Source organism: Dicentrarchus labrax, unplaced genomic scaffold (assembly GCF_905237075.1).
Source record: "Dicentrarchus labrax unplaced genomic scaffold, dlabrax2021, whole genome shotgun sequence".
In the NCBI taxonomy this organism is placed as follows: Eukaryota; Metazoa; Chordata; class Actinopteri; family Moronidae; genus Dicentrarchus; species Dicentrarchus labrax.
In genome coordinates, this window is record NW_026136714.1 from 16060450 (window position 1) to 16132538 (window position 72089).

At 39.6% G+C, this 72089-nt stretch overlaps 1 protein-coding gene across 1 annotated transcript; it reads left to right on the top strand.

Moving 5' to 3' along the window:
• Positions 1-1690: 1690 nt before the first annotated feature.
• On the top strand, positions 1691-36546 carry aacs (acetoacetyl-CoA synthetase). The gene is made up of 18 exons (XM_051423454.1): positions 1691-2037; positions 3221-3324; positions 5158-5278; positions 6337-6450; positions 10948-11045; positions 11970-12084; positions 12878-12959; positions 13138-13291; positions 15148-15228; positions 16331-16455; positions 24165-24229; positions 26419-26541; positions 30149-30262; positions 31256-31381; positions 31770-31839; positions 32750-32808; positions 33236-33438; positions 33557-36546. The coding sequence occupies exons 1-18, from the start codon at positions 1899-1901 to the stop codon at positions 33692-33694; spliced, it is 2031 nt and encodes a 676-aa protein (XP_051279414.1). The 5' UTR covers positions 1691-1898; the 3' UTR covers positions 33695-36546.
• Positions 36547-72089: the final 35543 nt, after the last annotated feature.

Here is a 72089-nt window from a genome sequence, read left to right on the forward strand (position 1 = left end):
ACAGTGTGATTACTCAGTGTTCCTTATGTGATTTCCCAGTGTGTATCAGGCCCACATATTTGCTTGGATTTCAGGGTAGAAGGGTTTGGTTTGAGAAATAAGGCCTCCATTTTTGCAATCTGAACTCTGGGTCCTAGGCAGCTTTTATGCTGATACCACATTACAAAATAAAAAAAAATCCTTATACAGGTTACAACATTTTGGTTAGCTCAGTCAATCTCTTTCTTTATTGTACCTTCTGTGCCAGTACAGTAATGCAGCCAAATGACAATAAACTAGGTCACGAAGCAGGAAAGCCCATTCAGTGCAGTTTACATGACAAAGGGAAATTAGGTTGATGGTTAATGAAGATGGATTATATTTCCATTTGGAGTTGGTTAATAAATGTGGACAAAGGGTAAATTTTTTACAAATTGTAACAGCATCAGGTTATAATAAAAAAGTGTCCAAAAATAAATGTGATGGATCATTATTGTGAAATGATCATAAGGATAAACCAATTATGGGCACACAGTGATTGGTAGAGAAGAAACGGCTAAACTGTAACATATTTCTTCCATCATTAAATCAAATTTAAGATGACACCACTGCCAGGTCGTGAGGAGGGTCGTTCTTCCCTCTCACTGATTGGGCACACCCCTAAAATGCTCCTACATTGTCGCTGTTTGATTGGTCCCTTTGCCTGCTTTGAAGAGCCAAACGCGCCTCACCATTGCTCAACCGACACGCCCGTCCAACGGTGGAGGTACGCCTCCTCCATAGACCGATCTGTCGGCTGATGTGGAACCAGTGTGCTGAGGACCAATGAAAATCCTTCATTTTGACAGGCAAGTTTCCCGCGTGCACGAGAGACTAGACTAGACTCTATTCTATAGCGCGTTCACGTGCGGGTATGTTCAAGACTTCTACAGTTGCATCCTGTAAAGTCTTTGTGTGTTGTTTAAAAAATCCATGAAATGTTTTTATTAAAAGAAATACATGCATCTCAGTTGGCAAGAGGTATACTACTTCAGGATTGGCAGGAAAATGTTGCTGTGCTTTTGCATCCATTCGAGAAATGTTATTTATGTTACATTTTACATTCATTCTAGTAATTCTTTTGGCATAATAGTTTTAGTTGGTATTTCTTTTCATATGATGGGTATCTCATATTTAGTTTGAAACAGTGGAAATGTGAAATTATGAAACTACAGTGGTGTAAGAGGTATTTCGACCCTCTCCTGAGCAATGCCACAATGTAGCAAAGCTCCAATCCGCAACTTAAATGATTCTGAAGCAGAAATACAGAAGTATTATTAACAAAATATACTGAAAGTATTATAATAATATATTGGTAGGGGGCACACACTTTTACATACCAATGGTCTCATTTAATCAAACTCATTTGATTGACCTAATATTCACTTAATCTCACATTTAAAAGTAAAATTAGGGGTTGAAATATTGATAAGTGTATTGTATTTATACACTGAAGAGTTTCCCATAGATCCTTTAACATCATTATAATGATTAATATGCTCTCTGCCCCCTTTTAAAGAAGACTTTTGTTTTCAGTGATCCGTTTTACACCATTGCCAGTATACATACGGTTTTACACATGGCGTAATACTGTATAGAACAGCATTGAACCGCTAAGAGTTCTTGAACCCAGCACGATCCGCAACGTCATGACGCCGGGGCGTGGTCTGTCAGGTTTCCTCGGCGGCCCCACGCTTGTCTTTGACAGTGAGCCTCGCTAGCTGTCGTGCGCTGTAAGTCTCGAGCCATTCAAACTAAGTAGGTAGCCGGTGATCTAATTCAGCACGAGCCCTCACCTTTAGGGACAGTTAGCTTCAGCAAGGCGCTCGGGACTCGCGCTCACCGGTGTTTGGCAGCCGACAGAAAGAGACGCGACAAAGATGTCTAAGGACACGGAAGGGAAGAGCGAGAAAATTATGGACATGGAGAGCAAGGTGTTGTGGTACCCGGACTCCAAGAGGAACACACAGATGGACAAGTTCAGGATACAGGTCAACGGGGACTACGGACTTAATCTGGGTGAGTAGAGAGGAGGGAGGAAGACTGACAATGAGACACAGGCAGAGAGAAAGGGTCGGCATTTTATTGAGCCTACGACGCTGGATGTGTGAGCTAAATAAAAAAAACACAGAAACAATGTACCGTCCTGCTGTCTGTCCGTATACGTTGTGTAACTACCTGACAGACAGCTTATTGCCTCTAAATTGCCACTGTCTTGTCTAAAGCTGCTTTGCAGTGCGGTGTTTCAAGCTAACGTTAGCTTTGGTGTGCAGCCATTTGGCATTTTTAAAGGTGGTACAGAAGAGACAGTGAATCAGCATAAAACACATCCCTGCAGGTTTGAGTTAGCCTACAGAGAATGTTAATAAAGATGCTCGCCGCTCCCTGTCTGATAAGAAGTACCTGTTTGTAACACCGCAGCTCTGCAATGCTCTCCTGTTTAGATTAGTCCCAGCTCCTAACCAAAAGGCTGTGTGCCTGCAGAGCTGCCAGGCGATGAAAGAGAGCGGCCTGTTTCAATTGTCTCTGTGCTACTGTGTCAATTGGTCCAACAGGGTTGTGGAGGAATGCTGAAGAACTTGGTCTGCCGGGTGTTGAACAGAGAGAGAGAGAGAGAGAGAGAGAGAGAGAGAGAGAGAGAGGTTACGTAATTGGGGAGGAGAGACAGTAGCCTGAGTGTAGATGTGTGTGAAATGTAAAATAAAACATGGTGGTGTTGAACAAATGTGTTTTTAAATTGAATTGCACATAAAAGGTATGCATGTTGAAACAACCTAATAAGGGAAGGGTCTTTGGCTGATCGTCTAAGCTCACAGACACATGCAAGCTGATTTCTGATTGGGAGTTGGCTTTACTTAGATATAAAAAGCCAGAAGCCAAAAAAACTGGGAACCACTGCTGTAAATTGTGTGTCAAGACTGATGCAGAAACCAAACTTTACCCACTGAATTTAACTGAGATTCACTTTGTAGGAATTTTCTTTGGCTTATGGTTTGTTTTATGGTTATCAGTGGAACACAACAGGCCTGGAGGGGCTGATTTTAACCCATGGCTTTACAAGTAATCAGCCTTATTTTGCCTCAGTGGTACTAATGTCTGATCTTTTCTTGTATTTATTCAACTGTAGACGCTTTACAATCTATGTTTGAGCTGATAGTAACACCAGTAAGTTAATATTTCTGTTATGAATCTCTTCCTCTAGCCAACTACAATGATTTGTACCAGTGGTCGGTGGACAGCTACTCAGAGTTCTGGGGGGAGGTGTGGCGCTTCAGTGGAGTAGTCAGCTCTAAACCGTATGAAGAGGTGAGTCCACATTGTCATCTGACGGTGAAAAATGAAAACAAAATCCAGTTCTTAAAACTGGATTTTGAAAGTAGAAAAGCTCTCCTCAACGATTTAATGAATGACCAGTTTTTCGCCTGAAGGAGTTTTCTTCTTTTTAATGGTGGCAATTGTCAGCTTTGTCAATCTGCTGTCTTCTATGCATTAGAATACATTATATGGTAGTAAATTAACCTTTAATATCATTCCTCAAACATACACAACCCACTTGTGTAACAGTGTAAAATTGTTCCCTGTGTGGCCATAAAATGTAATTATTAACTGTGTTTGTTTTATCACATTTCCACCAAGGGTTTGTTCATATGCAAATTATATGTTGATTTGATGATGGCACGTGGAATAGAATATTTCACTATTTTTGGCACACTTGATTTGCATGATTTGCAACACGGATATCAAAACTTGCAACATATCCATCCTTGAGCTACGTGAAACGAGGGGTTCTCAAGAGCTGGCAGTCTCTCTGCAGCGTCTCGAAGGGTCGTACTGTTATGTGTCGTTGTACTGCTCCTATGACCTGACAGCCAACACATTTTTTTGGTTTCTAATTTTACATCAGACCTCCTCTATTTTCTCATCCTCTCACAAGCAGAGATTTAAGATAAAAACAAAAACTGGTGAACGAGGCCCATTGTTTCCTGAATGTTTGAAGTGTGAATATGACTGAAAAACTTTACTGTTGTGCTATGAGTTGGCGAACAGTCTTCTTTAGTCATTATTTTCGATGGAAAGGCAGTAATCTGATATGATTCATCCTACATGAGCAGATACATACTTAATTCCTCAATTGTTTAACCTTTCCATTTTGGAATAAATGAAAATATCCAATTGATGATACTCGTCACAGTGGCTGCTAGAAAGCACAAATCTGTAGCTAAAATGTACACTTTGCACACTTTTTTGCTGATACAGTTTTCCACTCAGTCTGAAATTCAAAGACTGTAAAGCATAAAACGGCATTTATAATCAAATTTAAGCTAATTTGTTGACATTAAATTTGGCCCCATTTTTATCAAGGTTACATTGAACAGACAGTTTGCAAAAGGAGGTTTCAGTGAATTATCTTTATTTGTGTGTTAATGATTTAATTATTGCCTTGCCTCTTAATGTTGCTTGGTACCAGGATATAGCCACTTAGGTGAGCGTGTGCGGTAATAAATAGTGTCTGAGCTTAAGGCGCTGTGCCACGTTGTAAACACACCCCTTTTGTACACACGGATAACACATTCCACGTCACACTGGCCACATGTTCTTTTTTTAATCATACATTTTCTTACCCACCTAATCCTCAGGTAGCGTTGCAGTCCCAGCAGAGATTAGATGGAAGACAGGGAGACAATAAACCAGTCAATCAAACATTTTGTAATAGTGATGCACAGTGGGCGGTTTTTTTCAAGCACAGTAACACAATCAGCTGTTACAGTGCTAGAGGCATATGCCAGATTAGTGTCTAAACAGTGGCTTTCAGTTTTAAGTTATTCTATCTCACAGTCCCATTTGTGTCCTGTGAGGGCTGTTGTCAGTGCAGAGATTTTATTTTTTGTATTCCATTTAACTTTTTTTATTGTAGTTTTGTATTCTGACCACTTTGTCTATAGCAATATAGTTTAAGTCTACTTAATGAGAAAGAAACATATTGAGGATAAGACCTAATTCTGTGTCAGCAAGAGAACCAAAGCTTTGAAATGTATGGTCTCTGTCAGTCACAATCTCTCGTGTGTGTGTGTGTGTGTGTGTGTGTGTGTGTGTGTGTGTGTGTGTGTGTGTGTGTGTGTGTGTGTGTGTGCGCACCAGGTTGTGGATGTATCCAAACAGATCTCAGATGTTCCAGAGTGGTTTAAAGGAGCTCGGCTCAACTACGCTGAGAACCTGCTTAAACATGCAGACCAGGACAAAGTCGCTCTCTACGCTGCAAGTAAGTATATCAAGTATATGGTGCTGATTAAAAGATATGTAATATTCAGCAGTTTACAGTATGTGACACAGTGCTGCACCTTGAATGTTGGCTTTATTTATCCCCAGTAGGAATCAAATCCCTAATACTGCAATCCAATGCAGAAAGCATGCAGCGTGCATGTTAATACACACATACACAGCACTCATTTTCGGTTTTATTCTCCCCAATAAAACAAACATTTACACACTCAAATCATGCAGGGTCACTTCAGTATCAATGCTATTTAATTTTGTTTGCTGTTGTGCATTCTGATGTTGTTGCAGTTCTCCCTATGGTGAATTTTAACAAGCTGCAGTTCCTCCCTCCCAGTTCACCTGTGTGTGTTACAGATTGGGTTTTTTTTTCTCCTGAGTCGCACAGATTGTGTTTACTCTCTGTTTTGTTTCAGCTTCACAATTTGTATTTGCAAATTAACTAAGCAGATAGAAAGTCTGGAAGACCTGAAAGAACGGAGCTGCACGCATCACTTTGTTATTAGATTAACTGCTGCTCCCTGCTCTATCTCTCAGGACTGTCACACACTAATGGATAGGCCCTTTCTTATTGTCCTATCTGTGTGTGTATGAGGGCGAATTGGCTTTTGCACACTCATGTACACACACACACACACACACACACACACACACACACACACACACACACACACACACACACACACACAGCCTTGCCCAGGAACTGTAACGTAATTATGAGAAAGCCCATTGGTCATGATGCTGTGGAGCCTCTGTGAATGTCAGTAAACTATTACTTAGAGACAAGAAGACTGTTCCTGTCTGTGGTTCTGTTCTGCCACACTATCCATCTCTATTTATGTCTTCACCTCTGTCTCCGTTTTCCTTTTTCATGGATTTGAATGTCACAGGTTTTACTGGAATTAATGTCAACCCATAAGTTAAACCAACATTAACAAAGTGGTACACACTCACACTATATCCAGGTGTCCTTCATTTCAAGAATCATTTTTTGTACATATTTATCTCTTATTTTTTGTTTTTCCTTGTCTCTCTGTCCACCAGCGGAGGCAAATGATGAGATTGTGAAGGTGACGTTTGGGGAGCTGAGGAGCGACGTGGCGTTGTTTGCTGCAGCCATGAGGAAGATGGGCGTCCAGACTGGAGACAGGGTCGTAGGTAAGTCTCACGTTTATCTCTCTGTCTCACGGAGAGAATGAGAATATGTAAGAGTGGCACTAGCGTTTTATACAAATTCATTGGTAGATAGGTTCATTGCTCTCCTCCTGACTTCTTCATCCTCTCCTTCCCTCTCACTGCTTCCTTCTTTCTTATTTAAAATCTGTTGCAGCATGAGTTGGACATGGGCTCTTTTGCCATAGCTCTGTGTGTTTTGTGCTCACTGGTAAGGAGAGCTGGCTGTCTTGGCACAAGTTACAGCTCTTTCTGAAAGTCACCATTTACTTTTTCAAGGTTCATATTTGTACAGGGAGGAATGCCTGAGGAGGCATGTTTTTCTGCAATACCCCACTGTGCAGCACATTCATTTAGATCTACACATGAATACCTGCAAACTAAACAGTATAAACTGCCACTGAGGAGCACCATTGGAGCAACTGGAGCTTCAGTGCATGCCATTTGAAAACAATTTTAAGGGTCAAATGCCCTTATCTTGGTCACTGTTGTAGTTTTTTTTGTCACATAATGCATATTGAGCTGTCAGACCTGCTCAGCTATCTGGAGTTTAGTTACTTTAGCATTTAAGCCTTCTCAACTAAAGCCTTTGTTGACCAGACTCCTTGAAGAAAGAAAACAAATACGTTTGGTGGCATTATCAGGCTTTTGGATCTCAAAATGGATGCCTGTGTTACTCTACTGTTGTAGAGTAAGCAATTTTTTTATATGGGCATGTGTAATAGCTGAATATAATATAACATAATGTAATAACAATATCTCTCACACAGTTTCTTAAAACAGACAAATGTCTGACTTCACTGAATCTTATCTATCACTGTCTGTTTCATTCTCTGTGCCATATTTCCAGCAGTGACACAGCAATGTGTATTGAGCTGTTTGTGCTGTGCCAGTGGCTCCAGGGCTTCAGTTACACATGGGTTGTCAAATAGTACCTTTCTTTCTCTCAGACATCTTCTGTTTGTGGTGGATTGAACATGTTTACACATGTTTTTGTGGCAAACCTTTTTGTAAAAAGTAAAGATGACAGAGAACAAGTTCAATAGTTCAGAGGTAACAAAAAATGTTTGGTGTGTGTGTGTCTGTGTGTGTGTGTGTGTGTGTGTATTTTAATGATTTAATTAATGTGCAAGAGAAAACTGATGGGACATCTGGGTTGTCCTTAACTACAAGAGCTTTGACTCTTTGACTCAAAGGGCCCTATCTTGCCGATCTGAAACGCAAGTATCAAATGCAAAACGCAAGTAGCTTTGTGGGCGGATCTCGGGCGCTGTTGCTATTATGCCAGCGGGATAAATGACTCTTGCACCTGGCGCAAATCTTTGGGCGTAACGTGCAATAAACCAATCAGAGCGTCATCTCACATTCCCTTAAAAGCAGGCGCGCTTGTTCCATGGCGGATTGCTATTATAACGGCGGATTTGCCAGGCCCACGCCAGGAGCTGTCCGGGATGCGGCAAAGTATTAATGCCCGTCTTGACCGGGTGGCCATGTTGCTGCTGCCTCTCAGGCGCATCCCCTCAAGTCTGCCCCTTAAAATAGCATCTGAATAAGCGCCACTGACTTTAGACTAGGTTTTTCCTGGTCTGTTGCGGAATTGTTTTCTGAAACAGCAAAATAGCACCAGGGAACGTTTGCGCCGGAACACGCCTCCTCTTTTCGCTGAACCGCCCCCTGAGCGCAAATTCATTCCCTAATTTAAGGACGTGCGTCGGAAAATTCCAATGTGCGTCGAGTGCTTAAAATCAAGCAGCCTAAATTCCCACATATGTTCAAAGATTTCCCTGCTTTTATTTTGAAGCAGCAAAGTGGCTAATGTCTATGGCTGCTGTTCATGAGCTCAAACTGAGCTGCTCTGTCCAGGAATGACCAGGGAGTGTATGTAAGTGTGTGTGCTCAGAGAAGAGATGGATTGCGGTAGGGAATTCCATTAGCTAAATGACTTAAGCTTTGTGGGAATCTCATTAGAAAGATGGGAGGGATAGAAGGGTGGGCAGAAAGGGAGAGGCAGCTAGAAAAACACAGAGAGAGAGAGAGAGAGAGAGAGAGAGAAACAACTTCATGCCTCCTTTATCTCTTCTTTCCATTACTTTCCTCAGATATCTAACACAAATCTGTGTGTGTGTGTGTGTGTGTGTTTGAATATGTTTGCTCACTTATGTGTGTGGATGTCCTTGTCCCCAAGTTGTAACTAAAATGTCTTGTCAGTGTCTGTAATCCAGGAGATATATAACCACTTAGCTGATGAAACCAACCAAGCTTTATAGCATGCACACACACACACACACGCACACACGCACGCACACACACGCACACACGCACACACGTATGTATTCTCCTTTTCATGAACCTTTTAGTTCCGTTGCTCTTCTCCTTGGTCCTGTCACCCACAAATTCACCCTCCACCCTGTTAGGGAGCTTGTATCAAGCCCTCACGCCCACTGTTCATCCACTGGGAAATGCTTATTCTTTTAATTATGTGTCATTAAAAACATACATTGTGCAATCACAGTCTTTTAGTGTTGAGTAATCTGAATGTTGAGTCAATAGTATAAAACAAAAATGTAGCAGCTTTAAAATGTTAAATAATATCTGCCAATCAAATACATATATAGAATATAGAAATCACATCTCTGAACAACAACTATCCAACATGTTATACTTGAACAGCTCTGAACTTGGCTGTTTTCAGTGGTAGCCATGTTAGCTCCACAACATTGCACCAGTGAGGTCAACGTGGTTTAACTCTGGTTAAGACACATGTTAAATCTCATCTCCACTTAAGTCTTGCAGTGTCGACAAACCAACCTGACTCCACAGAGTTTCCCCCTGCAGTGCTAGAATTTGTTTTACGTGTTTTAATTTGCTTGGACTTCCACCCTTTTTTAAAAAGCCTTTGTACACAGATTCAGAGCCTTCTTCCAGGGGACGTTAACAGAAGTTGTCCAGGGAAGATTCACGTGACACTAATTTTAATTTTAATATGAAGTGGTGCAAGTACCCATTTACTTGCTGGAGGCCAAGTTGGCTTTCATTCAGTGGTTAACAACATGCACGTAGACCTAAAACGTTTTATAGATGAATAAACAGATAGGAACAGCAGTGTGCTGCTTTAATGTGGAAGCAGTGTTGCTACAACATAAACAGATTCATAAGAGTAGCCACAGAGGCAGTCAAGCAAGGTGTTGTCGTAAGATTATGATCCATGACGCCATTTGTCCTGGTTCGGTGTAAGAGGGTTAATATTTCATGAGAGTGTCTGTAGAGCCAGTGTAGCAGCATGGTGATCTGTCAGCCTGAGGTGTCATCAATCCGGGATCAGCTTCCTGGTTACAGCAGAAGTCCGCATAGTAACCGCTAAATCTGTGATTAGTCACAGTTTATACGAAGTGACAGTATGGTTGCCTTTGAGCAGTCAGATTGCTTGGCTGGAACTACTGGCTGTTTTATTATCGTTTTATCACGTTAGATTAGATACATGTTATCAGCCCTGGGTTTAAAGGTAGTTTAAAGCTCCTGTGTGGAGCTTGGACTTACTTCATGTCATGTGTCATTGCATTGACGCCTGGCATCTCATGAAGTGTATAATAAATACATCTAACACTAGAGATGTAATAGTTTTGCAGTGAGGTTAAAATGATCTGAAATTAACATGGGAGTGAAAGGCAGTTAATGGCACAAGTTTAAATATTGTGCATCCCAGTTTGGTATTCTACATATCTCTCTCTGTCGTTCTCCCTATTGCTGGTTGTCTGAGTCTGTCCAGTGAGAAGAGGGGTAGTGTCCTTGGACACCATTTACTATATTGATCAAGGAATATATTACAGCAAGACAGCACTTATAATCTCAGCTCCGCTTGTTAAGAATGAAATATTCTCACTGCTCTGGTTAATATTCATCACATCTCTCCCTCCCTCTCTCTCCCCCCTCTCTTTTTACATTCTCATTTCTCTCGTCTCCTTTCATCCCATTTGTTTTTGCTCAGTATCGTTCTGCCTCGTCCCTTCTCTATCTTATCTATGTGTCTTTTTCCACTGTTCTTTCAGTGAGAGGACTTAATGTGTGGTATTCTGCAGTTGTAAGACAGAGACTACATAACAAATCCAATTAGTCTCATTTTACTGCTAGCGGTAAACTGAAGAGAAACTGAAAATCTAACAAACTATAGAAAAGTCTAGGTTCCTGTCACATATGTGTGGTCGGGGTAATAGTGCTGCGTAAGTAATTTATGAATATAAATGTTGTGCTGTTGGGCATTTTGAGAATAAAATCTAGTAGAAGTATTTGTCTGTAAACGTGCTATTGTAGGTACGCTGGTGCACTGCCATGTTGTCAGTTTGTTAATATATATATTTTATTCTTCTGTAGATCTGTATGTTTATCAAAAGCCATCATAATACTTAGGGAACACTGAAGGAATCTTACGGACTGCTGCTTAAACTCAATGATTTCCTCCTCTTTCCCTCCTTCCTTCCCATGTAGGCTACCTACCCAATGGTATCCATGCAGTGGAGGCCATGTTAGCAGCAGCCAGCATTGGAGCCATTTGGAGCTCCACGTCTGTTGACTTTGGAGTCAATGTAAGGACTGCACTGTACTGATTCTGGCTTGTATTTCTTTCTGCATATGTTTGAGTGATACTTTCTTGTTCCATATTGGCTGCTGTATCATAACACTTTATTGTTTCGTTGTATTTAGATTTTATAATAGGAACAGTTTCCCATGCAGTACTTTGAGAGCCAAATAGTACAAATAAACCAAACCAAACCTACTTAATCTGTTGGTTTAGACATAGCATGTGAGAGTGGCAATTTTTATTTTCATCCTGTCAGAGCTCATATCTTCCTCCATATACAGTACAGTTATACTGGGCCAATGTTCTTTTATCAATTCTTATAGTGGATTCATGATTGTGGATAAAAAAGACTAACATATGCAAACAAACATATATATACAGAGCAGTTAGGTCTGTCAGGCAAAATGAGAGCTTGTGTGTGTGAGTGTAATTAACTTCATCATACAGCTACTCTGTCCCTTTTTAATAGTCTCTCTCTCATCTCGGTCTCTGCTTCCCATTTCTGGTGTGCTACTGCCCCGTCTGGCAGATGAGAGAACTACATTTACAATCAAAACATGTTGTCAACCTTAGGAGGAAGTTATTTGACTATATTTTTTTACAGTTGATGCTTTAATTAGGTAGTAATGTACAGATGTAAGAGATAAAGGTATATTGTGCAGACACCTCATGAAATTCCTCAGACATTTTGTCTTGAGCTCATCTCCTCCCTCTGAATTTACTGTTACTCTGCCATTGCATTCTTTGCTAATAGGCTAATAATTATTTTCTATCAAACATGAACATTCTAGATTTACTTTTATGAGAGTTGTGGATAACTTAAATTCAAGTGTTTTTGCAGACTTGACGGTTTTCTGTGGTTCTAATAATTTGTTCGAACTTTTCACTTTCCTCCAGTTAAACCATCCCTCTTTCTATTTTTTCTCAGGGTGTCCTTGACAGGTTTTCTCAAATTCAGCCCAAACTGATCTTCTCTGTTGCTGCTGTGGTGTACAATGGCAAAACACATGACCACATGGAAAAACTCATCAGTGTTGTCAAAGGTTGGAACCCACATAATATATCTAACTATACATTTTAAAAAAATTTAATGGCCCAGTGCAGATATGGGCAGAGATGAATTATAATATTCATAGGCATGTTTTCATTAGTGTATAATCACCTGAAAATAAGAATTGTTGTGTTTCTGTTACCTTAGACTGAACGTTTTTATCTACAGTGGGAGTGGGTCCTCTTCTACTGAGGTTGCCATGTTCAACTGGCATGTTTAGCCCAGAACAGACAAACCAAAGGCCGTCTCTAGATAGAGTACTTTCCCCTACACGCTTAGAATGAGAGGGTGAGGTGTGGGGGCTGTAATCTGCAACTACACCTCTCGCTGCCACTAAATCCTACACACTGGTCCTTTATGTGTCCGCTCTTACTCCAAGATTACTATCAATTCATTATAGAGAACAACAAATACATTTGGCCTCTTCAGCTACTGGGTGGTAAGACTTGCTAAAGTTTTTTTTTTTATGTTGTCAAAGAGGTTTTGGTCTCTTTCCTGCAGTTAAAATTAGAAGGAATTTCTGCTAACAAGTAGAAAGAGATATTCAGGGTAAGAATTGAATAGCTCCACTGGGTTTTACAAGTGTTCAAAATTAAGCTGTTGGAAGAATTAATGCATAACAGATGCTGGATAGATGTAAAGTATGAAGAAGGATTTCTTCATCTGCTACCACAGGAGTGTTCAGAGAGTTTCTAAGCATCTTTGAGGCCCTGGCTTCTCATTAGCTTATAGATTGAGGAAAGAAAACGAAACACCCATCTCTTTCTCTCTCTCTCTCTCTCTAGGTCTGCCTGACCTGAAGAAAGTAGTGGTGATTCCCTATGCTCGCTCCAAACATGAGACCGACCTCTCCAAGATCCCTAACAGGTGCGTGCCTGCCAATACAACCACACTGATGTATTAAGACTTAGAACTTAGAACTGTGTGTGGCAGAGAGAAGGTCAGAGATATACTCTATTCCCCATATATTGTCTAAATCTTTTCTTTAATTTCCTCTTTGACTTGTTTTTCTCTGTTTTTTTTTTTTTTTTTTTAATCTCCGCAGTGTATTTTTAGATGATTTCTTAGCATCTGGGCGTGGTGAGGGTGACCAATTTCCTCAGCTGGAGTTTGAGCAGCTTCCATTCAGTCATCCTCTGTTTATTATGTACTCTTCTGGCACCACAGGAGCTCCTAAATGTATGGTCCACTCTGCTGGGGTAAGAAACACATTGGCATATTCATATATACCATCACTCTCAGTATTTCTTACACACACTGCTGATCATATTATAAATGATGGGAGGAGTGCTGCATCCCACTGACTGACCCATGGGTGGTCCTGCATTATTGTTTGTACTTTGTAAGAAAGACAAGAAAAGAAGAAGGAGAAGAAAACAGTTGAAACTGTTCAGTAATACCTAAATTCTGAAGTTGAGAAAAGAATCTCACCACAAGGTCCATTTATTAGCTGTTCTGGAGCATTGGGTTAGGGTTAGGGCCATATCACATGATCTTGATCAGCAGATAAGAGTTTTCCTGTTTGTCGAATGTGACGTCAGATTTTAATTTTTTACAAACTTTTAAGGAGTTCTTATTCATTCTGGCTTAAGACCTAAGTTTTAAAGTTAATTCTTAATCCTGGTAATGGCAGTTTAAAAACATTAACCACAAGGACCATTTAGTAGCTCACCTGAGCTTTTGATGATGAAAATATGCTCCTAAATTCTAAAGGCTAATGGAGGCTCCATCTTTAATATTGCAGCTGTCAAAGAGATCTAGATACAGTCCACACACGACACATTAAGAATATTATCACTGTTTTATCATGTAATCCTTTAAAACATGAAAATGTGTTAATGATGTAATTTGGGTTTATATTACATTTTCCACCACAAGATGGCAGCAAACCTCCGTAAGGAGATTTTAGAAAGGTTATTCGCTCTCAAGAGAGTATATGAATGACATTTTTTCCTGCTGCATAGCACATCCGAGTGCGGGAGAGTGTCAGATGAATGTATGATTTTAAAAGGACCACTGCACTTTGAAGGCTGAGGCACTCAACATTCAAAATGGGCTTACAAGCTCAAACAAATGCATTTACACATTTTCACATAACTGTCATTCTCCCTTTCTCTCCCTCTCTGACACACGCATATTGTTTCTTTTCTCTGGTTTATTCTTTGCTTTTACTGTTCCACCTTCTTTAACATTAGCTTCTCTATCCTTAGCTTGCATGCAATTTTTTCCCCCACTTAGTACTCATTTTCAGACTCATTAGGCTTTTTTCTCACCCTACTTTACTTCTTCTCTCCTTTAGCTCCCTTCTCTTTCTTTCTCTTATTGTCTTCCTCTCTGTCTGTCTGTTTCTTTTGTGCCCCCACCTTCTCCCCATGCTGCCGATAATTGGACAGTAATGCGTTGGTGAAAACATTTCGTATTGCGACGCTGGCAGTCCTCTCTGGCTCTACCAATTAGCCCCAGCACTGTTGTGCTTTCTGCTTTGTTACGGCTCTGTTAACATGCTGTCAGTAGCAAGATGGCATGCACCGAAGGACGGGTATGGCAGCTGAGTCCTGCCAAAGATTACATGCACGCACGCACGCACGCACGCACGCACGCGCACGCACACACACACACGCACACGCACACGCACACGCACACACACACACACACACGGAGCACCTGTTTGTGCGAACAGGAACGTACACATGGGCTCAAAACTAAAACACACAGCCACACACACACACTCACACAGTTCATCCGCACCACCAGTGATAATAACCTATCCAACTGTGATGGGTTGGTGGGAGAATTCACACTTAACACAAATTGCCCTTTTTGTCAAAAGAAGTGCTGTGAATAGTAGTCTGTGTCAGAGGCTTTTTTTCACAACTGAGAATTGAGTTTATAATTTTATATATATATATATATATTTGAAGATAGAGTATTTAAATTACAGCATTTTCAAGAAAGGTAAAAATCAACAAATGTCAATGTCCTGAATGAATGTATTAACAAAAACCTTAGAATTCAATATCTCTCTGTCTCTTGCTATGTCTATCTGTGTCTGTAGGGCACGCTCATTCAACACTTGAAAGAACACATTCTCCATGGAAATATGACCAGCAGTGATGTCATCATTTACTACACCACGGTAGGTCCACAACCTTTTCACAATAAGAATGCTCGTGCTACCAAAATAATAAGACCAGGGGAACTTTCCACCATTCTCTTGTTGTCTCGTCTCAGTTACCAGCAGGGGTAGAATGTTAAGTATTGTGGAGTATGTTTAATCATGAGCCTGGTCACAAAGACTCACACACACATTCGCACACACAAACCGATCTTGTCTAATGAGCAGCACTGAGAGCTGAAGGTCAGAGCTGTGCTTAATGTTTAGTTATTCCTAGAAGATTCTAGCTCCTTTTTTAATGATAAACATTATTTTGTGGTGATTAAAGCTGCAAATTTTGCATGGTGTGGTGTGTATTATGTGTTTACACATTATTAGTCCAAATTTGGGTGGTTTTGGCTTTCTGACACATGAATGTCGTTGGGAACAAATAGATGGGGACCTATTTTATTGATTTAAAAAATCTATTCTCTCAGGCAGTGGTGCGCTTACATTGGTTTAGTCAACCTGTAACTGTATGAGTTGTGGGAAATTCTGCTGCAACTACAGATTATTTTCCTCATTTATTAATAAGTTGGTTTTTTTTTACAAACAAATGTCTTTTTTTTTTATCTGACCAATAGTCCAAACTGAAAACCAACATTTCAGAAGCTGGACCCAGTGCATATTATTATAGTGCCTGATAAATGACCTCAATGACTAACTGAGCTTCAGAATTGTTGATTACTTTTATGTCAGTTGACTAATCATTTCACCGCTAATTGAAATTGCCCCATACACTACATGTTTCTCATGTCAGCTCTACAGGCAATTGCCCGTAGCTCAGCAAGCAGTAAAAAGAGAAACACAATAATGTGAACCACAGATGCATAACTCACAGTCTGCAGGAGTTCTCTATTTTGGTACCCATTTATCCAGGTTGATGAGAAAGGAGTGTTTATACCAGATAAACTGACCGCTGTGTTTGTATCTGTCTGTGTGTTTGTATCTGTCTCTCTCTCTCTGTGTGTGTGTGTGTGTGTGTGTGTGTGTGTGTGTGTGTTTTTTTTTTTTTTTTTTTTTTTTTTTTTTTTTGCGTGTGTGTATGCGTGTGTGTATGCGTGCATGTGCGCACTGTCCATAGACCGGCTGGATGATGTGGAACTGGCTGGTGTCTGCTCTGGCAGTGGGAGCCTCTGTGGTTTTATATGATGGTTCACCACTAATGCCCACGCCCAATGTACTGTGGAACCTGACAGACCAGCTGGGGTGAGTTAGCCACACACACAGGAACAAGAGAGGCTGACAAAAGGGAGAAACAATGACTGAATTGTTTTGCTGATGATTTTTATTTTAAACCCAAAATTAAAATTTCCCTTTGAAAACATACTGTTATGAAAGGTTTCTCTCACCATTTGTATTAATATATAAGTGACAATAGTCGGCTATGCAATATCTGGGAAACATGAAAGCACACAATCCACAGTACGTCACTGCTATTACACCCGCTGTCAATCTTAAGGGGTCTGTATCCTCCACAAGGTTGCAAGATGATTCATGGGCAAAAGAATCTCTTGCATTGTTGCAATTGGCTATGCTAACAGAAATAGCTTCAGCTATCATCATGTTTTTGTGTTGAGGCTTCTTCAGAGACGCATGTTTTTGCCCTGATGTTTTTTGAAGATTAAATTCATCCCAGAAGGCAGAAATACCAATTTACTCTACAGATTTTTTGTTAATACCTACTGTAGTCGTAATTGAGTGCAGTGCAGCCCAGCTATTGTTGCATTTTCAACACAAATGGTGCATAATATTTTGGGGAATGAAGAGCATAGACAGAGAGTGTAGAACAAAAACCAGACAAAGAAAGGAAAAAGAAAGAGTTGGATATACAGAGTAAGAAAGTAAGCTAAGGGTATGGCTTTCCTTAGAGATTTTGTTTATAACCACAGAACTGATAATGTGTTTACCTAATTGACAACTTACACACACACACACACACACACACACACACACACACACACAAGCAGAGGCATGAATAAATATTTCTGCTGGTTATAATTAGTATCGAAGACAGAGACCCTCTGCAACTGATTATACAATAAACATTTATTATTTACTTACTCGTTTATGAATCCTTATTTAAATAAGTGGAGAGAAGGGAAGAGGGGGCAAAAGGGATGGCTTTGGCAGAAAGGAGACAAAAACACAAAGGAACGGGGGGGGGAGTATAGAGTGGTAATGGAGATTGTTTTAATTTTGCCTCATTTTTTAACAGCATAGATAAGCAAACAATTTTTTGTTTATGCCTAAAAAAAAAAAAAAAAAAAAAAAAAGGGACAATGGAAGCTATATGAGAGTTTTACTGTACGTTGGAAATTTATTGAGATCTGGAGAAAACATCATTGTAGTTGACGGCTCTCATAACTTTATAACAAATCGGTCTCAAAGACACCCCAAACTCCTATATTGATTACCACAAATGAGCTGCTTTGCTGTTGTCTTGTGCACTGATGAGTTGTACTGAGCTGAACAGGCTACTTTTAAGTCAGCAGGGTCAGCCAACCCTTAAGCCTGTTGTTATTGAGATTGATGGTGATGTTGTATATTTGGATGAACCCAAAATCACGGGTCAAAGTACAGGACAGCCAGTACAGCTGAAACCTTAAGTTTACTGTCTAGTCCAGAGACTGTTCTGACATATGAAGATGAAGGATCTGATTCCATCAACGTAGGTTCACATCCAAAGTCATAGAGAGGATATTTGCAGCAAATCTTCTTGGTAAATGTACTGATACCCTCTCCCATCACCACCACTTCACTGTCACCATCATAAACAGCAGAAGCTAAACCGGGTATTGATCTTGTATTGTCTTGTGAAGGCAGCAAGGAGAAAGAGGAAATGGTCAAGGATAATAGTGTGTGGGTGTATGTGTGCAGGCAGGCAAGCATTTAATTGGTTCACATTTAACAAGGAAGATGGTGAGTGTGTGTATATATTCCCTGTTTTCCATTGTTTACTTCTGTGTACTTCTGAAAAGGGTATGCAAGTGTGTGAGCTATGCTCTGAGACAGTCAAATTGTTTTCTTTTATTATTTATTTAAAATGGAGCCCCTGTGTCATATTCTATTTAGCCTCAATAATTTCATTAATTTAAGGGTATGTTTCCAAAACATTTCACACAAAATATACACCTAACTTCATTATCATATACACATTTCATTGCAAATATGTACAATTGAGAAGACACTGACTGTGCTCAGACAGAAAACAAGTCTTCAACCATACAAAGTCGATGGAAAGATGTAATTGGGTGCTATTAAACAGTGCAATATTGATGTAGGGTTGCGTCCACATGAGTTGAACATGTTTCAATCAATAACAGTTATCTAAGCAATATTATACAACAGATGTATCCATTTATTGTATATTGTTCATAAATATGTTAAAAACGTCACTGTAACAAAACAAATTTGTGTAATCTGCAAACAAATTTGACATTTTACAAATATTGTTTAATTAAAGAGGTGGAGAAACCTCCATAAGGAATTCTCTCACCCCTAAACCTGATGTGGCCTTGAGCAACCTTACTACTGTAGCCAACAGTTGGAAATTGTGTCATATGAGACAGCTCCTGGGGGTGAGTTACTGAGTACTCTCAGTCAACCTGTGGTTAAATTATGAAAAGAATTACACTGTGGTCAGCAAAAGTAAGACCCTCTAAGGCAATGATACCACAGACACGTTGTCAGTGCAGCAGAGATGGCATATTGCCTTCAGCGAGGAAGGGAGTAATGGGGAGAAAGATTTGACACATATAGGGAGTAGTTTGAAGCTATAGAGCAAATGTGCCAAGAAAAAGTACTTCTGCTGCAGAGACTATCTTTTCGTAGATCCCAAAGCTAATGAACTCCTTTTTACTAGTCATTAGAATTATCAGATATATTTGGATCTTGAAAGGATGAGTGTTTCCCTGGTAAAATATCTGGTGGAGTTTCTCAAGCTGTATGTTTGGTTAACATCTACAGTGTTGTTTGATTTGTAGCGGCTTCTTGATGAGATGAATGTTCTTGTCTTTAACCACGTTGCTTGTTTGCCCAAAAAGAGTTTAAATGATGAATGGAGAAATAAAATGAACAAGGTTAGAATACTGTTTTTATTACCCACATAAAAGAGTTCAGTGGAGGGCAGCCAGTATGACAGAAAGACGGATAGAACCTTTTAAACTGTGAGAAGGTTTTTGAACCAATTAAATGCTGATGTTGCCACCTCAGACACATTTTCCAGACCCCAGCGCCATGTGGAAAACCCTCTGGGAGAGGCTGACATGAAATATTTTACACCCTCATCTTCTGAATGGAGGTTGGACATTTTAATTGGGGCTAAATCTGTCAGAGCCTTGGAGAGTCTTAAACTTACACTGAGGCTTTCCTCGTTGCCTTGAATTTTGTTAGTTAGTTATGGAATTGTAGTAACTGCTTTGATGTTGAATTGCGCTGCTACATTTGTTTTGAATTGTTGACATTTATAGTTTTAAATGTCTTTATAGATATTTTTTGAAAGATAGCATTTTCAATTATGGTGAAGCAGTGACACAACAAAATCTCTATTTGCTGAAATGGATTGTTGATGAGGGATGACTGTATTTGTGAGAGTCTCAGAAGACTTATTTTTAGTTTGTTTTCAGTAGGCCAGTAGTTTTCTGTGCTTTACCACATAATGAGAATCTGCTTGAGAGAGGCTATCTAACTAATGTGAGCCATTGTGGAAGTTCTTCATGTACAACTTAATTGTAGCAGTTACTGGGTGAAACAACCTGCTGCAGATGTTTGTATTTCAAATTCAACAATGGTAATCTTGTATCTTGTACAGAAGGGAGGATCGTCTCACTTTGACAGGGGTGTATTTAATCATTTAAATTCCTTATGACATTTTATATTAAAAGTAAAATATAAACGTATGTAGCGCGGTGTATGCCGAGTGTCCCCCAAAAATAGTCACCACTATTAAGTGTCATATTCGACAGTCTTTGGCTCTGTTAAGAGAGGAATTCATGGCAGTGACTCAACAAAGGACCTGAACATGTGCTGTTCATAGAGACACCAGTACTAAACTAAAACCAGTTTAAAGGTTATTGTTTTATTTCCACAAACAAGAAGAATCAAATACATTTATATAAGAAGTACCTTTTATTATTGTTCTGTTTGATTAACGGAATGAGCCTAAACCCTTCTCAGAAGAAAATCTGTTAAAAAATATATATATATATATATATATCTAAAGAAAGTGTCATACTTCATGGTTTTATAAGTAACACAGATGTCACTGTCACTAAATATAGTATAGACAGAAGCTGTGATACATGCATCCTAACCTCTAAGTGCTCTGACAACTTTCCCTGCCTGCGTCATTTAAGAAAGAGACATTTATTGAGACGCCCCACCAGGGCTGTAGTGGAAATGACAACAGCCGCATTCCTGGATAAAGCAGCCAAAAGGTTTCCTTACTAACATTAACTCGTGAAAGGTTCCATGTACTCCACAGGACTTCTCTCAAACTTTTGTCTGTTACTTGTTGAGCTGATATGTCAGAAAAGATTCCTCCTATATTTTGTACCAACTATGGTAATGTTCTCTTTTGCCAGTGCGAAGCAAAATTCTCAGTTATCCTCTTTGGAGGAAATAGCTACAGATACAGTTTAGCAGATTGCATCTTGCCAGCTGAGTTACAGTTTTAGACACGTGGGCATAACAATTTAAAATATCCTCTTCTCTTCAAGCTGTGCCTAAATGTTATAAACTGTAAACTCTATAAAGCCTCAAGTCAAATCCTTCACAAAGGGTTTTTTATTCACAAACTGAACAACACACATACTTGTTTTTGGAGTGCTAAATGCAGCTTATCGATTGACTGTTTTAAAAAATATAAAAAAAAAATGTCACAATTATTTTGAGACATGTTGGCTTCTACTCTTCCTTTTTGAATGTCTGCCACCGGGTTAGATTGTAGCACAAAAGGAGACTGCTTTATGGCACAAAATAGAAAGAGCTTCACAATGCTAGATGACAGAAAGAGTGAAGTGCTGATGGGAAAAATCTTTTTTAACATGGGTGTCTTTTCAGTAACCCATGAGGGATAACAATTGCATTCCGGGGAGCTGAGTCTTAGAATCCCGTGTGTGAGAGGAAGCAACATGGTTCATAGGAAATTAATTAAATTTTAGATACAATGGCACTAAAAATACAGTTCGCATGATATGGAGGCTGTCTGTCATACTGAACAATTCCTCTTGTATACAAGGCAATAACACCAGGGTACCCTAATACATGTGGTATTTATAGACTTTCAAAAATGATGTAGTGCTTCACACTTAATATTTGAAAATCGTGAAAACAATTACACCATCAAACTGTGCTTTCAAACTGTTCCTTGTAGCTGCTGACACCAGAGAAGAGAGAAATGGTCCATTTTATATTACAATTCTTCCTGGGGTGGGGGACAAGTGTGAGAGTACTTTAGAAAACATGCACTGACAAGTGATACTTCAACTGCTGCATGCATAGAGACACATTAATGTAATAACTGCTCTGAGGAGCTCTTCTGTCTGATTGGCTTCAAGTGTCTCTTATTGGCTCTGTAGCTTCCAGTAACATGTCTCCCTTGAAACAGACACATAGGGACATTTACACATGCAGGCACACAAACGGAGACTCACAGCTTCTCCTGCATCCTCCATCCTAAACACCCAATTAGCAGCCACACCTGGCCACCTGCGTCCAATCAGAACAGAGTGACCCTTTTCATTGGTGGCCAGCAATGACCAAATCCAGATGCGGATGGGGGGTCAGAGATGATGGATAGAAAGGAGAGTGAGTGCAGATGACAAATGGAGTCTTTGTGTTTGAATCTGTGTGTGTCATGTGCTGTATCTGGTGGCTATAAGTGAATGTGGAGAACAGGTATACCATATCTACCCAGCCATGCAAAATATAAACACACAGCATATATATATATATATATATATATATATATATATACAGTCTTATTACTTAAATCAAGGTGTATCTGAAGAGGAGAACCTGCTCCCTCTTTACATAAAAATGTCTCATTATAAGGTAACAAAAACAACGATTCCTTTTTTTCATGTGACTATAAACTAATGAAAACATACCTATGAATATCAATCAATCAATGAGCAGTGCAGTTTCAAGGCACAGTTGTATTTTTTTTTTATGATTTTTGGTGGTTTTCTCAAAAATGTACACAGTCAGTCAGACAAGATTGTGTTTTCAAATGACATATTCTATGATATTATAATTCAAACACACAATGGTGTCGGAATGGGGACAAAGGGCGAGGTATGCAGAGGCAGCATGGACAAGAGGTGCATCACATGCATTAGACCTGTGCACGAATCACTTTATTACATCTGAGAAATTACTTCTTGGCTCCTTTGCCCTTTCACCCCATCTACCCCTAACCCCCCCTCCCCACTCCGTTCCTCACCCCATCAACAACCTCTATTACCGCTGATCGATTTTTAACCTCCGAGACAATTGTTTTGTGTCCCAGAGACAGATTCTCTTTTTATCTTTTTTTTGATTGACAGGCATGGTTACCATAGTGATATGAGGACATTTGATTGATTTGATGCCAACCAAAATAACTTGAAAAGACAGAAAGACACAGACTAAGAGACAAACACACCCATTCACAGAGACTTTAAAAGGCCCTTTGTTTTAAAACTGAAACTGCAGGGGAACACAGAAGTGACGTTCTGTCACTTCTTGCCTTCCACATGTTGTCCAACTGTTGTCAGCTGTCAGGGTGACTTCCATTCACACAGAAGAAAGCCACCTTCCAAAGTCATTTCATATGAAGGTGGTTGTGTGCAAACATCCTGTCAATACATTCTCGTCTGAACTATTACCTTGTGGAGAAGGAGACATTTTGTCCTCTTATGCTAGACTGACCATTATTGTGTTTGACTCAGTTTTTATTTGTTCAGTTGAAAGTCAATTCCCAATCAGTTCTTTTTTCCCAGCTTTGTTCTTATCTATCCACAAAGGGTTGAGCGAGCACACATGCTCTGTTTCAGCATCACCTTGCTTTACATTTACACAGTCACACACTCTCCTCTCCCGGGAGCTTCCGAATACAACCAAGCTACTGAGCAGCTCCACTGGAGCAGATGGGATTAAGGGCAAAGGCTGTTCAGTAACTGTTGCTCTTTTTTTTAAATATATTTTTACATTCAGCACACAGACATCGAAACTATGCCTTGTCATGCATAAATTCTGGACAATAAATTGAGCATTTTCAGTACAGGCTGAGCACTGAAGTCTTTATTCATGCTCCACCATCAGTACCCCTTTTATCAGCTGCTTTGCTACCAGCTGAACAGTAGCATCCAATCATATTTATACAGTTGTATAAAGCCTTAAGAACACTCTCACTTCTCATTGCTGTTGGAGCTCCCTCCACCACACAACCATCCAAATTCCAAGTACAAACTATGATAAAGGATCATGATGTCACAGTTTGACAGCCTATCTGTCCATCCAAATATCTGTCCAACACTTTGGTCTTCAGCAAGATATCTCCAGAAAAAAAGACCAGCCAGATTGCCATGAAATTTGGCAACAATATTCATACTGCCCCAGAAGATGATTCATAATGTTTGCTAATTTGGTTCTGTTGTTTAAATTTTATGCTGTCACAATGCAGAATACAGTACATGTACTTTACGTAGGAGGGCTTTTGCAATGGCTGTCACTGTTGGCAACACTGACGCAAATTCTGTTTTTGCCCCCAAAATAATGGGCAACATCTTTCACTTAGGGGAAGTTGAATTATGTTGGACGTTTTTATTGTTGGAAAAGAATGCTTCACTGATCCTCTATATTGCTATGCTTTAAAAATTAATTTCCGTCTTTTTCTTCTTGCCTCTTGTATATTTTTGTTCCCTCTTCTCCAGCATCACTATCTTTGGTACCGGGGCCAAGTGGCTGTCTGTGCTGCAGGAGAGGAACCTGAAACCCGGTAAGTTGTGCTCACAAGCATAAACATGTACGCACATACATGAGCAGGCACACAGACATCCAGAGATACACATGGACGCACACAAATAACAAGCAGAAACTCTGAGTGAAACGCATTCACACACACACACACACACACACACACACACACACACACACACACACACACACACACACACGCACACACGCATGCACACATACACCTACTCTCTGAGAATGGAACCTGGAACAATAAGAGCAGATGGACACGATAATGATTATAATAGTGATGCTGTTTGACTCTAAATGTCCTTTATGCCATTTACTGTGTACATCAACCGTTTGCCCTGTGTTCTGGTGTTTGACACGGAATCGAATGAATAAAAGTGCTGTTATGATAATTCATATGAGTCATGGATAGGACCAACTAATTGCTTTTAGTGTCACAGCTCTCTAGAGACAGAACCAGGCCGTTACAAATAATCTGAGTTGTGCCAGTGCTTATTAGTCTTCCTGTTAACCTTCACACATGCTGGTCTCTCTGCTATTTGTGTGGGAAAAAAAGTCAGTTTAGAAGTGCAAGATAAAATTATTGCTGATTTGCTGCGCTCTTTTCTAAAGGTACATGCTGTATTGTAGTAGAACAAAGACCAAGACCATTTCAGAAATTGTTATGCTTCGAGCTTCAGTTGAGTTTATATTCAATCCATCAAGCTGTGCCTATTTTAGATATTTCAACCTTTTATACCTGGTTTACAGTAATGCCAGTGCAGGAAATGCCAAAGGAATGCCAGTTAAATTAGTTACATAAGTTGGTATTTGGTTTACATAATTATATATCAAAGCTTTTGCTCTTTTGCTCGACTTATTAATGTCCTCCTCTTCATCCCCACATTTAAACTCTCAGACTGTCCTCCTGTTCTCATTCTTTTTCTTTCCCATTTCATTTTCCTTGCGTCTCCCTCCTTTCTCCTCTCTAATGTTAAATTAGCACTTATAACCGATGTTTATTGCATAAACAGTTGCTGTGTGTCTCATTTCCCAGTGGTGTTATAATCACCACAAATCTTTATTCATGGTTTGCGTGTGTGTATGTATGTGTGTGCGTGTGTCTGCAACTTGTAAATTAGCTAAACACATTCCCAATTTTGGGACATGAAGCAAGAAGGTACAAAAAACAAAATGTCCATAAGCAGTTTTTTCTTTGTTACCACTTCATCCATTTAGAGGTGTGTGTGTGTGTGTGTGTGTGTGTGTGTGTGTGTGTGTGTGTGTGTGTGTGTGTGTGTGTGTGTGTGTGTGTGTGTGTGTGTGTGTGTGTGTGTGTGTGTGTGTGTGTGTGTGTGTGTGTGCGCGTGTGTCGCGCAATCATGCCTCCAGTAGGCTGGGGAGGGTAGGGGGAGCTTCTTCACCAGCTGCCCCAGTGGAGGGGCCCTTTTCCCTGGGCTGACATTTGGACCAGACACCTGGAGGCATGGTGGGGGGTAGCAAGAGTTCCCGCTGTGTGTGTATGAGTGTGTGTGTGTTTATGGGGTGAGGGTCGGTTGCTGGAAGCTTATTAGTTTGCAGGGTGTTATTGGCTTGTGGATTGGGCATGTGTGTGTGACGGAGTGTGTGCGCACGCGGACCTTAGGGACGGAGACTAAAGGTGTTTGTGTGTGTGTGTGTGTGTGTGTGTGTGGTAGTACATGCAAGCTTGTATGCTTACACATCAGGGTGGCAAACAGCACAACATGTAGGGGTGCATGCTGCTCATGTTGAAATCGTGTGTCTGTTTCTGTGTGCGGGTACCTAATTTAGGCAAAAATGATTGCTGACTTTAAATGTTTCGGTATGTCAGCCACTATTATACCTTAGTTCTACATAACCCTTTTTATTGAATAAAATATGCAATACTTTACTTTTTACTCTTGTCTTAACACAAGGAGCCATGCAAGAACTGCTGCCTACTGTAAATAAAATACAGGCTTCCTGATATCAGAAAATATCTGCAAAATTAAATAAACAAGAGTAAAAAACTAACCAACATTCAATGCCACTTTTACAATCTGTAGTTCTTGATACCAATGGACTTTTTGGTCGGTACTGAAAAACTCAAAATACAGTAATATACAGTACCTTAATGAGATATACTGCAGGTAAAGCAATTTCTAATTCATCTTTTGTCCCTCTCCTTTTTCTAAGTTTTTCTTTCATCTCTTCCTCCCACAGGGGAAACACACAATCTCCAGTCTCTCCACACCATCCTGTCTACTGGATCTCCTCTCAAACCTCAAAGCTACGACTACGTCTTCCGCTGCATTAAGAGCAACGTGCTGCTGGGCTCCATCTCAGGTGATTGACTGATGTTGGGACACATTTTGTCTTTTTTTCTTTAACACTTTAGTTCCATCTAAGGGTACAAACAGCAGAAGCTTTTTCCAAATGTTGTTTGTGTCCACCACATTACCATTGGCAGCAATACACACAAAAGTCAAAATAAAGCCACAAAGCATCTGCAACACAAACACAAAAGGACTGACTCATACAAAGGAAATTCAGAAAAATAAATTGTATAGAACTGTACATTGTATTCACCACCCACAACATCACCACACACACACTCTATCTCACACACAGGCCCTTTCAGCCTATTGTTATGCTGACAGGCCAATAGAATGCTATCTGTCTCTCTGTGAGTCCTGAAACGTTTAACATTTAGCACAGTCTGGGTGACTGATGTATTGCGGACACGCACACTCACACAGACAGAGACACACATCCACACACGCACAGACAAACCGAGTAGCAGCTTGGAGTGTCAAACATGCAGAGACTAACAGCATCTAAGCAGCATGCACATACTGTGAATGACAACCCAAATGGGTGTAGCTTATGTCCACGGATAGATGCATACACCAGTGCACATTTAGACAGATGCACACAGTGACATGCAGGTCTAAGGATTGGACACATCAGTATTGACTGAAATGTCACCAATGGTGCAGAAACCTGGCACGAGAGGAAGAAAAAGAGATGGACAGTAGGAGCAGTTTTGGCCATCATTCCTATTCATCATAGGAACATTATACTGACTGAGTTTCCTGAGATCAGAGCACGGTGACAGCATAAACAAGAAGTGAAATGAGGCAGGAAACAAGAACAGTGTGATGAGCATACATATCCCCAGGGTTGATCACAGACTTCCTGGTTTGGATTTGACTGTTTGACTGACAGCCATGCTTACCCTAATAATTGTGAGCACACACAGGTCCTGCACAATTAAGGGATTGTTATAAGGGATAAAAACATTATAACATTTTGGGTACATTGACTTTTTCAATGTCAGTGGTGTAGGTTGTAATCTGTCTGATCATTTCATGTCGTACCCTATCAGACTTCTTTGTAGCGGTTACATTAACGTGTACAATGATCTCATAATTGATTGAAATTTTGAAAACTACAAAATTGAGATCCAAGTTATAATAAATTAGATTTTTTTTAATTAAGGGACTATCTCTGTGTGTATGTGTACATGGATATGAGAGCGTGTGCGCCTATGTATGAGTCCGTGTGTGTATTCTTCAGAACAGCAGGTCCTGCCCCACTCAGTTTCCTCCTTGTCGTCAAGGGCAACAGCAGGCGCCAATCCTGTTGGCTGCCAACCGACCTAACCTTGACCCCCGAGGTCAACACACTGTGTGTGTGTGTGTGTGTGTGTGTGTGTGTGTGTGTGTGTGTGTGTGTGTGTGTGTGTGTGTGTGTGTGTGTGTGTGTGTGTGTGTGTGTGTGTGTGTGTGTGTGTGTGTGTGTGTGTGTGTGTGTGTGTGTGTGTGTGTGTGTGTGTGTTCTTTGAATTTATCACAGCATATGTGACTGACTGGTGGTCACGATGACATATGTGATGGGCCCCTTTGCCGGTTTCACCCTGTGTGTGTGTGTGTGTGTGTGTGTGTGTGTGTCTACAAACATATGTGTGAGTTATAGTGTTTTTCAGTGCCTGTGTGTGTGTCTGTGTGTTATCCTGTCAGCAGGGATTTAACACTTTCACTGCTGGATTCCCTCCATCCTAATATACCTCCGCCTGACTGCCCATATGTCACTCCTCTACCCCATTTTTGTTCCTTTTCTTCTCTTCTCTGTAAGGAACCTTTATTTTCCATAACATTGTGTGGTTGAGTTTTATGTATTTGTGTTTGCATGTGTCTCCACAAGTATTGGATTTGTGTTTCTCCCTGTGACTTTATTATGTGTATTCTTTTTATAATTCATATCTGAATATATGAATGCATTCGTAGTTCAGCTGGATGCCTTTTTGTCTCAGTTGGTGGCTTTGCCTGACCCCAAACTGTGCCAGAAGATGTTCAAAGCACTCACGCCTACACAAATGAAAACAGACTCGCATACACACACAAACTCGGGAGTTCAAAAAATCTTTCTTCACTGTTCAGAATAGTCAGTGCTGTTAGAAAACATCAGATCAGTGTGACAAGTTTGCCTCTTGTGTATACACACACCGTACACACACTAAATGGCTGATGATGGAAGGCATCCCAAGAAAGCAGCAGTGGCTTTTGGCTTAAAATATACTTTACTTTTACTGTGTGTGTGTGTGTGTGTGTGTGTGTGTGTGTGTGTGTGTGTGTGTGTGTGTGTGTGTGTGTGTGTGTGTGTGTGTGTGTGTGTGTGTGTGTGTGTGTGTGTGTGTGTGTGTGTGTGTGTGTGTGCGCCCACCCATTAAAGTGAGTGTAATAATAAAATAATTGCGTGTCTTCCCACTATAAGTGTGTGTGTTTAATCAGAAGACAAAGTTTTCACTTCCTCCAGGGAGCCAATTAAAGCTCAATAAAGAACCTGGCGGAGAGAGAGAGAGGGGGAGAGGGAGAGAACGAGTGTAAAGAACAGAAAGAAATGCAAGAGAGAAGGAAGAGGTAGAAGGGCAGAGAGCAGTTGAGAGAAAGATGGATGGATGGAGTCTGTGATACAGAGAGGGAACGAAACAGGGAGGTAGAACAATGGGAAGGGAGATGAATAGAACGTGTCAGAAATAGTAGATGATTGGAAGGTAGAAAGAGACAAATGGATGGTGCTGCAGTATGGTGTGTGTGTGTGTGTGTGTGTGTGTGTGTGTGTGTGTGTGTGTGTGTGTGTGTGTGTGTGTGTGTGTGTGTGTGTGTGTGTGTGTGTGTGTGTGTTCATGACGGTGTAGAACTCGTATATAGGTCAATGGAGGTGGAGCAGGGTGCTCACAACCAAGTTAGTTTAATTATGTCGCTGGTCACTGTGATGCTTTACTTATAGGTACCTTATCCCATAAGTTAGTAAATGCATAAAATGTGGCTGATTTTTATTTTTTTGCCTGTAAGGGGAAGAATTGTTATTGATTGGTTTCTGATTGGCTGCTGGATGTCTATTAATTCTTGATGTAGGACACCTGCTAAGTACTTCCAGTGAAACTGATGAAATGAATAAATGAATTGAATGAAGAAGAAATCTAGCTATATAATTCATAAATATATCTCACTGTGTAGACCTTCAACCCAATCTTCTAAACTAAGCTTGCTACACAGGACACTACACAATGACATGCCCAGATTGTATTGTTGCTAAACCTAGTGTCAAATCATATTCACTGTTTGTCGACTGTACGATTGTGTTGTTATTAATGGAAATTATGGTGGGCATTTAAAAAGAAAAATCCTTTTAGGTATCAGCAGCAATCGAACAAATTACAAAAATAATCATTAGCTGCCTACACCTGTTCCCAAAAGTTAGGTTTTGCATGGCATCTGACTACCATCCTTTAAGGACAGATTCAGTGTTAGTGAGGAAGTTGAATGTAAACAAAACTGGGACTTATTTTTGACTCCACAGGGTAAATTGAGTAAAGTGTTTCCTCTCAGATCATCAACCAACTAAATTTCTCCCTCTTTGTTTGCTTTTCTCTCGTCTTTCTGCTCAGGCGGTACTGACATAGTGTCGTGTTTCATGGGTCAAAACCCAACAGTTCCAGTGTATCGGGGCGAGATCCAATCAAGAAACCTTGGCATGGCCGTGGAAGCCTGGAGCATTGAAGGTAAGAGTGTGTGTGTGTGTGTGTGTGTGTGTGTGTGTGTGTGTGTGTGTGTGTGTGTGTGTGTGTGTGTGGGTGTGTGGGTGTGGGGGTGTGTGTGTGTGTCTATTTAGCCAAAACTCTATCAAGGGATTTACTGAACAATCTCTACTAACAACAGGGTCTGGGGATCAGGTAGTTGTTGTAAGGAAGTTGCTAGTTTGAATCCTAGGAGGGACTGGAAAAATATTAATAACAAGCCCATTAAAAAAAATTATGACATACCTTTGAGCAAGCATCCCATTTGTATCTGTAGCTGCTCGGTAGCTAACAGAAAGACTGTGGTTATATCTGGTTGCTCCCATATGTGGCTGTACCTTTTTGTGCAGGCTATAATTTGAAGTTAGCCATCACTGAAAAATTGTGACCGTAATTAGTGAACTTTCCGGGTAAATAGAATACAGGTCAAAACTTAAGGGAAACACAATTATTTGTCAATGGGAGTCTTCAAAACCCCTCTATGTTTTTCTCATTGATTTTAGTCCCTCGTTCCCCAGCTCCCAATCCCTGCTACAGGCTGTACTGGTGTGTTTCTACCACCTCGAAGGAGAGTGGATTGAGGGATAATTTAAAGGCAGTTTTATAGGAAGAGTTTGGGATTATTTTAGTCGGTCTCTAAGCCTATAACACTGTCCTGAGGGAGGAGGTGAAATCTGTGTGAAACCACACACTAAAGTGTATTAGGTTCTCTGAGTGTGGGATACATTACATTTAAAATCTGAGAATGATTTATATGTATGTCCGTGTGTGTTTTGTAAGTGTGTGTGTTTATAGGTATGTGCTCAAATGTATGTGTGTGTGTGTTGTGGCAAAGTGTAGTCAAAAACCTCTAACTTCATTTGTGTGTGTGTGTGTGTGTGTGTGTGTGTGTGTGTGTGTGTGTGTGTGTGTGTGTGTGTGTGTGTGTGTGTGTGTGTGTGTGTGTGTGTGTGTGTGTGTGTGTGTGTGTGTGGACAGGTAAGCCTGTATGGGGAGAGAGCGGGGAGCTTGTCTGCTTGAAGCCAATCCCCTGCCAGCCAACACACTTCTGGAACGATGAGAACGGAAGCAAATATCACAAAGCGTACTTTTCCTCATATCCTGGTAATTACACAAAAATCATACATAAATACAACCCTACATACAGTATACATACATGCAAAGAGTCCAGGAAAGAAAAACACATTGATACACATGATATAATGCAGTCCCATTCAGTATCCCTCATAAATACTGCCAACTTATACTCTTTTTTTTCTACTACTGCATCTAACATTATAGCACGTAATATCTTTTATATTTTTATTATTACATTACATTCAATTCTTAACGGTTGTTTTTTTCACACCAGCTGTTGATTTCTTTTCATTGCATGTATTGTTGTTTTATTTGTTTTTAATGTGTATTTCTATTACCAAGCATTTCTACGAAAAAAAAAAAAAAAAAAAACCAACAACCTTGAATTAAACTTAATTGTGTTTCTTTTCTCTAGGGGTGTGGGCCCACGGAGACTACTGTAAAATCAACCCAAAGACAGGAGGCATTGTCATGCTGGGCAGAAGGTCAGATATTAACCTACTACTACAAGAACAACTGAATGATGAAATATGAATTGTGTTTAATCAATGTAGTTTTAATTGATTAATTTATTTAGAGTATTTTGCAAGTGGACAGATTTACTGGTAAATATAGTTATACAGATTGCAGATATTAAATATTAGAGTTCTTCTATTTGAAGACAATGAAAGAAAGCTCTTAAAGTGGATTATTACTAGTATGCTCATTTCCAGTTCTATATTCTTAGTCTGAGACTCCACAAGAGCTTTGCATGTATCATTCTTCAAAAACATCCTTATTTATCTTAAACGGGTCCTTCATGCAGCCCCTCAGTTCATCCTTCTGAAACAAGCTGTCTCTCTAAAGGTTAAACTTAGACTTTAAGTTCTCTCTAAACTTAGACGGACTCAGCAGCCGGATGGTTGTATCCCTGCTCCACCGTGCTCTGCCTGGAGCAGATGACTATAAAAAGAAATCTGTGACGATCTCACGTTGGCTAGTCACGTAAAGTAGAAAAAGACGTTGTAAACGTTGCATTCAGAGCAGTCTAAAATGTTTATTTTCTGCTCACAAGGATTACTCAACATTTTTCCACTGTACTATATATGTTAACCTTATTATTTGACACTTTGGCTTGTTTGATATCAACATTAGATATTACATATATGACAGAAACTGAGGAAAAGCATAATAGGTCCACTTGGAGCTGTTTTATGGCACAGTATAAGATTGCTTCATGTCACAAAATAAATAAAATGAAATAATGAAATAATCCCCAGTTTACAGAAACTGAATTTGCTTCTGTCTGCTGTTTTTCTCTCTCCATTATGATGTGTTGTATGATGTGTGTGGCAAGACAGCTTCCCAGTGACAGACACTAGAGTTTTGAATCTTGAACTTATGTTTGTTCTGCAGTGATGGCACATTGAATCCCAACGGAGTCCGATTTGGCAGCTCAGAGATCTACAACATTGGTGAGTCTTGAACATTAAGAGTGGAGCACGGTGTGTTGTAAGAAAGGAAAGGCAAAAACCTTGTTGTGAGCTTAAATTGAGTGATCCTCTATGTTGGTGGTATAAAAAGGTAGCTCACTAGTCATTGTGTTCAGCTAATAGAATGCCACAAAAGCACAGTTTCTTCTACTCCTACTATTGACAGCAGGAATGTTTCTGTGCTAAGTTTTGAAGTTGTAAATGGTGAAACATTTTCCTTTCTTCTTACCAATGTCCTCAAACTCAACCAACACTTAATCTTTTCCTCTTCTCTTCTTTTAATCTTTGCTGCCTCACTCTCTTAACCTCTCACCTCCTCATCTCTCCTTGCCTCTCATCTGCTCTCCTCATTTTTTGTTTTGTCTCCTTGCCCTCTGCTCTGCCCTCTCCTTTTCTCTCCTCTCTGCAGTGGAGGCGTTTGAGGAAGTGTCAGACAGTCTTTGTGTTCCTCAGTACAACACAGACGGAGAAGAGCGAGTTATTTTGTTCTTAAAGATGGCACCTGGTAAGCCCTTCTGTCCGGAGTTGTTGGCGAAGATTAAAGGAGCCATTAGAAAAGCTCTGTCTGCCCGACATGTCCCTGCTCTGCTGCTGGAGACCAGAGACATTCCTGTAAGAACACTTTAAATATCACATATGAATAAACATGTCAGATTATCCTTTCACAATTGTCACATCTGAAAAATCAGCCCTGGCTTGAATGACAACCCTTTTCTTCATCCCTCTGCAGTACACCATCAGCGGTAAGAAGGTGGAGGTGGCTGTGAAACAGGTGATTGCTGGGCGGGAGGTGGCGCAAAGAGGAGCTTTCTCCAACCCTGATTCGCTGGACCTCTACAAGAACATCCCTGAACTGCAAAACTATTAGAGATGAGGCTTCATGGAGCTGGAGAAGAGCACCTGAAAGAGAGAACCAACCACCTGACAAGAATTCAGCTTAGTTTTTAAATTAACTTTATTAAAATTTACAGACACAGGGAGAAATGCAGAGTGCATTACAGGTGTAGTTTACAAAGGCACTCTAAAGCTTTGTACAGGGCATAAAAAAAGGAAAAAATATGTATGTCAAAATAATACAAAAAGGGTACAAATAATATGTGTATATAATAAGCCTATGGTATCAGGCAGACAAGAGACTTTAAAACATTTATGTGTACTGCTCCATAGCTTTCAGTCAAGTGATCAAGCAGCTGCTCTTAGTCTACCATGTTATGCAAGTAAATGTTGAACTGGATTCAGCTTTTGGATGTGATATGATGTGCACAGGAGCGCTTGTGAATACGCTCATGTTCTGAAGCAATGGAGAAGAGAAATTTAGCATCAAGTGTTTTGCTTTGGCTTCACAGTCTGATTGCTGTCAGCCAGTGAAGAACCATATCTCTCTGTGTCACCTGCTTTAACCCCCTGTGTTGGTACTCAGTGGGTCCCAGACTGAAAATCCATTGAATTGTGCAGTTAAACACATACAAACATCTGGGATTAACACTTCAGCTTCCGCTCATACCGCCATACCATTGTTATGTGGTGTGTATTGCTTTATTAAACGTGTATATATAAATATATATTTTTTGGATTGTGAAATTATGTTAACTTACTTAATTATGCATTTAAAGATAGTGACTCAAACCTGTTAACCAAAGTGAGTCTCGGACATAGAGGGTTGTAACATGTCAGGAGTTGGAGTTTGAATAAATGAACCAGAGATTCCAGATAAAACAAACTGAACTTTTGTCCCAACTCTTAGAAAAGTTATTGATTTCCTGTGTGTGTGACATGCTCAAATCCTAACCCTCATTTGACTTTGTAACCCGTAATTGTATTTCATTCCACCTCCAGACGTCAAGGCATGAATGGATGAAGCTCAAGTGTGAGCAAATGTTCATTTCACCACAAAAGCCTGTATTTTCTAGTTCCATATCTATGTTCCATGTTTGTAATACCTGTAAGAAAATGTGTTGTCTTCAAATAGCAAATAGTACAGCCTGTACTAATATTACCAGTGCTGTGTGGCAAAGCCTAAAGGCTTATTAATGCCGTTAAAGATGAACTGCAATGTTTTTGGTCACTAGTAGCACTACTGAGCAACATGGGTGTAGATTAACAAAAACTCTTATCACTTACATTTCATGTTGACAGAAAAAAATCTGACCAGAATGTGAATTGTGGAGAAATCACAGATACTAATGTTAGAGAAACATTCTTCAGAGAACAATTACTGATACAAAGGTAGCATTTTTCTTACTGGACCTTTTTGTGGTTTTTCAGGATTGTTCTTGTTTAGCTCTTTCTTACTTGTTTTCAGATCATTTTAAACATGTTTAACGGTATGAATGTAAATAAATCAACTTAAAACTCTGCAGTTCATCTTTAATGTCGCTGCTGAGATAGGATAAGATTCCTCTTTAAAGGTACCCTGTGGACTTTTTGACCACAAGGAGCACTGTGGAGCAACGTTTCGCTGAGTTGGCATCCATTTTGCACAAGCATGTGGGCGAAGGCGCACATATTCCTGCCAGTGGTGTCACCGTATTCCCCTGATCGACAGGTTAAAGTTGCAATACACTCGCAGAAGGGAAATGTAGGGAAGACCAAAAGCTAGCAAACATGGATGTAAAATTTTAATGTTTTATGAGGTTCCTTAGGCTTCAAGGATACACACATTGCCTTTTGGTGAGAAACACTGTATGTTAAAAGAACCACAGGGTACCTTTTAAAATCTCAAAGATGCCTAGGTTCTCTCTCTCATTGTGACAGGGATCATATTAGGTAACTGTACACTGTACTTGACACTGCACTTAAGTACTGTATATGCGACTTTGTTCATGGTGAAATCTGGTGATCTACTGTTCCATATGCATGCAGGTTATGCAGTTTCTTTTTTTTTTTCAACACTAAATGTTTCTCATAATAGGCCAAGAGTTTGCAAACATAATTCTGGGTGTATCACGTGTAAGTTGATTATATTTGGTTCTTTCTTGTCCGCATTTAGTGAATCCACAATGTAATTTTTTACTTATTTTGGTGTTGCGAGAAAATTTATTGAATCAGTTGTGACAAGTGTCTTTTGTCTTTTTCTTTCTATAGTTTATTTTCTCTTTTACACAATAGCATGATGGTGGTCAATGTCTAGGTCTAGTTCATGTTGGCTATGTTCAGTAGGGGGAATATTTGCATTAGATACCGCTTAAGTTGTGTACAAAGGGAGATTTTGAGGTGCATTTCCTGGTTGACAACTGTCAGCTAGCCATTGAAGTAAAGCCAGTCTGAGAGCAAAAGCTCATACAAACAATTTGTCTTCCAAAACTTCAGCTTTTAATACCCGTTGCAGATTTACAGCATCCACATTGCTTTCCTAAGATAAACTGTAGGAGACCCTTTATTCCATGCTTGCTGGACACAGCACATGTGTAACAGTTTACTGAAATATTTATTTCTGAGTTTTGACACAAAAACCACCAGAGTCTCAAATGTGATCGCCAAAAGTCCATTCATTTTTTTTAAGCAAGAACATTGTGACATATTCATTCATTGCTCCTTTGTCAGCAGTTTGTAGCTTTATCTTTTGGGTTTTTAACACCATCAGCAGCCAATAACATACAATCACTAAATCAGCATTGGTGCTTCAGTTAGCAGCTTGTGATGTTTTGACCACCTCAGCACGTGAACTTCTGCTTTAGGGTGAAGAATAAACAACTGTCAGACTGGTGGAATAACAGAAAAGGCTGTGTGTGTTGAGCAATTGTCTGTGTATGTGTGTGTATTTTGGTGAGTGTGTAGAAGCCAGTCATTTTGACAGACATCTACTTTAGAAATAAACTTGGCACTTTTAAAGCTCCCTGTAACCTTTATTAGTGTGAACGTTCAGACCTGCCAGTCAGCCGAACTTCAAAACGTAACAGAGAGGAAAATAGAAAAACAGAAAAAAAGTCAGACTTGGTGAGAGTCCAGTTCTTCAGTGTAGAAAGTCTAACCAATGTAGTGTGCTAGCATTTTATTTATTCCTACCTTCAGTCATTCAAACATGAGACAATGTTTTGTTGGCATCCTGTCAGTTTGTAGGAGAGATAGGAGGGTGAATAGAGAGAAGGGAGGGTTTAAGTATGTAGGAATGCTGACAAATGAAGTGTTTACCAAATTCACAAATAATAACCATCTGATGAGCATGAATGGTAAGTGCCATACAGTCCCCCAGAGAGGCTGTCTGTTGTATGATTCCTTGCAGTGGTCTCATAACAGAGCTCATCACAAACCAGAAAATTACTTTAACGGCTTGATTGTACACTCTGTATTTACAAGGGTTGCCGGTTAATCCGCTTTGTGTGCAATCAATTTAAAATGTAAATTGAAACTGCACAGACTAATGATAGACTGTTATTCTGAGTTATTTTGTTAGAAACTGACCTAGGGTGTTGACTTTTAAGTTTTGCTTCCATAATGAGGAAAAAAAATAATAAAGCAACTGGATTGGAATGCAATTAACTGTCTCCCCACAGTTCAATGTATTGTTTAACTAGTCAGACTAAAAAGTGCCATTAGTGACTTCATTAAGGAATTAAAAAAAAGGGGCAAGTTTGTTTAATCATCCATATGTTTCCAAAGGGGTGTTTGAAGCCTTGTTTTAATCTTTAGGCTATCGTTGTTGTTAATGGAGCCAGAAAATCCAAATTTGAGTAACTGGGTATAGTTGAAGTGGGGCAGGCAGAAGGCAGCCATGACGTGTCACACATGGCAACCATGTCCAGGAGATATTATTTTCATTATTGAGTTTTCTCTAAATTATTGTTTTGATGATGAAAATGTAGAAAACAGTGTCCATCATTTCCCAGAGCCCAAAGGGGAAATTACCTGTTTGTGTCTGATGGAGTTGCCTAGTTGTCATGGCGATAGACCCAATCAGATCTTTTTACTTCATGCTGCATGGAGGGAAGACCTCAACATGGTTGTTCTCTGAAGGGACTGTCAAAGTGCCTTGAATGGCAATATGAGGCACATTGGCTCAATGGTTATAGGATGAAGATCCCAAAAAGCATCAGTTGAATCATTCTATGGAAATTACCATGCCTCACTTCGAGCTCTGGTGGATTCAGTCCCTCATTTATCCTCCTATCTTGGAAGTTTGAAACCTTCCTACTTCCCAGATGTGTTTTATGTGTTATTGTTCCCTCCTATTGTATCCTACCTTCCATGTCCCAAATTATCCTCAGGTGACGGTGAACTCACTGAAGCCCACCTCCCCCCTTTCCACCCCCCATAGGAGGCTTGTTAAATCTAAATTGGTTCCCAAAGAGACTTTCTCCTGAAAAGCTGATCACAACATCAATAAAAGGCTTCCATCTGCTCTTGTTCTGTACGGACGCCGTGCTGACAGGAACGTAGCAGAGACATGTTTAATCTTGAAGTGCAAATATGTCTCCCACATGCTGTCATATTTAAATCTCAGGAATGGAGAGAAGCCTCCTTTTTAGTCTGGTCAAAGGAAACAGGATCACCTCGGGGAGTTAAGGAGAAAGGGAGGATTTATTTATTCTACATACTTTTACTGTAGGCTCATCAAGAAGGAATCGACTGCAGGTGGGGTTCGAGTTACTGACAGACGGGGGTGAGAAGGAATTTTTCTCGATATCTTGGTGTGTTGGATTTAAGGTAACTAACTAAGCACTGGGTTCATGGGTTTCCTTCAATCCATGAGTGGTGCCAGATTGTGGCTCTACCCATGTAAGATGACAACAAAATAAATGAAATGTAGCTAGGTGCATGTCTTGTCAACTCTTGCCTTATTCTCTGGGGATGGCATTGTGGGTCTGTCAGTTGCTTGGTTCACCACTTTGGTCCAGACTGAAATATCTCGACGACTATATGATAAACTGCCAAACTACAGACATTCACAGTCCCCAGAGGATGACACTTATTGACTCCCTTTTACTACAGAACCCCCGTGAAGTTGACGTTTTTTAGTGAAATATCTCGGGTATTATTATACTCGGATACTATTGGATGGGTTTCTATGAATGCTCATGCCCCGTTCAGGATAAAGTGTATTAACTTGGGTGATCCCCTGAGTTTTCATATAGCGCTATCTTCAGATAAAAATTTTAATTTGTTCAATACTTTGGTTTATGATCAACTACCTGCAAAACTGATTATATTTTTTAGTAAATGTTGCAAATGTTAGCATGCTAACATAAACTAAGATGGTGAACATGGTAAACATACCCAGTAAACATCAAGCAACTTCACAGTAGCTTTAAGAGCTGCTGTGTCCCAGTGCAGCCTCACACCACTGACATGGCTGTAGACTCTTATGGCCCAAATGCACTGAAAGCATCTGACACTTCCCTTTTGAGGAACACCTATTGTTTTAGACAGCCCAACATGCACCAAAAGAGGCGTGTCTCTAACACTTTTGGTATGTGTTTGGCCATTTCAAACAAAAGATGTAAATCTTACTTACTTCCTTTTTTTTGTTGACCTTTTGAAAAAAAAATGGAAGGTTTAAGGACAAATAGTCAAGATTGATTTGTGTATACTTGCTTAGTTAATAAGCTGTACGTTTTTAAATGTTGTTCTTCAGAAATTGTGTTAATTGGAATATACAGTCACTAATGTGAATGGACATATGTATATCCTGATTATGTATGGTATTATATGTAAAGAGGCCTAATAAGAAACAAAAACCAGAGGAAGTAATTACAACCAGAAAGAGGGAGAGAGAGAGAGACATATATACGACTATTCAGTAGACATTCAGTGATCAAAATAAAGTGGCTTTAACAACCAATCTGCTTTGTGTTTCCTTTTCAATTTGATTCTCCCAGGAACACAATGACAGTGGCTTTTATTTCATATTCACTGTCAACAGTTTGTTTGGGATAACTCCCTTCCCCTTGTATCTCTAATAGTAATTCTTTCATATTCCCCTCAAGCAAATTAATTTCAATTTGTTTTATGTGGTCATTCAATTGAGTTTGACACGAGAAGCAGCTAAATAGAAAAGAATCTCTACTGAGACTTGTGCCTGTGAAGGGTGGCCCAAATTGAGTCGAGCAGATGTGCAAATTGCTCCCGAATACATCTTCAGATTCCTCTGTCACCGCAGAGGGAAACAATGTTTTTGTGTCCTCTGAAATGGCAATTGTGACACCATAAAACATTAAAGTTGTGCTGTATAAATGAGTTATTATCTTGGAGACTTAATGCTTTGCCAGTGTTATGCAGAGAAACAAACCTGTGAGCTGCCCAATGCAATTGGACAACCGAGTTGGTGCAGGTTTTCAAACACAGGACCCATCAGTCGCAGATTTGCTTCTTCAACTACAGCAGTCTATGCATCAGTGTCTTGGATGTTTGTCCTTTAGACAATTTCTTTAAATAAAGTTTATTTTTTCTTGATTCAAGTGTAGAGCTTGATGGAGATTGCAGTGTCAATGAAAAACTAAATCTGTGGTGGTCAAAGTTGATAAATTGCACATTTACAGAAGTTGGGGCTCATGAGTTGGCATTTCTTTGTTTCTAAGGTCAGCCTATGTAAGGCCTTGATTAAGTCTCTGACCCCAAACTGTTCAAAAGCCTGCTAGACAAGATTTATTTTGTACTCAAGAGCTCCCAGACGTGAGTGTATATAGCGGAGTGTGTGGTGTAAAGTGGATATGAAAGACAGAGTTCTACATCAAGCTACAATGAAGGGGCCAGACACCACATACAGTACAGTTTTACCCACTTTACACGTCACAGTGGCCACCATCTGTTCAGAATGTCAATGGGAAATGGAGTACATAAAAAGGTTAAAAAGACAAAAGAGAGCAAAGATGCAGATGAGAAACATAGTAGACAGAAAATGCCAAATATTGACGGAGTGATACCTGCTGTGTTTGGCCATCATGATGGATCAGTGCGACGTATGGAACATTCCTGAGGCATACAACCAATCAATAACTTCAACCGCTGCAGAGGGGATGGGAAACAATGGTGGCAATTCAGTATTCAACTGATTAGGTTGGTTGTGTCAAAAGCATTTTTTGTAAGTTCATGTCTCTATTTTAGTCTAAAATCACAAGGATTTTAATTTTTGTAATGATGCAACATTGAATCAGTAAACCACCATGCATCCATAACACATTAGTTTGATGGGTAACGTAGTACGAAGAACCTATTGAAGTACCACAAGATAAGTTTCAGATTGTTTTTGTGCCACTGTACTTAAACTTTAAGCATATATACAAGAATCCTGAGAATTGATAACCTTTAGGGTAATTGTTTTTTTTCTCCATACAGTTCAAACAGCAGAGAGAGAATACTAATCTGTGAATATGTGAGCGCTGCTGTTGTCCATGAACTCTGTGCTGTAGTACTTAGATACAAATAGAAAAAAAAGTGCATCACTGCTGCAACAATGAAAGACCGTGTCAGGTACATATAAATAATATGAAAATATATAGTGTTCTCATATGCCAATGTGGATCACATGTGATTTTAATTTTGTGTTAATCTGACATATTTCCAGGAGTGTTTTTTTTATATAACAATACAGGACAGCCCTTGCACACAATGGTGGTCAGCGTTTATTGAACATTCTGTGTTACCTTGCTTTTGTGGCACGCTTGGTTGTTGCAGTCTATGGCAAATTGACTACAGTTTTACTCTAACCACAACATTAATTTAATAAATCAAGTAGAATTGATTTTAGTTTACAGAAAATTAATCTTCTAACCTATTAGCAATTTTAGAAAAAATAGGTAGAAAGTATACAATTAAGGTATAATAAATCATCAATCGGCTATCATTAATATAGGTTGTGTGCATGTAGAAATGACCGAGCATTTCCAAAATAGACTTAATGTCAAAAGTTTGCTGCAAGTAGGGCGCCCAGTTAGCTCAGTCTGTAGAGCTGGCAACCCATATACAGAGTTACTGCAGCGGCTGGGGTTCGAGTCCGACCTGCGGCCCTTTGCTGCGTGTCATCCCCTCTCTCTCCACCCACCTTTCCTGTCCCTCTACAGCGGTCTCTATAAAAATAAAACCAACAAAAGGCCAAAAAAAATTACTTTAAAAAAAAAAGTTTGCTGCAAGTGTTGTGAACAGCTCTAGACTGACACTGTGGTTACATCGAAAAATGTTCACATTCATTTTTAAGAACTTTATCTGTATTTAGAAAAGTGAAGAAAACTAATTGAAAGCTACCGAGTGCATACACAAATATATATTTTTTTTATTTCACTCTCCGCCATTTGTCTGCCTGCCATTATCTCTGTGTAATCCCAAAGACTGCTGTTTCCTTTATCCCCCCTCTCTATCATTTACTTGAGAGATTGTATTTTGCCTCAGCATTGCAGCATTCTTGTTCGCTCCTGCTTGCCTGCCTGCTATGTTATGAACCCATGCTGTGAACCGTTACATGCCTTTTTGCCTCGTCCCTCTGCCCTTACTCTTTTGTTCATGTTACCTTTTCTGACTGCCTGCCTCTTACAGAACCCCACTTTTGATCACCATCGCAGTCAATATTACCTTTACCCTCTGTCTGCATCTTGAGCCATGCATTTGAGGCCTTTCTGTCCTTTGGACAAATTTTAACAGCTATTTTTAGGGCATCTAAACAATAACTTTTCTCACTGTCACCTGACAGTTACCTGATGGAGAAAAGTATTTGATTTAAGTACAAAACATCAATGTATCCCCATAAGGGTTCACTGTCTAAGGAATCAGACTTCTTGATGTTTCACAACGGTTTTCAAGAGCTTGTTAAGACGCTGTGAGTGGAGGAAGCCCACATAATTTTTTGTTATTTTAGTTGCCTGTGGAACAGTGTTATGATTCTGGTGTCTTTGCAGTTCTCCTCTGTCACTTTTAGTACCACCCACATCCGAGTGTTGTGTTTTGTGCAAATTACTAAATGCTCTCATATAAAATAAGTCACATTTCAACTTGCTTGCTGCTATGAAAACCTCCCTGAGAATAACAAAAAATACATACATAGTGCACAGGAGTAAGTCTGACCCACTTACCAACCTAAAACAACCTTTAGTAATCATTCCTTCATGTATTTATCCAAATACACAGTTAATTTAAATAGATAATGTTTAGTGCACAATCATGACTGTCCCACCTGCTCAGGTAACGAAGACCTTTAATGTGCTCTTGAGGTGTCATTTAAAATTGATAATCAAATAAGTCCCAAATGATTAGATTCAAACTTTGTTCTTCTTCTTGTGTTTTGTATAATTTGGGCTGTCACAATTCTTCCCTTTTAGACAAAAGAAGCACCTTTTGCAGCTAAAAACAAACAAGCACATGGAAACCACACCCTCTGATGTACCTAAATTCTCTCTGTCTGCTTTCATCGAACTGCTGCAGAGAGAGATGTCGGGAGCTGGAGACAAAGAAGGAAAGAGAGAAAATCATGAGAAATCAGAAAAAAGGCAGCATGAGAGAAAAAGAAAGCAAGCCTAATAATCACTTGGAGACAGGTGAAGCAAGATGGCGCAGTTGTGAAACTTCTCCCCAAAACAGGGAAAGAAGGTAAAGGAAAGGGAGAGAAATGAAAGAGAAAGCGATGAATCATATTTGAAGTCACAAATATAAGCCAGACGGGCAGAACGGCATGAACGTTTTGATTTTTCTCCAATTCCACCCGTCAATCTTGTCGTGTTTTTTGTGGGATTGTTCAGCTGTAGGTGGCTCCCTGCTTTGTCGAGACAACCAATGCTCACTCTTTCACAGTCACAGTTTGATTTGTGTACTGTGTGTGTGTGCGTGTATTTGAAGCGAGTCTACTCTCCAGCTCCTGAGGACATCATTGACTTTCTGAGTGCGTCAATTTAGCTCCCTGAAAAAAACCTGGCTCTCATAAGTGACAGCAGAATCTGAGTGTGAATGTAAAGTGAGAGACTGATTGGTTCAAATGTGTTGGAGGTTTTTTTTTTCTCACATATTGGGATTAGTTCTATGAAAAATAGTTAATGAGTGGGATGCATTTTGGCAGTTTTACTAGCCAAAGAATAACACCTTCATTCTCTTCAAATCAGTTTGTGTGTGCTTGCAGTGATTGTACAGTACAATAATGCAGAATGGATGCAGGACAAATGCATGCTTAGAAGACTCCCGTATACTTAATTACTGTTTTATGTTACTGGTAGAAGACTCACAGCAGTTTTTGAGCAAAATGCTCCACATTCAGTCTTGTATTTCAATGGCAGTGGCTCCTTACATTTTATGCTACGGAATTCCCAACAAATCATATGTTCAGTGTGTTTTGAATAACTGCTGACACAATTAAAAGTGTAAAATTCAAGTTGTTTTGGGTGCCCCTATTTGCTCCAAACACAACTAATATCCAATATGTCCAATATCATGCAACAAACCAAAAACCACTTTGCTTAATTCCACAGATTTTCCTAATGGATCTGCAGATTCCATTTGGGTTTACTTATCATTAAACTAACTCACAACATCCTGGTAGCCAATCAATGCCAAATCAAAATGTCTGCAGAATATGTCAAAGCTTACAATCTTGAAAATGTTAAGAGCCTACAGCATGCATACAGGAAATTAGTGAATGTACTGTATAGTATGCACTGGGACAGATCTATAAACTTTCATTCTTTATCCGGTAGCCTTATAATATGCTTTTGATTAATACTTTATCGAATTTGTGAGGCAACTTCCACTAGTTTGATTGGCACAGATCCATGTGCTAAAGTTAGTTTAACAAAGCTGTTATATGATAGACTATAGCACAATCAATATATAAAATATAATGTTGATGTGGCCAACTGTGTTTGTATCCATCTCAGCAGCTGTTTTGAATACATTTTACACCTGGAATTTTAGCACAAGAGTATGGTGCCCTTCAGAGTTTTGTCAAAATCAGATCAGTGGCTTCTGAGATTTCACATTTGATTGACAGACAGATACAGCTGGATCCATCCAAGGGAGACAGACAGAAACTGACAGACAGATGGATAGATAGGTGGATGAATGACATGGGAGAAGACAAAAACCCGGAGTGGTAAGGTAACGAGAGAAGGCAGTGTTGAAGGAGAAACTTTGAAAGTGTAGGTTTCTAAGCCGCCAGGTGCTTCACGATGGAAGAAGTAAACTAAAGGAAAGCAACAGTTCCCTGGAAAGAAATATAGTTTTGTTAACAAAAGTTACCCTGAAAAAGTAGTTCAGTCCTTTTTAAAAATAATAACTGAATTGTGCAATGTTGTATGACATTGTGACGTCACCCATTGTTCTGTGGAGCACCGTTTTGAAGCCTTGAGTTTGCCGTTATATCACATTTTGACGGAGCCAGCGGAGGTGATCTACTGCGAGTTGAGCAGGAAACAATGCCGATTTGTATTACAGTTCATATCTTGTATTACAGCTAAACAGTATTAAACATTACACTAAAATATGTTTCTGAAACTGTTTTAGCTGAGAAATAAGCAATGCAGTAATATAATCTTCCTTCATGTTTTATCAGCACTGCCTAGTTTGACAGTTTGATCTGAGTTAGCTACGCCCAAAAGTCCATTATATATATGGTCAATGGTTGTATAATACAAAAAAAAAAATCACCTGACAGCAAAAATGCATTAGTACATTTATTACGATCTTAACTTTCTTCAGCAACAAGAATAACAACCTCATCTGTTTCAGTATAGTTTAATCACAACCACCAACTACAAGTTATAATGCCAGTGTAGTTGTAGATGCATTGTTAGCTATATGCACTTTAATACAACAGTGTGATAGGGCCATTGTAGGTAAAAAAAACAAAAAACAAACATAAAACATTGATATGGGTGAGGAGGGTCATATTCCAAGAAAAAACTCACAATTTTACCAAACACAGTTTTGTTGTTGTCAAGGAACCAGACGCTTCACCATACTGTCATAAGCATCTGGACTTTGAAGAGACAATGCCGTGAATGAGGCTTATTCAGTTGAGTTGAGAGGACAGCTAGGACAGCAGGAGGTTACAGCTTGATGGTGTGTTGCTGAAGTGGTTAGTTAGAATCAGCTAATCTAATGTAAAATGTAAAAATCTGTAAAAATGAAATTTGATAAGTTATACACAATTAATTACATTTAGTTCACTTGGCAAGTAACAGCAAAAGTTAGTAGCCATGCCTCAGTCTGGTTGTTTAGCCCACTGGCTCGCTAACTAGTGGTGACTTGTGCTAAGCATAGTATTTTAGGTGAGAATTATATTTTACGTTAATTTAAGCCAATTGTCAACTAGTCACCAAACATTTAACATATTAATCATTTAAATATATATTGTTTAACAGCCGCCTGTTAAATGCTTACTGAAAAATCAGGAATGATTCTGAATGTGTTTGAACAACCAGCAAGGAGGTGTTCAAAACACGGAATAAATGTTATGATGAATGATGTATAACATTAACCGTTACTTACTAATCAATTCGCTACAAACTTGCTCCTCTCCATCTCTCCCCTCACACCTCTCCTGTACCTGTCGCAACCCCTCCTGGTCCTAGCTGCTGTAAATCACCGATGGTGTCGGAGGCTGTGTTCAGTCGTGGCTGTGGTCATCGCGATTCTGCTCCATTGCCTCCTTCGGTCACTCAGGCTTTTGTGCTCATTCTGGCCCCGCTCTCCAGGCAGTCCAAAGCTCCAGTGCTAGAGGTGTAAACTGTCCCCTGTACTTGAAGCTGGGTACCCAGATATATTTATATAAAGTCAAAGGTAATCAGAAAATAAAATGATGAAATGTAGGCTATTTTTAACATCTAAATCAGCTTAATATTATCAAATCTAATCAGTCACCAGGATTTTTTTTTATAGTGAAAGCCGCAAGCTTGCACATCCTCTCTGAGGAAACAGCTGCAGTAGGAACACAGGTGCTGTGGCAGTCGACAGATAACAATAACACAACTCTTAAACCACCAAAACAGAACGGCAAGGAGCTATAACCCAGATGGCTGTGAAGTTTGTATGCCATGACATCAGATTGTTTGAAACTGTGTGTAGAGATGGATTTAGCGAACTGGTATGGGGCTTAATTGACATCGGTGCGCAGCAGCTTAGTGAGTAACAACAGTTGGTATTTGATTAAGCCAAATGGTTAATTATGATTTGATTTCATGTTTCTTCATGTTACACTTCAAAAACTAACATTTTGGTTGTAGCACGAGTCACAGGTCAGGTTGAAGGACTTTTCAGGTCGGGTCCAGATTTGACCAGGAGATAATTAAGTCCAGCCATCATCATCAATATGTAAGAAGATGAAGCTGAAAGGGATTTTGAGGAGATTCCCAGACACCCATTGGCCTCCGCATTTGAGACAGTGAGGAGAGGAGAGTGCAAGCTCAAGTGTTTTCTGAGGAGGAGAAGCCATTAGGTCCTCGAGGTGCAGAGAGGGTGGACAACAACACCTGGTGCACTGAATGCTGACTACAAACAAGTCAATCTGCTGTCAGGAGGCTAACGTGGATGACTTGTTGCATAACCCCAGCCCACACTTACCATGTGCTCTGCTGTCAGAGGGACATCTTGGATGTTTCCATGCTCTCCCTACGGAAGACCCCGGAGTGACCCATCAACAGCAGGTATGCTAACTATAGCTAACAATAGCTATTCGGATTAATGTTTGAAAAATTGGTATGAATGAGATAGTATCAAACTTTTGCTAAGATTCATTTTAGTTGACATTAATATGGCACTTGCTGTCCGGCTGATGAAAGCAGTTCATGAGTTTGGAAGCTCTGCTAGTTAGTTAGCAAGCTAGTGATACTGCCAGATACAGGCGGGGTCACATATTCAGGGAAAATAAAACAATATTAGTATAGTATATATAATATCACTGTTAAAATAAACAGTGATATTTCTAATTTGAAACACATATCTTTGAAGCCAGATTACAAGGTACGACACTGGAAAGCTTTAAGGTGGCATACTATTACAGATTTTGTTTTACAAAAAGTGGCTGCATGTTTATGCAATCTTGTTTATGGGGTGTAGTTATATTTTTACCCTTGTTACGGGACCACAGATGGCTGACAGCATTGCTACTTTTTGTCAGTCTGTTCAGTTGACTGCATACAGGGCCAGAGGACAACTAGGCAGGAGGAACAGGATCCCCATCCCAACTCGTGTGGTGAACTCCATCAGGACTGCTTTCTCATCCCCAGAATACCATGGCTTTAAATATTTCTATGACATTGACATTTAATTTCAGCGTACAGCCTAATGAATTCAAATTAGGCTGTATGAATTAAAAATAAATGTTTAGCTTGACTAAGAATGGAAAAATTATCATGTTCTGTCACACTTTGCAGATTTACATAGTCAACGGTCCAAGTAGTGCTTGAGGAAATTAGTATAATGGTCAGCAGGGGTAGATGTCACAAGATTGCAGGTGGGTATGGGCTATATAAGTAGTGTAAGATCAGCTGTATCTTAATTAACTTTTGCCCAATTTCTTGCAGAAAAGCAGAAACCCAGGCCAGAGACATTAGAATGGTATGCATTTTATGCTTTCTTAATGTATTATTTCCCCTTATCCCTGTCACTCATGTTTTCATTTGAATACCAAAACAAGTATTGTGAATCTCACTATAAACTGTCAGATAAAACCAAAGCTACGTGGCCAATCAGAGAGTTAATATGAATTGCTTCTCCAGTGATGCAAAGGCAGAGGTGTGTGATGCAAATTTTTGATGAGGTGAGGAGGCTACCAAATATGAGACCTGACTTAGTATCCTCTGATAATTAGGATTTCATTCACCACATATTATCTGAATGGAGATCAAATGCAAAATGGACTCAGCAGTCACCCTGGCCAAGCACAAAGGTGTTCAAAATCCGGACAATCGATGGCATCTGAGCAGATTTGCACCTTCCCTGTCCAAGGAAAAATAACAGATAAATAATAACCGAGGACATAAGATGAAATATTATTTTGTGTAAGATTTAGTGGGCTCTATATACAAAATATGGTAGAAATGAAATATAAAATTAATATATTGATATGCATATTGTCATTAGTGTTATAGTTGCCTGAAAATAAGAATTGTTGTTTTTTTGTCACCTGAGAACGAACCCTTTACTCAAATTTAACATTGATGTGAAAAATTAGTAATATGCTTGTGTGGGTAATGTAAGCTGACTATCAGCTAGGTAGTGGCTCTCTAGCCTGTGAAAAGCAAACTGCACCAGACTGGGTGGAAAGTGGGTATCTGTGTTTCCAGGGCAGACATACACTTGGTTCACACTGCCTACCTGAGCAGTGCTTGATGGCTGCAGCACTGAACAGCTGCTTCTGGCACTGTGCATGCTGTGCCTACACCGATGGTGTGTCAGCTGCTGCTGCCAGCCCTATATTTCTATACTGAATTTGCCTTTGATAAATACCATACATTAAAAGCCTTGTTAACATACTAATGGATTCTAAAGCACCAGAGAGCTTTTAATATGACTATGAACAGACCCCTTTTCACTGTCTACTTTTGCTGGGAACTACGTACGGCTCACAGAAAAAATGAGGCAAGAACTCGACTCTCTAGTGAAGCATTGCTGTAGCTGCAGCTGACTCACATGGGCCGTGTGACTGCTCTAACACTTGGTTCACACTGCAAACCTGAGTAGTGTGACGGCTGCGCCTTGCACGCGTTCTGTGTTTACACCGACAACATGTCCGCGGCATGGCTGCTGCGGGGCTGCTTCTGTCTGCTGGTATATTGTCGATATGATGATGAACAGACCCTTTTCACTGTCCACTTCTGCTAAGAACTGCTCGTGGAAAAAATAGGCAAGACCTCGACTCTCCACGCACATGCACTGCTCAGGTAGGCAGTGTGAACAAGCCGATAGAGCCTGACAACAGCCGCTCATGGCTGGTTAGCTCTTACTACCAGTTTGCTGTTCCTGCTACAGTAAGCAGTGGCCAGTCTCTGTTCAGTGTCAAGCCCACTACAGTGACTCTGCTGCATTTTTAAATGCAAAACATTTGTGTTAAATTAAATATTGACTTCACTGTAAGGAAAGAATGACAGTTTCTCAGACAATATTGGCTTTATTTGTTCCTTTAAATACAGTGAGTAACTTTAAAGATTGGCATTATGTAACATCAACAATAGAGTGCAATCTGTAATGCTATGCCTTACCATGAACCTGCATATAAAATGTAAGCAACATGAATGTTGGAGAAAAAATAAATATATCAACCCTGAGGACAGAAAGTCAAGATGACCTTCACTTACTAAAAGTCATATTCAGGAGTCAACAGAAGTCTATGAATGTGTTAAAGAGTGAAGTGCATAGACGGAATCAAGTTGATTTTTCCCACGGTTTAGTCCATTAACCCACATCTGCATTGATCTGTGTCCTTGAATGTGCGATCGCATTCACAAGGAGATGTAAGTGGGAAAAACAATGTAACTCAGAGAAATGAATTCATAATGCGCACAAACCTATTTGAGATATCGCTTTCCATTTCTGTTTATCAGGGTCAGTGGATTACACAGGGATAAAGTGTGTGTCCTTAACGTATCTGTGTATACACACTTTCACATGCATACACACGCATATACACACACAGGAAAGCACCTTTATCAGGGTAGCTGGATTACACAGGGATAAGGCTCAACTCTTGATATTGACCCAGTGACTAAACACACACACACACACACACACACACACACACACACACACACACACACACTTTACATTTGCTCACTCTGTGTACATACACAAACACATATCCACGTATAGCTCTGAGTGTGTATATTCCACAAACCCAGGACAGTTTATTCTTTCAGTATGGACATATGAAAGTTCTGTTCTGTTGTGGTCTTGTCTCATGCATTGTCCCTTGTCTTTTACTGTCCTGGTTCTGGTTTTTTCTGGGCCTAGTCAAGCTTAAAATCACTATGGGATATTTACAGCAGAAATAATCTAAAGGCTTAATACTTCCTGATCACGTTGACTTTTTACTGCCTGTTTGACAACGTAATGCTGCTTTGGTATGAGCTATAGTGCTGTCTTATCGTCACACATCCAATATCAGCTAATAAACACCTTCCCTTTATTTTGTCATTCCAGACAGCTTCTGCAAGTAAAATGGATAATTTCCGCAAAGCAAAATTAACTGCTGTAACATTAAGCCACGTGCGTAGGCATGCAATTGTAGTATGAGTATGCTTTTGTCTGCCTGTGACTGTATTGTGTATAGGTTTGCCTCACATGGGAGTTGCGTCCATATTTGGTCACATACTGAGCTGAACAGGATGTGCATATTCGCATGAAATTGAAGTCGAGGGAGCAGCAGCAATGGGAAACATGATTTTTCCCTAGGTGGCTTCTGCTTGAACCAGCATGCAAAATGCAGATATGGCAAAAAAAAAAATATATTACCTACTGAGGCATGACATTTATATTAGCACGCATTTTGTGTTTTTATGAAAATGTATATGTGGTGAATATACTTTTAAGTTGTTATCTGTCCTTTTCTGTCTTGTTTCCATTATCGCTTGACTGATTTTACTATACGTATGTTTGACATTGAATCAAATGATTTTGTGACAGAAATACACAGACTTACACATATGCATACATGGTCTGCCATCTATTATTGTTTTTCTCCATAAAAGAAACAGACAGCCCTTTGTCTCTTTTTCCACCTTCTTACTACCCCACACACACCACACACATGCTTCACGTCACCTGCAGAGACACACGCATCATCCCTGAGACAGAGACAGACACTCAAACTTTATGCTACTGTAGCGATTGAACACATTTAATGCAGCATTGATTGTCTTGTAAATTAGGTTGAGAAATCATTATTGGAAGTCTAAATATGGCAGCAATATTAATCTGCTTTATATAACACATCTAGTCTCACTGTGGGAAGATCCTCACCTCAGCACTCCGAGCGGGATTGTGGATCGATTGCCTCTCCATCTAAGATATTAAAGAGGGCTAAACAATCATCACTCGGGAGTGTTTTCCCGTCTTAGTCAGTCTCTCCCTGGAACCTGTAAATTTTCATGGACCTCTAATATCTTGGCTGATGCTAATAAGTGTGCAGCTGACAGAAACTTATTAAAGGCTCAGCAAATAGTTGGCTAACGACAGCTCTGGTATCAATTCAGATTCTGTTTTCGTGAGATGGCACCATTGTCACCACTAAATGTTATACTCTATTGCAAGATTTCAGTGTTGCAGACCAGTCTCTCTGATGAATTCCGAGGACAGGTTTGAACAAATCCTGAATTAAATTAAATTAAATTAATTCTTCTAAGAGTGGCCTGAAAACTTTCTCTCTGAAACCAAGATGAAAACAAAAACTGGCACAATATCATGCACATGCTGAGTAAGACAGTTACTTTGGCTATACTCCCTCTCAGTGAGATCTACTTGAAACAGGTAAAAACCTTTGGATGCCATAAACCACTTTGGCTGCATGGATACCTGAGTACAGACCGAGGTTTCATGGGGTTGATTGTACACCATGCATCATGGCAACCACTATTGTGGTAAACGTGAAGAAAGTTAGACACATCTATTTCATTATTTTACTTTTTTTTTACAGCCACCATGTAAAAAAAAAATTTTCAAATCATGATGTTAATGTTACAAGTGAAGTCTCATTTGCCTTTTGAAGAGAGGTTGGTGAACACCAGGGTCAAAGAAGTACTCACATCTTTTACTTAAGTAAAAGTAGCAATAACCACAGTGTAGAAATACTCCTGTTACAAGTAAAAGTCCTGCATTAATTTTTTTACTCTACCGATTATTCCATTGATTAATAGAGTAATTGGATAAGAAATACTTCTGCTGTTTACTAAATGTAACAGTAATGGGATTCTTTTTTTTGTAACTGTAATGGATTACAGTTACCTTTTTTGTATCCTGATTACGTAATCCGCTACTCCCCAAGCCTGTAAAACAGTGCGTAGAATCCATACTAAAAATGTATGTACACAACTTTATTTTTATAAATCACAGTCCACCTGGAAATGTGCGCAGCCTTATATGCAACCCTCTATAGGTCCACATTCAACTATGGTTAATGCAAAACACCTAATGAATATTGGTGCCTATACATATGGGCCAGCCTTCACTCCCCACGTGAATCAGTGAGCCTTGGCTGCCCATGACCCTGTCGCCAGTTCACCACTTTTCCTTCCTTGGACCACTGCAAGTACTGACCACTGCAGTCCGGGAACACCACCACAAGAGCTGCAGTCGTCATCATCACAATTTGGCCCTTGTCAATGTCACTCAAATCCTCACGCTGCCCATTTTTTCAATTGTTCACTTGTTGCCTGATATATCCCACCCACTGACAGTTGCCATGATAACCAGATAATCAGTGTTATTCACTTCAACTATCAGCACTCATAATGTTATGGCTGATGGGTGTATAGTGTTAAAAATATCAAACACACACCTGTTGGCTAACTTAGATTCAAAACCTCTACAATAGTTTCTATTATTAAAATTTAAAAAAAAAGAGTCCAGCCTTAATGGAAGAGATACATGTGTTCTGAGTACTTTTGTGTTTATTTTCCTGTGTCTACCTGCCTCTCCCACACAGTCTTCCTCACACATCTCCCACTCTTTTCCTCGATGACCTGCTGCAAATTTATCCTAACCCTTCTCTCTCAAGGATTATGTTGAAGGCCATCCACTACGTTCGGCCATACAAAAACCAGGCAGAGAAACAGCTTTAATTGGCCCAGAAATAGCCAAGGAGACTAGGCTGGATCTAGAGGGGCAAGGGAAGCATGAAGGGAGGGTTTAAGGTTTTTTCCAGGATTTTAATGTTTAACAGTAATGTTTCCATGCCTGAGGGAGAGAGTGGGCTCTGTCTCTCTCGCTTGCCCTTCTGGTGTATTATTATGAATTATGTGTATTATTAGTATTAGGGATTAGATATGTGCATTACTAATATACTAGTATATTATTAATCAAATACAAACCAAATATGTATGTGTATGAATATGACAACACATCATCTCATTAAATGTATATTTTTAATTGCGCTTCAGCAGGTGATAATCCAGTCATGGCCTTGTTTTGCGGTTTGATTTTTTTCAGTATTATCTAAATAATAAGGAGCAGTTATTATATTGTTAAAAAAAACAGTGGCGTGTCTTTGACCTTGAATGTTCAGAAGAGAGTATCATGTCATTTTCTGTTATTAGGTTTTGATTTGATTTTTTAAATTTCACAATAGATTTAGACTGCATGGTTGATACACAGATTCATATTGCAGGTGCCTGCTTGGTACCATTAAAGCATGCAAAATGAAATTAAAAATGTGGTTGGGCTGTTTGGGCGGGGTTTTTCACTCTCACAAAACAGCACATGCTGCTAATGTTGACTTGAAGTGATGGTTCATTGCAGCAAGTAAATAAAATACCATCTGAATCTAAACCATTGTAAACAGTACACACTAATAAATGTGTTTCACATAGCAGCTGAATCCAAATGGAAAAGATACAGTACTGTCTCTGCAGAGTTGGTATAACGGATTACAAGTAATACATGTTTTTTAATGTCATTCCTGCCACTAGGAGGTAACTTGCATCAAAACAATAATAAGAGGAAATATATAGGTATTATGAAGTAGCGTCAGATCCTTGAGGTTTTCACCAGGAGCCAGATTATCTGCAGAGGTCTTGTCCTCTCCAAAACAAACGGCCCTGGTGATTAAAACCAGTAAAAACACTGAATAAAGCAGTTTCACCTTGAAAATCAGTGTTCTCTAAAGCTGTTAGGCAGACAAATGACTTCCCGTAGGGCCTGCCAGCTGAGCTGCTGCTAACATTTGCTCTTTCTCTGATAACTTAAGAACTTGACGTCCGATGACTAAAATCCTTCATCCTGTTAAGATATATAGTTAACAATGACCAAGATCTAAAAAGTCAATTTATGACAGCTGACACAGGCACAAAGGGGATATGATGCCATTGACAGGCGATCGGTGAAATGCACAGTTACTGGAATAAAATTACAGGTTTCTTTGGATTTTAACATTGTTGGAAACATTTTGCATAATGTTAGTACACCACTCAAGAAAATATATAACATAGGTGTAGTGTTTATTCAGTGTTAGATATTATATGTTTAAGGAACAAGTACTACTCATGTTCCTTTTTTAAACTGTACTTTTACTGTTTTAAAGTGTATATTTGAGCCAGTAATTTGACATTTATACCTTTGTTACAACTAGTCGGTTCTAAATGCGGGGATTGAGTACATGAAGGGATTCATCGTGTCAGAGTGTTTTAGTAAAAATTACTAAAGAAGACTTCATCAACAGTGAAGTCCTACTCAATAAACTGAGAATAATTGTTTCCGCGTGGGAAATGCAGCCTCCATCACATTCAAAACTACCAAATAGATAATAATTACAGAATGCAAATATATCAAATGGCCTCAGTGAAATTTAACGTGGCAGTTTCTTCTGCTTTTATTGTATCATCACACTCACTACGGATGCCACCAGGAAAAAAGTGCTTATTCTTTAGGCACCATGTGATTACAGCATCCTGAGTTACGCTTCAATTCAACATACATCTGAACCACTAATGCCAGTTTGTTTCAGTAAAACTCTGTGGGCTGCAGACTGAATGAAGTTACTGGTTGGTTGACTAATCAACTGGCTGTTTCATTGACGAGCTACCCAGATCTTGGACTGAATGACTGACTGAATAACAGACTGGCTGATTAACTAACTGGCTGATAAAATGATCACACATTATCCTGCTGTCAATTTATCCAATCACGTCTCATCAGCTCATTAATCAACTGATTTGTTATCTGCTCCAAACAAGCTCCAAAACTACGGACATCTAATTAGAGACACAAATTCTACCCGAAGCTTCCTAACAAAGACTGATGAACACCTCCTCTCCTAATGCACGTGTGCATGTATACAGTCTCTCAGTACGTCTGTCTGTGTTTCTCTGTTGTTGGGATCAGGTCAAATCAAAGGGCTATTGTATATTTTAAAAAAAAACATAAGAAATTCCAGAGACTTTTATTTATTGGAATAGTTGTAATAGTTAACTGCATCTGTATCAAATTATATGTAAACAAGGCTGCATAGGCATTTATATACAGAAATACTATACTATTACTTGTATATACTGTTAGACACTTTGAGGGACTAAACAGCATGATTTACAGGTCATATTCTGACTGGTGAAATAGTCGAAATACAATAAAATACGGATGTTCCAAGCTAGAAGACCAGACAAGTTGCGATTGTCCCCTGTACACAAATGGTAATGTAACAGATTTGAATCACAAGAATATGTATGAGATGTTAAAACCTTGTTTATCAGTGACTTGGTGTGTGATTGGAGATCCAAATAAAAATCTAAAATCAAAAGTTTCAAGGTTCAAAACATGTAATTGTTCCCCAGTATTGTTTCCAATGGGAAAATTGGCTTGCACCGAAGCTCATAACACAGTTCATGATTACAATAAAAAAAAAAATAAAGACACACAATGCAGAAATGTTCACAGCAGCTTAAATGAAAAATGAAAGGAGCCAAGAAAAGCTGAGGTTACATGTTTGTGTGTGTGAAGCTAACCTTTTGTGTTTTGCCGAGCTGATTTCCCTCCTAAGTCAGAAACACAAGTACCCTCTGTGTCCCCGAGGTACTTTACTGGGAAGGAGTGCACAGACACACTAACACACACCAACACACACACCAGACAAAATGTCCTGTCCCAGGAGTGTATGTTTCCTGTTGAGTGGGATTACACGAGGCGGTAACATCCCGCCATATGAATTTCTCTCTCTCTCTCTCTCTCTCTCTCTCTCTCTCTCTCTCTCTCTCTCTCTCTCTTTCTCTCTCTCTCTCTCTCTCACACACACACAGACATCATTCACTGATTATTCATAGCAAGCTGGTGCACTCCTGGTCTGAGTCCAAGTCTATATGACTTTATGTTTATCTGTATGTGTGTGTGTGTGTGTGTGTGTGTGTGTGTGACATAAATTAATAAATAAACAGGTAAGCCCTTATTCCCCTAATCTCACCACTCTACCCCTTTATTTGTCTTTTGTTCTCTCGCCCTCTGTCTCTTTAAACCATTCACACACACACACACACACACACACACACACACACACACACACACACACATGAATGCACACAGAGAGTGAATTCCCTCATGGGTGTTTTTATCACATAAAAAACAATACAAAAAAACAGCAAACCATGAACTTTGTTCTGCTCTACTTTTCTTTCTTTCTCTCTCTGTCTCTTTCAATACCTCTCCCTTTCATAGACAAACGCACACTAGTAAATTCATATCATGTGGCTGATCCTGCATGTATGTACCGACAGCAGACTGAAAAAAACGCAAACTAAGAGGCAGAGGAGACAGGATGAGTGTGAAAGTGCAGTGTTCATGTTCTATATGATTTATATCTCTGATTGTGTGTTGGTGTGTTTGTGTCTTTCCGTGTGTGGCATGAGACAGTCCAGTTGGCTTCAGGTGGCAGCTTGCCTGCCACAGCTGTGGTGGTTTAACGGCTCTTACTGAAGGATTACCGGCTCAGTCTGAGCCAGGCTAGCGGCCTTGTCAGTGGCGAACGTGACGCGACGTTAGGCAGATGAGAGAACGGTCTGTTTTACTCCAGTAAGAATTCACTAAAAAACTAAAACAAATAATTAAGAGGAATAAGTTCCTCTATGTCTGACAGTAGTGTTTAACCAACTCTTTTGAAAAAGCAATTATGAAACAGAAATTGTGCCCTTATAAAATATGTTGCTTTATTGATATACGTAGCAACACATAACATGAAAACCATGACTTCATACTAAGATATCTCCAATGCAGCTACTCTGGAAAGCATGAACTTTCACACATCAGTGTTTTCTTTCTGTGTTGATATTTTAAGAATATTTCTGTTTCAGTTTTTGTTATTTTGGCATTAATTTATGATAACCAAAAGAGCTGAACTCTGCAAATGTGTAAATTGGAAACACACAAGCTAATGAAGAGGCCATCATCACCACTTTTGACCAAGAATACATTGCATTTAGATATGTATTTCATTTCAGCTATTGGCTGACAGATAACATTACCTTTTTCTAATAACTAGCGGGTTCATCATGCATGCATCATCAGCATGACTTGCAGCGTAACCATGTTTACAAATGTTTTCTGTATTTTTTATGTGTTTCTGTGTGCCATGTATGTGTTGTTAGTTACATATGTGTGGTCAACTTTTACCCACAGAGCTTGCCATAGTGCTTATTTTCTTGTAAAGTGAAGGTTTATGACAGACAGTTCCGGTATGCTTATGTTTGGTTACCTCACTTGATTCAACCTGGTTGATGAAACACATCAGACCGATAATAATATAAGCGTGGGGGTGTTTTTTTCCCCCGTAAGGTCATGCATCTATCAGTACTGCACATATGGAATCAGTTATGTCATTCCTTATTGTATAATCCATCATAATCCATCATACATATTCATTTCTGTGTTTATGTGAATTGGGCTCTTTTATACAGGTGACTGAAAAGAGCAGAAGTCCTCATGTCACCATTGTGTTGACGATGACCAAATGCGTTTAGTCTAGATCCCCTACTTCAGATCTCTCTCAGTAAGAGCAAGAAAAACAGTAAAAGAGGAATATATTTACCGTGACCCTGTTGTGTCACCAAGGACAGGATGGCAGATGGTAGTGAACGCTGGGACAGACACTATACATTAAACACACACATGCACAAACAGTTTTATTTAAAACCTGGTGAAAGAGGTTCTTATTTTCCAGGCAGTCCACAAATGATATTTGTATTCCACTGTGAACAAAACTTGCTTCATTGCTTTGGAAATAAACTATATCCATTTTGTTTTGACTTAATAAGAATAAGAATAAGAATTAGAATAAAAATGATAATAACATAATTTTAAAATAAAGGTGATCCCATCCTGCACTCATAGTTTCTCTGCCTCAGTCACCTAAATCTGTCTGTCCTCTTTAACTTCTATTTCTGTTTTTTTTTTTTTACTGTTGATGACTTTAGACGTGACTGAGCAAACTCAAAAAAGACTTAAAACTTGAATTTGACTACAAGGATTTGTGACAGGTGGTGTTGAAACAATGTGTTGTGTTTCTCGCTCCGAGACCTGGGAAGGAGACTCAATGATCAACTATTTCTACTTCTCCAGAATGACTGACCCCACCTTTAATTGTTTCTCTTCCAGTAAAACCAAAGTCAGTTCGAATCAGTCTGACAGAACCATTTTGACAAAAGGTGAAATCAATATCTATCAGTGCAACAATTAAAGAACAACTGCTCAAAAATGAATTTATGTTTTAACTAACTTTATTTAACTAACTGACTATCAATTACCTTAATTTCAATTATCTAATTTCCCAGTAAAAAAAAGAAGCAAACAAAAAATAAAAACAAAAACTAACAGAACATCTGGTGCCTGGCACCTTGTTTTCTATGGATGCCTGACGAGGTGTGACCAGGCGCCACGGTAACGACAGACACCAACACCTCGTTAGGCTCTCGTTAAGATCGTTAACGCCCCGCTCGTTATGTTTTCTACTAATGAGGCTGCTTGGAGGTGACTGAGCTGTGGAGGGATGTGGGAATGTGTTGTGTGGCTTGCAAATGCAACAAGCTTACCCATGGCCTTGGAAGAATGGGGGAAGAATGAGAAAGAGGGAGTCGGTGAGGGAGAGAAAAAGTAAGACCAAGGTATAAGTACAGGGAAGAGAAAGAAGAAAAAGTGAGGAGGAAGTAAATGGTATATTTTTGGTCCTTTAAAACTTTGAGCAGCACTATCGAGGTTTATTTTTTTGAGGTAGCTTTAATTCTAAAATCCATTACAAAAATGAACCAGTTAGCTACAACTTAACCTATAACTACTTCTCATGAGTATATGGAGTTGGTGACCACCTCAGCATAGCTCCGCCCAGCTTTGACCTGAGCAGAGGTTTAATTAGTCATAACTGAAAACACCTGTATGTGTGTGAACCAGGGATGGACAGCTTATTGACAGCTTCAAAACAACCGGGAAGGAACCAGTTTTTCAGTGAGAGGAGACAGTTCCCAAGATTAAAAATCTAATTTTCTTCTGACAGTAAGAGCTGTCAATCATTTTCACAGCCTCTACAGACAGCTATGGTTCTTCTTCTTCATCCTATGGCTAACAATCTGTGCATCCATGTTATCTGACTTAAGCTGCGAAGGGGTAAGTGTGATCATTTTTCTGCCCTATGATGTTATAGTTAATAAAATATATTATATATAAATATATAATTCTGAGCTCTAGAGCTGTGTGGCATGGTTCAAGCATATCGGCCCTGAGGTTGCTTTATGTGCATCTGCCCTGTAGTGTTGAAGTACAGAGTGGGTCACAGTGTTCACAGCTCCGTGGGTGCTCGTAGTAGGGAGTCCTTGCTTACATGTGAACACCGATGCACACAACTAAGCTTTAATCACATCCTTTACACTCAAACGTGATCCAAAAGCATTGTATCATTAATGCTACATGTACACAAGTTATAATTTCCATGATTCTTGGTCTGGTGATTGTGTAGAGCAGCTACTAACACTTTGTTACTGATTCATCTAAAGCAAATCCTCTAAAATTACAGTGTGTAACTTCATTAGGATCTATTGGCAGAAACGGAATATAATATTCATAGGTATGTTTTCATTAGTATATAAATACCTGAAAATAAGAATAGTAGCCCAGAATGGCTGGCTTTAGAAGGGGCCAAGTTTCTCCTCCATACCTGGAAGGCCAGTGGTATTCAGTTGGTTGCAGTCTGCACCTTCACAGCTAGATGCCACTAGATCCTACACACTGGCACTTTAAGAGAAAGGGAGGGAATAGCTATCATTTTGCTCAATTGATTATTACAAATGCTGCTTATTAACTTGCTGATGACTGACTAAATGAGTAATTGACTAATAGCCTCAGCACTGGAATGTTTTCTGGGACTATGTCAGCCATGGTATTTAAGAAAGTCTCACAATGTGTGTTCAGTTTGTAGTATGTATAGTATGCTGTGTATGTGATGTTTTGTTGTGGACTTTTGTTGTGCAGTCTTTACAGAGTGGCAATTTATGTCTCATTCTTATTAGACAGCTAACATTCAGACTTCTTTTAGTGTATATAACCTGTGCTGAAATATATTGGTTAAATAAAAGCTGATGCAAGTCAGCTATTGCCAAATTGTATTTTGGTATGTATGCAGATGAATAGTAGACTCTGCATTAACAGGAGTTAAGAGTAGGTATATATAAATAAACAAGAGTGATTTAATGGCATTCAGAAGCTAATTTTTAAAGGGATGGAAATTGAGTTTTGCAGGAGAAAATACACAGGAGAAGGTCTGAGTGATCTGGTTGTCCTCTAGCATTTGTGCCAAGCATGGCTATTCATTTGCATGTGTGCATTTTGATAAGCATGTGCATACATGGAGAGTTGCCTCTTTGCAGGTCCCTCTTTGTGCCCTGTTGCGTGTATAATTGTGTGTTTCTGTGTCAGTTTGCTCATTCCTCTTTGTGGCACTGGCAAACAGTTTTCATTGGTGTGTCTGTATGACTCTCTTTTTTGTGTGTGTGCTTATGTGTGGGTGAAGCTGAACAAATAAAGCTAGTTTCCTCTTTGATTGTGTTCACAGTGTCAAGCACTCAGTCTGTAATTAGCACACAGACAGCCATCTGTCCAAACAACCAGCTCAAAACAACTCCTGTCCTGCTCACTTCCACTGCTATCACAGCATCCATCCATTGCTAACTCTCTCTTATTTGCTCGCTCTTCTCTCCATCTGCCTTTCTGCCTCTGTCTCTATCTATATACCATCTCTCCATCTCACTCTTACTCTCCTTGTCCCTCTACCTTTTTTATTGTTTACTCACTTTAGAACTCCATCTGTCTGTCTTCTTCTCTTTTCTTATTTTTGATCTTTCTGTTTGGACCCAAAAAGTTCCAAAACAGCTTCATCCAAACCATTGAACCAAAACTTGCTGCAAAAAAATAGCTTGACCCCTTTCCTATCCTACCTATGTGACAGTTAAGTGTGCTCCACAAACTCTGACCAACTGGCCAAACCAAGACCAAACATAGTAGCATATAACACAGGCTTGTTGTCACAGAATCTGTAGTAATCTATTGTATCCTAAATAGATAGGAAATCAACAAAGGCATAGAGCATGCATTTTGAGTAAGAGGAACTGTCAACCTCCGCTTTTATTTCATCAACAAGAACAACTCACATCTACTCTGTGGGGGGTGTTTAAAAGCATGTGGGGAAATGTCACCAGCACAGTGAGACTTCTGCTGTTACTGTTGAAGGTAATCACCACAACCTCATCATCCCGTAGACTGTTTTTGCCATCCTGGACACTGCTGTGCTTAATTTCCATCAAGACCAAGGTGTTAGCCCTTACACCAACATGCCACACAGTTAAACAACAAAATATGTCATTTGTCCATGCCTTTTAGAATGGCACATTTTCTGATATGTCATCATTTGTTTTTCTGCAAAAACTACAAGTTACAAATCACTGTAGAAAAATGCATTTGTTTAATAATGTAACATCTCTTTTGCTAAGGTTTAAATAGGTTTAGGAAAACATTGTGGTTTAGGGTCAAATGTATTTATTGTTTAGACTAAGGGACCTTTGTTATCATGGTTATGATAAAAAAAAAACAACACTTGATTAAGGTTATGAAACTATCATGATAAGTCAGATGTTTAGTTAACCCATCCATCCAACCTAAACGCCTCCTTTCGCAAACTTTATCGCTGTATAACAACATCACTGTCCTGCTTTTCTCCTGTTACTACAGATGCTAGACAGCTTTATCGCTTAAATGTAAGCATATGCTGTTTTGGGAATGACAGTATCGACATGTGCATTCTTCTTGGGTGGATGGTCTCTTTGGACTCTGGACTTCAGGCTTTGTTTATCTTCTCTCTGGCATTTATCTAATGCAGTGCTATTTATGGTCTGTGCCAAGCCTTACCATGAAGTAGCTCGCTATTCCTAGAAATTAAATTCATATTGGATGATTCTGCACTGCATAATTACGCCCAACGTCAATGGTCAGACAGCATACCCTATTAAATAGTGAAGTGGAAAGTAAGTGTGTGTGGACTGTGTGCTGAATGTGAGACTTTTAAATGAAGACATAATCTTGATCATTCCCAAACCTTAACCAACTGTTCAATTTATGTCATAGCACAGGTACTGTAGAATTGATTTATTGATACGTCAAGGGGAATTAACACTAGTTCTGCCAATGGTTGCTGACTGCTCGACTCCTCTCCTCCCAAACACTTCATTCAAACTCTGTGGAGGGGGCATGGTGTCTTCTGGTCCGTTGCCAAACCATGCAAAGATGCCTCACAGCTCTGTGTGTTGTTAATTTAGGTCATCTCATCTCTCTCTTTTTCCATTGGAGTGGATGTTAAAACAATAGTCACTGAACTGAAAAAGAGATTTTGCAAATGTGTTAAGGCTGAGATGCTACCCCCTTTTTTTTCTTTTTTTTATTCATGTATCATTGTCCAATTGTATCATTGCTGTTTTAAATTTGTCCTACGGCACCTATTTTCAGTGATTGGTGGTTTTCTTATTTGTGTTTATCCAATATACATTTATTTTCCCAGTTAAAGGTTTTTTTTTTTTTTTTTGGTTAATTCTTACTCATTTGAGTGAAGTGTCCTTGTTCCTTTTTCTTATGTGTGCCTAGGAAGTCCCTCGAGACTGTTTTTGTGATAAGAGCTAATACCAAACTGTGACTCAACTTGAAATTATGTAGAAGTTGAAGATTAGCGTAAATTGCAGCACTTCATCTCAGTGTAACCCAGAGAATAGTATTTGGTTTTGGAATTACCCTTTTAAAAAGAACTTAAAGGGAATTTAACTCAAACTAGTAATTAATTGTTTAAATAATTGGAGCTGGAACTTCATACAAGTAGAAAGTAATTTCCGTGCAATCTTCCTCACCATCATTCTTTAATGACTTCAAATTAAGCCTTTCTAAGTTTGCTCAACAAGTCTTTTTCATATTTCCCAATGTTTTCAGTTATATCCTACATTATCATTCTGTGATTGCTGCAGAAATGTATTACATCCATTGTTGGTGTAGCAGCGAGTCAATGTACATCACTGTAGAGGAAAGCAACTTAAATGTGTAAAATGTGACATGAATGACTGCAAACGGAAAGTAAATGTACATTGTGTTGCTGCAGCTACTAATTGCAGCCTTTGGTTCCCGTCTCTCTCTCTCACTCACACACTCACACACACACACACACACACACACACACACACACACACCCACACACACCCACAGGGGAAATGATCCAATATGACAATATCCTTAATTCAGAGTGTTGGGGCCAAATTGTCTTAGCCAAGTGTGTGTATGCTAGTGTGTGTTTTTGTGCTCCTGTGGGGGACAATCACAGTGAAATGAGTGTAATTAAGTTGCCAGTTGCGGCGGGCTTCTGTTGAGAATTAATATTTACTGGCCGTGTGTGTGTGTGTGTGTGTGTGTGTGTGTGTGTGTGTGTGTGTGTGTGTGTAAAAAAAAAAAAAAAAAAAAATTATATTAGCATCTTCCTGATGAGTCACCTCCCATCCTCTCTCAGGTGGCAAACAGCGAGTCCCCTGGGTAATCTGCCCAGTAAATTGGATGTTTGTTTGAATTGGTATCCAGCTCAGGACAGTGTGTATGTGTGCGTGTGTGTGTGTGTGTGTGTGTGTGTGTCTGTGTGTGCACGCGTTTGGATAAGTGAAAGCTATCTAGCTGAATGTGTACATCTGTGATATGTTGAAATGTGTGATATGTCTCTCTCAGACTAATTGTCTCTGTTTGTCCCTCAGTCCTTTTTCAAATGTAATTCGATTTGTTGGTAGGTTGTTTTCTTTCTTTTTTTTTTTTACTGTCCGCGTTTATGAACAAAAGACTGCCTATTCACAGGAAGCTATTATTATTACAATTATTTTTACCCTTTATTTGTCTTTCATCATACAGAGCAGTGTCAAGATGCATGTGTTTTTGCTGTTATTTATATAAATAATTCTTCAGTATTCTTGCACAGCCAGACTTCACTATAAAATTTTGTCTAGAAACAACCATGTGAGAATCAATTTGAGCTCGTTCAGACACATAGTGATCAACCAGAAAACCTTCTGGAGATCCGATAACTCACCTCCAAACTCCCAAAGCTCCTTAACAAGGGTGAAAAGCTGACGTTGTACAATGAAGCATATTTCTGTGAATGCGTGGCTTATTTCTGCCATGTTTTCCAAGTTGGAAAATCATCAGCAAACACCTATGACGTCTTTGTCCAGTCACGTGTAGGAAGAGTTCATGTTGTCGGTGAAGGAGAGAACTGTCAAATATCTATTGTGCTACCCATTTGAAATGACATGTCCAAAGCTGATTCATCCATTCTGTTGACAGATGCCAACTTGTGAAGCAAAAAGTGACTGCAGCTCTCATGGTGCTGTGGTGCTTTGACTGCTTCGAAGGCAATTTCAAATTTTAAGGACACATTTGCAATAACAGGCAAAGTAGGAGCAAATATTTAATATTTATTGAAGTCCTATTTGTTGCAGAATTTAAGTGGTGATGGTGATTGGAGTTTTGGTATATTTGCAAATGAGGAAGGCAACATTAAAATGGCTGATTCTGAAGTGGGCAGTGGTGTTAGGGTTTTTTTCCGATAATAAACAAAGATTCAAGGACACACACTGGGAATATCCCTTTTATATCCTTTCCACTGTCAGTGTCAGTATGTTTGTGGTCTGTGCGTACAGATATTACATGTTGTGTGTGTGTTTGGACAGATGGGATGAAGAATGCTTGAGTAATCATTAAAAACCTTATCTACGATCTGCACTGAATCTCTTGTCCAACAATGGCACTTTCTTGGGGCACAAATGTACTCAGTTGGTACGACATAGAGAGTACTATAAAGACAGGCAGCCGCAGATTGAAATCAAATGCCCACAAGGATCATGGTGAATATCAACATTTGCTGACAGCAGGACCCATGAGTTTAAGCAAAGAAATATCTGTAAAAGGATATCACGAGTCTGGGGGGATTGTTTATTGAAGTGGTGAAAAGCTTCTCATAGTGGTGCACTGCTTTCCCTCTCCATGGTGCCGTCAAAATCTAGTGTCAAAATCTGACAACAAAACTGCAGAAAGAAAGCACGGTGCATGTGAACTGTGCTGGCATTCATGCCAGAGGGGCGGCCTGGTGGTTTGAGACCTCCATGTAAAAGGTCAAGGCTTTGGTGTCCAGTCAAGTAGTGTGAAGGGTCGTCTTAGAACAAATCCTCATTAGATATTTTAAATGCCAAACACACCCATGTTCAAACCCCCACATGTTTTTAGTTATTTTTGACCCATTAGACTCTTTCTCAGCTGTGTGGGAGTGTATAAGCTACACTTGACATCTCCCTTCCTCTTATGTTATTTTTTTAACTCATTTATTAAGAAGGTGTGGTGAGAGGTAAGAAGGTGAAGTCCTCTTGCGGCTGTTCTGACTTTAGTTCTCGTCTATTTTCAACCTGACCAGAGGTCTGATCTAACTTGACCTTATTGAACTGTGTACAGTTTTAAGTGGGCTGACGCACTTAAAACACATTGTTAATTTTGGTACAGATTGTTAATGACACTTTGAGTCTGTTCAATTGCAAAAGTGAGAAATGACAAGGTCTATGTCAGGCTAAAACATGCACAAACAATGGGTAATCAGTATTTTTTCTATATAAGTCTGAGTTTTACTCACAAACATGAAATAAGGTGTTTTGGTGAACATGTTAAATTAGCAATTTGTGTCGAGTCAGTCAAGTTAAAATACTTACAAATACTCCTCTGGATGATTGGTTGCCCCGTCACTCTGAGAGGCCAGTGGTCATCTCTTTCAAAGTTCTTCTCTGCTCTGGCCCCACAGTGGTGGTATGAACTCCCTGCTGATGTCAGTACAGCATATATTCACTGCCCATATTCTGCCAGAGGCTGAAAAACCCACCTTTGTCTGTAGCCCTTGACACACTTAGTTGTTTGTACGGAAGGGGGTTCAGTTTTTTTGCTACCTTTTTACTATCTTTTGCTCCTACGCAGTTCTAATGCCCTGACTGACTTGCTTTGGAAAAAAGTGTCTAAAACTATCAAGCAAAACACATAGGTCATTCACTCAACTGTTTACAAAGATTATGAAGTAAACATGTCATTTTGGCCATCAGCAAACAGAGTCTATTGTTTGTATTTTTGCTTTTTGGTAGTGAGAGCTAGTTGTTTTTACATTTCGACGATGTACGATTGTACCTTTTTAAGAAAATTCAGACAAAAGTTATAATAGGTGGACTACAGCTTTTAATGCATATGTATCTGCATACAAATACTGAACAACCTGGGAGAAAAAAGTATTTTTTATAATTCACATTATTTGTTTGTGCCTTCAGATTTGGCAACACCCCTGCATGTGTGTGTGTGTGTGTGTGTGTGTGTGTGTGTGTGTGTGTGTGTGTGTGTGTGTGTGTGTGTGTGTGTGAGTGAATGATTGTTTTGGCGACTTTTGTGCACTGCTGAATAGTTTCCAGACCTTGGTTCACAGACCTTGGTCAGGGAAGAGATAACTTGGACCCAGTTTTGGCCACTTATGTACAGAAAATAAATCCATCTCTCACTCTGGCTCCATTCTTCCGTCTCCCTCCTCCTCCCGCCACTTTCTCTCTGTCCCACCGCTCGATCTTTCTCCTCCCTTCTCAGCCTCGCTTCCATCGTTTCTTGATCTTCCACACCCTCTCGTACTTTCCTCCCCTGTCCTCCTCCTTTTCTCCCTCCCTCTCCTGCACTCTCTCTCTCACAGTAATTGATAGTGCCCAGTGCTGTTATTTCATCCAAAGGGCCCTGTAAACAAAATCGTCTCTGACAGAACCAATATGGAAATCTCAGGCAGTGCGGCTACGAGTTATGACTTGCATTATGGTATGTGTGCTTCTGCGCATGCATGTCCATGAGTGTGTGTGTGTTTGCCATTGAGACTGAGAGGTGGTTCTCTGCGTAATAAAGTCTAGTGCAGCTAGTCATTAAGCGGAGTGCGAGTGTGCGTGAGTGGGTGAGTTTGTGTGTGTGATGGGGAGGGGTCAAGGCCAAATTGACATCAAATGGTCTAAATTAGCCCCACTTGTCTCCATTGATTTACGGTGGGCAAGTAAATTGCATCTGTACAGGGAGAGGAGAAGTGAGGAGGGGCTCGAGGTTTCTCTGTAATTGATCGCAGGTTGCTGTTGGTGTGTGTTCACGGTGACAAAGGCTGTACAGGAGAGACAAGAGAACCACAATGTCATCATGACTGCGACACTTAAATCTAACCTTTTGCTCAAATTATGGCTGGGTACATGTGCTTGGAGAGAGGGGGAGTCACAGGAACTTTGAAGCCGTTCATGTTATTGTTAGTCTTTTAAAGTTGATTCCAATCCAAATAAGAAGATCTGCAGGACAATATTAAGAAGATCCTTTCATATATTTGGATTAGGGGTATTAAACAAATATTGAAAAATATCGTATTGCAATATTTTGTTTTGTGATATTGTATCGATTTAAAAAAAACACTGTATCGATTTTTGTATTTAAACCCCAAATCACTAGATAGCAGTGTTGTAAACGTGAACTGAGGGCTATAATGTTGGCTGTTACAGAGACTGTGATAAACACAAATGCAATCAAAAGTAGGCTTTGTTTGATTCAGATTTCACATATTCAACTGTCTATTTTTTTAAAATCGCATTTTATTCCGTCCTGCTTACAGTATCGCAATATATCACAATATATTGAATTGTAACCCCTGTATTGTATCGCAAGATTCTTACCAGTACAGAGCCCTAATTTTGATTCAGTGCACAAGACAGTTCAGATACATATAAACCGCAATTCTGAACCATTTTACTGCATTTTCATGTACTTCTATATAAATTACTATAAGTGCAGACATGAAGAGGTAGTGAAAGCCAGAAGGCTAGAAGTAAACTGAGGCATTCTCCTCTTATTGGGCCAAATGGAGAGCTGAAATGAATAAGAAATGATCTTTTCTCCCTCCACAATGCTGAGGTGCGCTAATTGTTTTAATGCACTGCAATTTGCTCAGTAGTTATCTAGTAGACTATTGCACTGCATGTTCATGTTTCTCACGTTATGACTGTAAAGCAGGGCATTTCTGACAAACACATACTTTATCTCCTTCTTCTGGTTATAAAAATGATTCAACGGCCATCTAAACTTGCGCAAAAGCCCTCCATTCTCCATTTACGAAGACACAATGCACAGATATACATGCACAGATATACATTTTGTCAATATAATGCTCTGCAGTCATCTTTGAGTTATTGGTCTACATATTATGAACTGTAGTGAATTGTGTAAAATTACTTCATCTGGACCTCCTTCTCCTGACAGTGACACTAAACATGGTATATGTACTGTATGTGTGCTCAGTATGTGCATGTGTTTATGGATGGTGCATGACAATTTGTACTTGCATGTATGTGCAAAGTGTGTGTAGTGGCGTTATCCCTCCAGCTGTGTGTATTCATCTGTGATATCTCCAGAAGGGGTCAATTTCTTTCTGTGTGTTTCAGTTTGTAAAGTGTACTGATGTGTGTGTGTGTGTGTGTGTGTGTGTGTGTGTGTGTGTGTGTGTGTGTGTGTGTGTGTGTGTGTGTGTGTGTGTGTAAATGTACTCTTGTGTATTTGTGTGAATGCAGCTCTGTGTCTGTCCCCAATTTCAAACTGAACAAGGGCAGTGCGTAATGCAACACAGTGTTATTGATTCCTTTACACACACACACACACACAAACATTTTTTCTCTGATTTTGCACGCCTGACGTTGGACTTGCTGTGTGTTAGTACGGCAGCAGAAAGTTGGAGTGAGACAGAAAGGCGTCCTCTGACACTGACTGACTCAATGCACTATGACAAGACATGTAATAGCAATGTAAATGAACACACACACACACACACACACGCACAAACATGAATACACATATACTTAAAGATGTGGTTACATAGAAGCACAAGCTGTCTCCCCAGACCCCTCACACAGACACCGTTTCTTACTCACTGGTTGGGCATACGCTATCATATATGATCAGCACACATACACACATGAGCTTACAAACACACACACACACACACACACACACACACACACACACACACACACACACACACGGCTGCACATTGTAAGCCTGAGCAGTTCTCTTCACCAACCTTAATTGGATTCTAATGTATTCAGTTTGCTCCACTGAGCAAAGAGATGGCTATGGTCTTCCGACTGGAGAGAGAGAGAGAGAGAGAGAGAGAGAGAGAGAGAGAGAGAGAGAGAGAGAGAGAGAGAGAGAGAGAGAGAGAGAGAGAGAGAGAGAGAGAGAGAGAGAGAGAGAGAGAATTAGAAGTAAATAGGGAGGTTTGTCAGTGGCGGTCATCTTCCGCCTGCCTCTGAGTGAAGTGTGTCGTCTGAACAAGTTGTCGATGGAATTTTCTACAAGAGCCATTTGACCTGAATGAGCACTATCTGTACCGCTCTCCTCTCTTTCATCCTCATATTCAAGTGCCGAGAGAGACACTATGAGAGTCATATCTACTGCAGCAAACAATCCACTTTTTCTCATGCACTTGAACACAAACACACTTTTTACCCAAGATCAGTATCTAAGGACCATAATATGAATGTCTTCTCTCAGTCTCACCACGTCTCCTTGCCTCCAGTGCTTATAAGTGAATGTACTGCATGTACGTATGCCGGAGCGGTATATTAATGTACTGCTAACTACGGTGGCCGACAAGGGCAAACGTGCCGCAAACGGCAAAACGCTGCAAACACAGGAATGATGCAAAACCAAAAAAAAAAAAAACACATAAAACAAACAGAAAAACACAGCAACAGAAAAATGCTGAAATCACAGAAAAGAACCAGAAGCAAAAACTTACAAACCCACAAAACAACTGCAAGAGAGAAATGCTGCAAATTCACTCCACAAGACAGTATTAAGTACATATGAGCACTATGTATATTAAATATGTTATAAATGTCCTGCAGGAAAGATTAATGATGAGAATAGTGAGCGTAATAATAAAAGAGAAATTTAGGGCAATAAAAGAGGGAGAGAAAGACATTCTTTTCAAAGACGCGTCAGAACAGAACAGGGAAGGAACAGAAACAGAAAATAGTGAAGGTATGCCCACACACGGTGACCAATGCAGACTCATTGTCATCTTCATGTCTTTCTTGTCTGGTCCCACAGGACTGGTCCATCCCTCAGGTGGGGTCCCCCTAGTGGCCTGGCACACTTTCGTTTTGTGGAGTGAATTTGCAGCATTTCTCTCTTGCAGTTGTTTTGTGGGTTTTGTGTGTTTTTGGTATTTGCATCATTTTTCTTTGGCATTTGTTTTGTGGGTTTGTTAGTTTTTACTTTTTTTAGCAAACGGCAAAACGCTAAACTACCTATGACCTTCACCCAGAGATCATCATAAAGCATCACATTTACTTTTAAGTGGAATTATAATTTTAGCTAATGGAGCGAAGCCTGCAAGCTAGTTCAGGCAGTCAACTCGAGCTGATATACACACATGACATGCCTTATTCCATAATCACTAACCAAGCGCACCCTTCCAATCTGGCGGTCTATTTAAACTGCACAATTTCCCTGCATCCGTATTGCTGCTGCTGCTCTGTAAGCTATTGCTGCCTGCTGTGCTGTAAGCCCCACCACCACCCCAGCATCCACCTGTAGGCTCCAGCTAGGGGTTTAGGTATTTGCGCATCACTCCCCAATATCTCTATATAAACATATCTGCGTGAGTGATGAGGTCGGAGCCGAGACGCCAAAATCTACATATGCTATACCGCTTTAATAACCATATCAAACGTGAGTTGGCTGACTGAACATTCATTATGTTTACTTGGACTCCTCATAAACACATCGTAAAGACTTATATCAGAACAACAAGGCACATAAATGATTTAGTAAACATTCAATTTATGACCGTACCATTCATCACTCCCCTGCATACATTACGTTATTTAATTAATACACTGCTATCAGCTGCCAACGTAATTAAATGCCCAAACTTACCCTTACATGTATTTATATTGCATACGAACAATGCAAATCAAATGGCTTACAGTAGTAGTGTTATTGTAAAGCTGTAGCCACTACACTGAAAAACACAACTCTATTCAGTGGTTTTAGGCTGACTATATGCTGAGTTTGCAGCCACT

Excerpts from the sequence above, each read along its gene's own strand:
- aacs (XM_051423454.1), top strand. The coding sequence starts at position 1,899 with ATGTCTAAGGACACGGAAGGGAAGAGCGAGAAAATTATGGACATGGAG. Across the intron at positions 15,229-16,330 it reads TCATCATTTACTACACCACG|ACCGGCTGGATGATGTGGAA; the intron begins GTAGGTCCACAA and ends CACTGTCCATAG. Across the intron at positions 31,840-32,749 it reads ATTGTCATGCTGGGCAGAAG|TGATGGCACATTGAATCCCA; the intron begins GTCAGATATTAA and ends TTTGTTCTGCAG.